We start from the raw sequence: 72,089 nt of genomic DNA on the forward strand, positions 1-72,089 counted from the left end.
TGTCGTTTTTTAAATTTTGTTTTGCATGACCTAATTACAGTTTGGATACTGTTGTGCTCCGTTTGCTAGCCGCTGCAGACAAGCTAATAATTATAATGATTGCCCACGCCAACGCGCGCGCGGAGCAGCTGTTGCCATGACAACTATGTACTGTACATGCCATGGTTGCCTACGCCAACGCGCACACGGAGCAGCTGTTCCCATGGCAAAGTGTGGAAAATAGACGCGACGCCGGTAATTGCAAATGGCGGCGCCCAGCCGCCTCTGGGTGTTCGTGCTTTTCGACATGTGCTTTTCGATGACAGCAGCGATGACTGCCGCTTGCGGCGACTATGAGACTATGAGAGTGCCGTTTGGACAAGCTTAATTCAAGGTGGGTATTTTTTTCGCTTTCATTCTTTGCCTCGACGCCGGTGAAGCAACGATGTCTGCCGAAAGGGTGGTATGCGATAAGTTTAATGAAGGTGAAGAGTTTATCTGGGACAACTGTGCTGTCTGTTTTTTTTTTAGTGCGTAAGAGACTACATGGATACATGGCGTAAAAGAGTGCGGTTTGGGCAATTTATCTGGGACAACTAGGCTGTTCGTTTTTTTTTTTTTTAGTGCGTTCCACGACCACAGAACAGTTTACCCTGTGGACTTCCTTCTTAGAGCGGAACAGAAAGAAGTTGTGAAGAACAATGTACCGTGAATGGTACAGATAAATACTGTATTGTGCGTTTTTATCGCTGACACTTTCAAAAATTTCCCCGCCTCAACCGCTGGCTCGTTTGCGGTGAAACTGCACACAGAGCTTGCGTATTATGGTAACTTTTGTATCGTAGCAAGTTTGACAATGGTACTTACTTAGTTCAGGCGCACATGATGCGAAAACGTAAGCGTCTGCGAGAGATCGGCGAGTCGAAACCCGCAGACGACGCTTTTTCGCTGAGAACCGGCAGTGGCGCCATCTGTTTTCGGCAGCGGAAACCGTCACGACAAGGCCGCCGAGGCGAGCATTGCAAACAATATTCTTTAAAAGGTAAAGCCTCGTTAAATCATTTGTTGTGATATTTTTCCGCTTAATTAGTCGAAAATGTTGTAAGCGCTTAAGCAGACGAAACGACAGGAACGGCATATTCAAACGGCCCGCGCTCCTTGCAACGCTCTCCTCGACGGCCTTGTCGAGACGCTTTGCGCTACCGCAAACAGATGGCGCCACTGCCGCCCTTCAGCGAAAAAGTGTCGTCTGCGGGTTTTGGTTGCCGATCTCTACGTAGACGATTATGTTTTCGCATCATGCACGGCTCAACTAAGTAAGTACCGTTGTCAAACTTCCTACGATACAAAAGTTACCATAATACGCAAGCTCTGTGTGCAGTTTCACCGCAAACGAGCCAGCGGTTGAGGCGGGGAAATTTTTGAAAGTGTAAGCGATAAAAACGCACACTACTGTATTCTAGGTAATGCTTTTTTTTAATAGAAATTTGCCACAACTTCGGCTATTTTCATCTTGTTCAATCATGCAAATGTTTTAGAACCTCCTGGTATTTTCTGGCTTTAAAAGCCGTGAATGGTACAGGTAAATATTCTGGGTAATGCTTTTTTTTTTTTTTTAGAAATTTGCCACAACTTGGGCTATTTTCATCTTGTTCAATCATGCAAATGTTTTAGAACCTCCTGGTATTTTCTGGCTTTTTTTGGATATGCCCAAAATTTGGTGCCTACGCACGCATGCCGTTTACTTGCAAAATCAGCTGGTGATGACAACACCTGTAGTTCACCTTTTGGTGTTTTCCGTCTTATTAAAGCTCAGTTTTCGGTGACAGCAGTTCCTTTGACATTAGAATATCATAGTCTGCCGACTAGCAGGTCAACTTTAATTTATCCTCAATGTTCTTTTAAGTTTTGTTTGATTTGTGCCCAGTCATAACTGAAGCTTATATTGTGTGTAGTTATGCAGCATTCATTTGGTGGCTGAAATTTTTCAGAGCACTTTAAAATTACTCTCAAAAGTGCACTTTCTCCTTAAATTATTTAGTTAACATGAGGTTCACGATTGCTATGCACTGAGAGAGCAATAAAACTTGTTGTACGTTGTACAAAGATTGCTTTTAGATATTGAGTATAAAGCTGTGTAAGTTAGGTTGTATATTGACTAATAATAAGCTGGTCCATCTAAAAACCAGATCTTTCATATGCGCAATTTCATATTCCAGAGAGCTGTGGCGTACAAAGTTTCTGAACGGCAAACACTGAAATATACACCTCATTAGTGTTGCACCCAGCTTCAGTGTATGTTGACTCGAGATAGATTGCTCGAAATGTAGGTGCATGAAACTATATCTGAAGGGAATTTAGTGAGGAAATCACTTCCAGTTCTGAGCATTTGAAAGGGTCATACACATAGTGTAACGCTGAACAAACTTGCAAAGGCTTAGTCCCGTTTTGAGCTGTGCTAATTTCCCTTGCAATTCTACATGTATGAAATTATATGCATTTAAAAAAAGATGAGGCCAGGCATGGTGCCAGTGAGGTCATTAATTGTTTCATTCTTGCTGAGATGGCCACTTGTGCTGCTAGCTAAGCTTTCTCCAACCGCTACGAATTGCAAACATGCTCATGACAGAAGAAGAAAGTTGGCACATTTTGTATGTGTCAGTCAGAGTCCTTTCATACATTGCACAAGTAGTGTACTTTATTACATAGATAAGCTTCATGCAGTTACTATAATCTGAACTGCATGAAAAGGTTGATGTATTGTGAACATGGTTAAACAAGAATAAAGGGAGGACACAGTAAATGTCATACTGTCACTCACTTTCGAAAATGACACCTAATTTTAGTTACATCTTGTCTTCTCTGTAGTGAAGCATAAGATATTGGAATACACGGATCGCCACATGGTATTTAGCTAGGCCTGCTATGTGATTTAAAATTCAATTTATTTTCTCATGCTGTTTTGGTTTAGGCAGCCGAACAATGGCTATGACATCAAAGGTCGTATAGGTCACTGCTTCTTCATTTGTAGTCATTCTCGCTCTTGAGACACGCTGGTTTTAGCATTGCAGTTAATGAAAACAAAGAAGGAGCAGTTATATTGCAGTTTTTTTTATGCCGCATGTGGCGTACACCGACCTTTGATATCACAACCATCTCCTAGCCGCTGGAATCAAAGCAGCATCAAGAGGAAATTCGATTGTAAATTATTTAGCGACTCAGATGTGTATGGGGTGATCCATATATACTAATATGTCTAACGCATCGTTTCAAACAAGAAAACACGCAAGCAAAGATTTGGTGGGTATAGTCCTGTAAAAAAAAAACAGTGAAAAAGCAAGAAAGGAAGGAGGAGAAATGAGAACTACACACACACAGCATTTGAAGAGCAATGAAGAGAGGAAGCGAGTGTGTTCCATGCCTTACCTGCATTATGTTTCTCACGTCAAGAAAGCTGCAGGCAGGTAACGAGTAAGCCTATCTTTTAGGTGCCATTTATGCGAGGAGCTCCAAATTTTTGTGGAATTTGGCAATACATTTTGCTGCATGAATGTTCTGTCTTGTCAAGCTTATAGTGGCATTTCTATGTCGTTTTAGAGGCATAACTGCTTCATGGTGCTTTTCCAAATACACATACTGACTATAAATATGAGAAAAATGTGGAGATAGTGCAAAGACAACGGCGACATTCTTGAAAGAACAAAAATGAACAAGGATACTGTACCATTTTCACTATGAGCTCAGGCCCACCTATTGATTTGTTGAATTCCAACAGCATTTTGTGAATGAAGATTCATCTAGGACCACTGTTTATTTCCAGAAATGAGACCACTGCCACTCGGAACAGTGAATTGCAAAAGCTACAAAGGAATAATTTCAAAGCATATTAGGAAAAATAAATCTGTCAGAACAAGAAACACACTGACATCAATGGCATATATGTTGAGAGATGTTTGAATGAATAGACTCTTTTGGTACAACCTTTGTCTTTCGTTCCATCAACTAACGGCCACAAATTTTATACCTCCTCTCGTAAGCTTGCCAAGGTGTACCCAAGGTTGAGCAAAAGAGCTGAAAGAATTAACAAAAAAAGACATAAGCAAACACAATGCGCCTCGCGGCCGTCAACAAGGCCCTTTATTCCAACTTGCGGCTCATTCAAAAACATCCCCTTTGGTAATACTGTCTGTGGGGCTAAGTTGGTGCATGGTTTTGAAAACAGACGTGCAAAACAGACAACGCTGGGGGAAGATAGACGAAACAAGTACAACTGTTTATTGACCTATTGAAGCAAGTGAATATATAGACAAAAAGGCAAGAGCAGAGAGTGACCTACACATGCGCACAAGTAGAAACAAAAAGGTAACAAATGGCTATAGAAAAAAATGTGTCTCCGCACATGTCTAAAAAGACTCTTTTATGTCAATTGTAAGCGAGGGTGTGCTTACATAATCTCTTCCGCCTTTGTTGATGTGGAACGCCTCTATAAGTTCACAGGCTGTAGTATCTTTGCCCCTGTTTAGGATTTTTGTTTCCTTCAGCTTCACCTGGCATTTTTTCTTCTTTTTCCCTGCAGGCTTTACAGTAATGTGGTAAGAAAGAACCCGTTCCATTCTTTAATGCGTGATTATGGTCAGCAAGGCTATCATTAATACATCAGCCCGTTTGGTCAATGTAAGATTTCCCACATGTCAGCGGGATCTGATAAACTACGCCCGCTACACATTTCACAAATGGCGTCACATGCTTTTTCTGATATTCTGCTTTTTTCGGTTTGTTTGAATCCATTTTGCCACACAAGGAGAACAGCTTCTTGGGGGCGGAAAAACTATACGAACTTTAAACTTTGCCTCAACATGTTTCAGATTGTGTGCCATCTTATGAATATAAGGAATTATCACAGGTTTAGTTTTCTGTTTGGCAACATCATTTTTTGCACTGTTATTACACTTTTCTTTTGTTAACCTTTTTCAGTAACACTTTGGCAACTGAGCAGAGTAGGATAGCCAGCTTGAAGCGACACAAATTGGAATACAGGCCGAGATTCGCCTACCGTGTGGGAGTATGTCCATTTGGCAATGCACTGTAGTATATGTAAGAAACATGGCTGCTGCCCTGCCCTTGAAAACACAGTGTTCTTTGCAAAGGCAAGAGGTAAAGCTGAAAGGAAGGTAACTGAGGCTTTCATATCGCCAAGAATGCCGACAAAAATATATGAGCACGCCATCTATCTTCATAATTATCATCATCAGCATGACTGCGCCCACTGCAGGGCAAGAACCTCTCCCATGTCTCTCCCATTAACCCTGTCCTTTGCCAGCTGCAGCCACCGTATCCCCGTAAACTTCCTAATCTCATCCGCCCACTTAACTTTCTGCCGTCCCCTGCTACGCTTGCCTTCTCTTGAAATCAACTCCGTTACCCCTAAGGACCAGCAGTTGCCTTGCCTTCGCATTACACGCCCTGCCCAAGTCCATTTCTTCCTCTTAATTTCGACTAAAATGTCATTAACCCGTGTTTGTTCCCTCACCCACTCTGCCCGCTTCTGGTCTCATAACGTTACACCTAACATTTTTCTTTCCATAGCTCGCTGTATTGTCCTTAACTTAAGCTGAACCCTTTTCGTTAGCCTCTACGTTTCTGCCCCATAGGCGAGTACCAGCAAGATACAGCTGTTGTACACTTTTCTGTTGAGGGATATTGGTAAACTGCTATTCATGATCCGAGAGAACCTGCCATATACGCTCCACCCTTCTTATCCTAGTTATATCCCTCTCATGATCCGGATCAACAGTCTCTGCCTGCCCTAAGTAGACATATTCCCTTACCACTTCCAGCATCTCGCTTCCAATTGTGAACTGCTGTTCCCTTGCTAGGCTATTGAACATTACTTTGCTTTTCTGCATGTTAATTTTTAGACCCACCGTTTTGCTCTGCCTGTCTAAATCATTGATCATGCTTTGCAATTCATCTCGTGAGTGACTCAGCAAGGCAATGTCATCAGCAAATCACAGATTATTTAGGTATTTTCCATTAACTGTTATCCCCAGCTGTTCCCAATTCAGGCCACATGATGTTATAACCCTTTTTTTTGCTGTAGTATGCAGTCTCCCCTTCATATTTTGTGCATACACAAGGTGTCCGATTTAATTCAATACAAATGGTTTATTAAACATTGCATTTTGCTGTACACCACAGCTTTGGAAGTTGAATAATCAGTGAGGCTCATGCCTCAGTCAAGTGCAATGTAAATAATAAATGTTTATTCATATAACACTTTCAGATCGGCTTTTTAAATCCTGCGTTTAGGTCATATCTATAGGGAATAACATGGCACACCCTGTATACCATGAGTATTCCGCCCAAACATATTCTTTAAGAATAAATGAAAACACTGAAATGGCTCCACTGCGCCATCTTCTCACAATATGTCAATGCTAACGGCAATTGCTAGAGTTTATCAAGGCCGGAAATAAAAGCAGCATTTTACCTGACGGACCATAACTGGTGCTGGCACCACATCGCTGGAACTCCTTTATAAAAATTTATTTCTTGCCAACAAAAATTATTTTTCTAGTTTTTTTAATATGTGAAACTAAATGGGTTGACTATTTGGCTAATTTTTTTGTCTAGCACCGTTACCCACATAGCGTTTTTTGGTCCTCAATGTGGCCATTTCCGCAGAAATCTATGTACTTTTATTAAATTACAGAACAACGCAAGGTTCAAGTTTAATTCAAACAGTGCTAGATCAAGGATTGGGGCAAAACTCCAAAAAGTTTGCTTAAATTTAGACTCCAAGTTTAGTTTAAAAAATGCGGAAATCTTTAAATTTTTCTCCTGTTAAGCACTTCCATTTTAAATCAAAATGGCATCATCCACAGTTTATTTTTTGAGGCATGACAGGGCATCTCAATACCAGACTACGTGCGGAGATAAACTTTGCCGACAAGGACCGGTTCCTGAACAATAATTCTTGCAAAATGCCCAGATGAAGGTGATGTCTTACACTTTGGAGCATGATATATGGAGAAAAATTTTTTTTTCTTTGAAAGAAGGTCTCTACACTTCTGTTGGGACTGGTCTTCCATGAATTTTCTCAGCGGAATCTAAAATACCAAGAATTTGGTGCATCTCCTTTCGCGTGGAATGACTCTGCTGTCCCCAAATTTAATTCTTGAAATCGACTGGGAAGTACTGTAAAAAAAATTGTTTCATGAACCTCGGCGGCTGTGAATAGTGACGAAACATTCAAGAAACGGGCAATTTTCTCTGTTAAGGTTTTCTGCCTAGATACATGCCTTACGGAGCATACTTGTCCCCAACAGTTTTATGTTTTCTGGGCCACTTGTTTCGTTGCACTCCTAGGACCGCAGCGTAGGTCTAGACAACCGTTTTTTCAAGTTTATGAATTTTAAACTTCTTGTATGAAATTGTCTTCTCACTTTAATATGTCAACAAACACTGAATCTCAAAAATTCAAAACAAAAATTTGAGCCTTGCAAAACAAAAAGAATTACAAGAATGACTTCACCCTGTAAGAACAATGAATGTTGAACTAGCCTTCTGCTATATATTTTCTTAGCTTTGCAGGTTTTAAGAAAAATATATATAGGAAAAGAATGTTCTGCACATAAAACAGTGACATTTGATGAGAGCAGTCATAAAATTATTTTTAAATTACTCAAAAAATTTCATGTAAGAACCGCTAGAAATAAACTAATTTTTGTTGAAAGTTGCACCCCTTCTTAAATGGAGAGGTGGGACAGACGGCCGGACTGCTGACTTGAAATCCTATTGTTTACATCGAGTGCCGTATTGCTTGCTGCATTGCCTTTCTGTCTGGTTCTCGCATTTCCTTGTCAAGTGCGAGTGAACTTTGAAAATGGGCAAGGTGCCACCTCTTTTTGACACAAAGTGGCACATGACCAGAAATGTTGTTTGAAGTAATGGCCATTTGGCAATCACTAAGTGCCAGCAGACTGGTTGGAAATATGCAGAAATCACTCTTGCTTGACACTTCAGCAGCCGATCATGATGCAGGAATACTTTACTGTGAGACTGTTTATTGCCATGGGTGCACTCCAGAAACGCCACTTTGTAGCACTCTGTATGTAGCCACTGTCCGCAAGTTACCACATCTGTTGTTCCATGGCCGAGATAAAGGTGACCCCCTGCAATCATTTGTATCCAAAGAGTCTCCCTGTGCATGGCTCCCACTATAGTGGCAGTGTTTATCATGCTGTTCGTCTTTTGATACAGCCACATTAGAAGATGCATGCAAAGTTAGTGGGCTTCCTCTTAACAGGAACATTGAAAGGACTCTCAAAATGAACACTGAAGCTTGTTTGGCTGGCTGCTGTTTACTTCAGAAAGTTTTGCATAATACCTTTTCTGTGTGCTCAACTTACTGCCCTACCATTTCTATATTTTTGTTTGTCATAGCAGGGATGAGGGACGTTCCTTAGGAAGGCCATGCATATCATGCGAAACCAGGTGGTGTTTTTCGAATACTGCATGGTTATAGAGGCATGCCTCATTAATATGGTACTTTTGACCCCCGTCAAAACTGTCCATAACAAATTGGGAATAAAAATAAAAAGAAGGCATTTATTCAGATATATACACTTGGATTACAGTATGCTTTTCTGCATAACAACAAGCAGTGAATTGCAAATTATAATCTTAGAAACTTGAACATTTTCCCGGTCGCAAAAGTTGTACTGCAGTGCGAAGTGCTTCATAGGCCGTGAGAGACATGATGGCAGGATTCGCACTGGGTGCCCGATTCTGTGTTTGCGGTTGTATCCACAGTGGCCCTGTAGACAACTTGCTTGTTCACCAGTTGTTCATCACTTCCTGGTCTACTGCATCAGCTGCAGGCATTCCTGAAGACTCACGAGGAGGATGTCATTGATGCGCACATTCATTTGCCTGTGACCTCCCTGTGAGGAATGCAATTTTCTGGCTGCTCTGTGACAACGATGGTGAGCCAATGTATATGTGGGATTTGTTGGCTATGCAGAATCTTTCCAGGTTTGTGTGCGTTTGCACCTTTTGTCCTGGAGTTATAGGTTCCCTGGTTCACCCATCTGTTTGCATATGGATCTGTGTTCATGTTAGCAACATTTGCATGTTCCCTAACGAAATTCCAATTCTTGTGCAGGATGTCTGCACAATGACAGACACTGCACTGCTGAGTTGAGCCATTCCCGAATCTGGCAGTATCGATGCTAGGGTCTGTGCGTCAAAGCTCAGGTCAAGTGTTGGACCTGTCTAACTCCCAAAGTTTAATTTCGGTTTCATTCCTTACTGGTCGGACTAAATTAAATTGTTGTTGCTGCTTATACTTGTAAATTTAGAGCTTTGAACTGCTGTTAAGCTCAGTTTCTCTGCGCTTAACCGCAGTCATATCTCAAGACCAAATACCGCTCAATTTTCACCACAACTCTTTTTCTTGTGTGCTTTTTTTTCCCGAGTGGTCATCACACTGCAAGTGAACAGCTTTGTTTTCATTATTTTTTGAGTGGCTTTGTTCTCTTTCCAGGCGCAGGTTGGTGCAACAAAGGTTGACGAAGCTTCCATTCTTTTCTTTGTAATGTTGAAATGCTTATGGAGGTGGTCATTTGAAAATTTATTTATTTTCACATCCTGTAGCCTCAGGTGAAACTGTGGCGTGAGGAGCAGAGAAAATATGTACCCCAGTGTGCCCTTCTGAACACCTGCCCGATGACAGCAGGGTCTAATACACTGAATATTGTGCAGTGGAATTTTTTCCTTACATATTTCTTTACACTTTTTTCCCAGAAGTGGTTGCCCTCATCCTACAAAGTAATGCAACTAGTGCTGTGCAGAAAAAAAACACTGACATTAGTTTGCTGCCCGATTTTCAAGCTATGCAACAGCTGAAATGCCCTGGGGACTATACCATGAAGCCTTCAGCTACACCCGCCGCGGTGGCTCAGTGGTTATGGCGCTCGGCTGCTGACCCGGAAGTAGCGGGTTCAATCCCGGCCGTGGCGGCGAAATTCTAGAGGCCTGTGTACTGTGCGATGTCAGTGCACGTTAAAGAACCCTAGGTGGTCGAAATATCCGGAGCCCTTCACTACAGCGTCCCTTATAGCCTGAGTCGCTTTGGGACGTTAAGCCCCCATAACCCTTCAGCAACATTGGCCAAAACGTAGTTAAGGTATTGCGCTTCTGCTAAGTGTGCATTCTTTGAGGACCTGATGCCAACATGGTGTGAACATGACATTGAAGAGATGTCTTCACAATAGCTGTCTTGACAAGTTTATGGTGGAATGAATTGTATGGAAGCAGTCCTTTAATAAAGGCACTGTCTCCTCATTGCTCTTCAGAGCAACCAAACTGCCATATATATAGCCAAGAGAAAATCGGACAGCGATTCAATGTCAAAGTGGTTGTTTTCTGTGCCAAACGATCTGCAATCGTTGTGCCAGATGCCTAGGCCAACCATTTCTTGCACGAATAGAATGCGAAAAAAAAACAAAAAACATAACATCAGATTTTTTCAGTGCACAGGATTTATTGTACATTGGATCCCGCTGTGTCAGGTGCGGTTTCTTTAACGGCAGACTGGGGTACATTTAAAAGATTGTAAAAGTCAGAGAATGGTGGTTTCCTCAGCTTTCATTACAGAGTATGCAGATGCCAACATATCTTTGACATATTGTAATAAGAAGAAGCATATCTGATAACCCGAGAAATTGTCTGAACAGAAATAATTCATAGTCTGAAAAGAGAAAACTGCACTTTTACTCCGGCCGACATTTTACTGCAGAAACCTGCCGTCATGATGATTATTCTTATTCATTCACAGTGCTAGCACTCTTTACAGCATAAGTCTGTGCAAGAGTGCGAACAGTAAATGGCAAGCAGCAGCAACAGTGCATCATCCTTTCCCCTGTATTCATTGTCTGTGTACTTAACCAAAAATAAAAATTACGATTACTGACGCTGCAAGACCAGGCCCCTTCTCATCAAACAAGCTATTTCCTACAATGTACTTAGCACCAAGGCACTGCGAGTTTTCTGTTCGAAACATAAGTTAAGGACCTGCACAACAGTCCACACAACTTTCTGCACAGTGCGGATGTCAGACGAGTGATGTATTCCTTCCAGTCCTCTTAAATTGGCAGTCAAACCACACCTTCAGTCACATGCAGCGTCACACTGATGTGGATGTTAGTTTTCTGTACAGTATAGTACACTGTTAAAGGGAACATGCGGTCACGTGAAGTTGACTTTCCGTGAGGCGCTGCTGAGGAAAGCCGGAAAGAATGCCGAGCTGATTATGGTCTGGAGTTTTTTTCGGCATTCTGTCCCCATGCATGGATCTCATTTTTTACACCCACAACACATCGATTACCTCTTCTCGCTGCTGAATTGGCTTTTTCCTATCTGTGCGAAATAAGCAACATTTTCTGCAGACTAGATTATCCATGCAATGACACCATTTTTTTAGACATCAACTGATAATCCTTATCACATGCTTTGTAGCGTTTCCAGCACTCAGCCTGTCTGTAAAAGCGTTTTTTTGCTTTTGTTATTGTTTTGGCGATGTAGGTGCCGATTAAACCAAGGTGCAGTGTTAGTGCATGAAGCTGTCAATAAGAACAGCATGTTTATTACTGTTTATCAACGTGTACTGTATGCGTTAAGTGGCATATGAACCAAGTCACTCACACATGGATAATCTAGTCCGCAGAAAATGTTGCTTATTTCGCACGAAACGCGACCACAGAATGGAAAAGGCCAATACAGCAGCGAGAAGAGGTAATCGATGTGTTGTGGGTGTAAAAAATGAGATCCATGCATGGGGACAGAATGCCGAAAAAAACTCTAGACCATAATCGCGTTTCATGCGAAATAAGCAACATTTTCTGCGGACTAGATTATCCATGTGTGAGTGACTTGGTTCATATGCCACTTAACGCATACAGTACACGTTGATAAACAGTAATAAACATGCTGTTCTTATTGACAGCTCTATGCACTAACACTGCACCTTGGTTTAATCGGCACCTACATCGCCGAAACAATAACAAAAAACGCTTTTACAGACAGGCTGAGTGCTGGAAACACTACAAAGGCTGGAAATGCTACAAAGCATGCGATAAGGATTATCAGTTTGATGTCTAAAAAATGGTGTCATTGCATGGCATCAATTTTTTGGGAAGGAAGCATTAGAGTATTTTTTATTTATTTACACATACTGCTGTCTCTTCTCATAGAGGCATAACAGGGGTGGGCTACACAGCATTTCATTACAACAATGTCAATAACATATAGTTAGGCAGTTCTTTTTGAAATTGATTATTTAGCAATGCACGCAGATCACCGTCCAAGTTATTCCATAATTTAACATTCTGTGGACCTTGATATGCCGGCCTGTTGACATTGCAGATCTGCAAGCTTGAGCCATTTTTGCAAGCCACCCAAGACAAACACATTAGGTAAAAGATTGTGAAGCGTAGTAGTGATGTGATTGTTAAAGAGTGCAGGAAGACTGGACACATGAAAGGAAGACAAGCAACACAACCACTGAAGCAAATGGATCATTACCAACTCGCCCAAACAGAAGCTTTAATTTAGTGGTGATATGTTCACTTTTTCAAGAACTGGTGAGTGGTTTCAGCAGCTTTACATCGTACCAGTCTTTTTAGTTTCCATTTACCCACTGCAGTATGTTTTTTCACATTCACACTGCTCTGATATAACTACCAGCCCTTCTGACATGTATGATCCTGACAAAACTCAGTGAAATTTGGGTGCGCAGAAAAACCCATATACATGCGCGATAACCCATAGCAACATTTCCAAGGCAATCATGAGGGAACATGCACACTCCATTCACTGGCATAATGCCAGGCAACTGGTATACAAGGCACCAGCACACCATTGAAGTTTTTCCTACACAGCCACATTCTGCAAACCTTTGAGGCTGACAAAACAGAAGATAGCAGTGCAGCACAAGGTCATGACTGTGACTCAAGATTTCTGGATGATAGGATTTAACAAAAGTGGCCATGGAAAAAACTGTCAAACATGCACATAGCTAACATACAACAGAGGAGAACCGTACATTGGTGAGTTGTTGGTATACCATAGCAACAGCAGCACCCCAAGACAATGGCACAGGATCAGCACAGCCCCCTAGTTCTTCTGTCAATATCTTTTGTTGCTTCTTCGACCACAGATTGAATATTCTATATCCAGTACTTCTCATGATAACCTTGTATCTTGCAAATAGTTTAAAAAAATCTATATTTAGAATGAACTTAAACACTTGTACCCATTCTTGAAGTACTCATAACATGCTTCAAGTTTTTTTTTTGAAAGGGGGGGAAGGCGAGATGCTGGCAGAAAACTTCAACGTGTTTGTTACATGGTTTTTCAGCAGTGCAGGGGACAAAGGACGTGACAAGTGCACAGACACGACGCTGAACTTGCAACTGGTTTATTGAGGCGATTTCCACTACTTAAATACAGTGGCAGCCAATCTCAAATGAAAAGACAGATACACAAAACAGATCGACGAAAATGACAATTCCTGAGCACAGGTCTACAGTGGCACAAGACCAGCTGCGCACGTTTTTCTATTCTCATCAAGGAAACCTAGTTCTTTATCAGACAGCTATTGATCAACGCTTACGCATTCATCTTTGAATTTATGGATTTCATGAGCTTCAATGATTTCACGAGTGATTTTTGTTCTATTACCTGACAGCACTCGACACAGATAATAGAACAAAAATCACTCGTGAAATCATTGAAGCTCATGAAATCCATAAATTCAAAGATGAATGCGTAAGCGTTGCCTCAATAGCTCTGTCTGATAAAGAACTACGTTTCCTTGATGAGAATAGAAAAACGTGCGCAGCTGGTCTTGTGCCTCTGTAGACCTGTGCTCAGGAATTGTCATTTTCGTCAATATGTTCTGTGTATCTGTCTTTTCATTTGAGATTGGTTGCCACTGTATTTAAGTAGTGGAAATCGCCTCAATAAACCAGTTGTAAGTTCAGCGCCGTGTCTGTGCACTCGTCACGTCCTTTGTCCCCTGCGCTGCTGAAAAACCATGTCACACCAACTTGCCCAAGCTTCTACGGTATCATGTTTGCTACGTCCTTATGCATACATTCCTCCCAGATATTTTTGGGGACACTGTGTTATCTGTTCTTATAAGTAAACACAGGTTTTTTTGTAATGCTCCTTTTCTTATTCTCAATTTGCTGTTAACTAACTATTGTTACAACCCTGTTAGGGGCACGTTGTTTGACCCCTCGTTGACCTTACGAAAAAGAAAAAAAGATGTCTCGGGGAAACTACCCGTGGAATCTCCCACGCACGCTACCCTTGTGTCGGACCGTGAGACGCGACTGACGATGGACAAGATGACGAAAGGAAGCGGGCAGAAGCGCATTCCAGAGGACGAAGTAGCAGCGGACCTCCGTATCCTCCTCGCCCATTCCCACAGGGCTCAGCGTGCTATGTGCGGCGACTCTTCCGATCTGTGAATCGTGTGGTGAAAGCGGCAGAGCCTCGGTGCATTTAACGAGTGTCCCGAGTACGAACGATCGCTCTGGGCCCTGACGACAAGGCTCATCCAGTTGCTCGACACTATGAACTTTTAATTCTTGACTGTTTGCTCTTTCTGTTTCATTTTAAATTATGTAATCAAGTTTCATGAAAAGTGCCAGTAAACCCGTTTGTTTTTTGTTTTCCCAAGCTTGAAGTTCCACATTTCTTCAACCCGAAGGCTCGGACACGTTACCCAACGGAGCCCGGGTTAGAGTGAACCCCTGCGCCACAACACTATGAAATGATTTACTTTTCACTGTTCAGACATTTTTTACAGTTGAACATAGTCTCAGCAGATACTTTCTTGTTACACAGTACTCAGTACCGTAAGTAACTGTTTTCATGAAAAGTATTTTCAACAAATCTATTTTGCACTCATCTGCCCAAACTTTGGCCTACAGCAGATAGATCTGAGAAAAACGCACCAAGACTTTATTGCCACTCAATGTTATTTCACAATATCAGCATATGGTGATGCCAAGTTCAGCAATACATAGTACCACAACTTGTCTGGCAGACTCCGCTACAAATGTATTAGGCTGTCTTGCCATGCTGTTGCCAAATACAAGACATGTTAACCAGCTGTAGCATTTGTCATTATGAGCAGGCAGTGGTGGTGAAAAACACTTACAGTAAAAAAAGAGAGAGAGAGAAGAGGCTATCAAATACAAATGCTTTGCTAAAGCATGTTGATGACCTCTGTTAACACTAGTGATGTCAAACTGAACTGGTAGTTGTGTTCACACTCATTTGAGGTGCTGAATCGAGCTGGACTGGTCAGAAATGTGCTTACGGAGTGTCTTTATACGGTTATGAAGACATCAACTGTACAGCAATTGTAAACGTCACTGTCATTTTGGCTCAGGAGGGCTAATATTTTAGTGTGAAAGTACTACCTCACGAGGTCTAACTGGCTCACAGAGTTAGTGTGAAGCTTGACCTTGAGGATGACCTTGGCAAACATAATAAAATAAATATTGCCGCGACTGGGATTCGAACCCACGGCGGCGCGAGCAGATCAATTTCGCTGGCCTGTGCACGAGAGCACTATGCTGCTGCCGTAAACGACCCCGGCTCGCGTTATACTGCAACACACGCTCGCGCTGTGCATTGCATGTCGTCGTCTTCCATCAACTAAAACTACTATAGAACTAATCTCGTCGCCAGAACTGCCGACGACCTAGCAAAGCAAAACCATGAGACAACCAGGCTAAACACGTGCTTTCACACATACACTCTGTTTAACTACGTTAAAACCCTACCATTCCGCCCCCCACCCCCACCCCCCCTTGTGTGGCACCCGTTTACTATACAGGGTCACAGTGGCTGAGCAGCTCGCGCACTGCGCTCAGTATTTCTAAGAAAATTAACTGTGTGAACTCGCTTAATTGAACAGGTCAGGCCTGAAGTGATCAATTTCGAATCGCGTCACACGGAGGTACTATCGGCAGGCAAAATTTACGAGGTGGGAGTGTACGGGGAAGATTGGTTTCTGGGGAAAAGAAATGGCGCAGTATCTGTCTCGCATCTTGGCGGACAACTGAACCGTGCCGTAAGGGAAGGGTAAAGGACGGACTGAGAGAAGAAAGGCAAAAAGAGGTGCCGTAGTGTATGGCTCCGGAATAATTTCGACCGCCTAGGGATGTTTAACGTGCACTCACATCGCACAGCACACGGGCGCCTTTGCGTTTGGCCTCCATCGATAACGCGGCCGCTGCAGTCGGGTTCGAACCCGGGAACTCCGGCACAGTAGCCAAGCGCCACGTAAGCCAATCGCTCGAAGTGTCTGAACGAGGGGACTTGCATTCGCCACACGCTGGTAGCATGTTTAAAGCACTAGGTCGCGAGGAAGCCCCACAATAACTTTTCTGCCCCGAGAACACGCACCCCAATAACTTTTGCTGCTGGTGGTACATACATTTACGTGGTATGAACTCGACTCTGTCCGATAGGATTACGCAGCAGTAAAAGCCTCCGAAAAGAAAAGTGACCATAAGGTACCTCAACTACTGTTTTCCGAAAAATTAGTACAGTACTAACGAAGGCCGTGTAGGTAGCCGCGCAGCACGGAAAGCTCATCTGAACTGGCTGCAACGTGTCATACTTGTAACTTGAACACTGCAGCATAACTTTTTTTTGCTTGCGCTTAAAAATGCACTCAGTGTTACAACAAACGCAAGAACAGCACCAATCCAGCCACAGATACAAACGACCCGCGGCACGCAGGATGATGCTGATGTCGATGGGCAGGCCGTCCCAGGCAGATGGCGCTACAACGCTATCTACGAAATGAACTTTTTCTGCAACTGATGCGAAATGCGCTGGAAACATGGCTCAGAATTATTAAAAAATGACACCACAATAGCACCATAAAAATAATGAAAGCTGACAGCAAAAATAACAAAAGTACAGATTTTAGACAAAACTGCCAACCGTAAAATCAAAACCGAAACTCTGCAAAGAATGCACTCGGAAGGCAACTTCACCACGCTTTTTTGTCATCGAAGCGCGTTGACCTACAGCTGCACCAACTTGAGTCTCAATTTCGAAGCGTGAAAATGTTATTCCTAAAACCGGCACCATTTTTTTCCTGTCCGAGTAGCGACAGCGCCTGCGTCACGGCAGCGGCAGATCTCCCAGGCATGAGAAGTATTTCAAGCAGAAATTTACAAGCTACATATGTACACCGTAGCTCTAGATACTCTTTCTCGAATCAAATGCTCTCTCGTAACCGAAACAAGATTGGTTTCGGTTCCATAGCGTGCACTGCCATCAGACAGTACACGGGCCTCTAGCATTAACGCCTCCATCGGAATGCGACAGCCGCCGCGGGATCGAACCCGCGTCTTTCGGGTCAGGAGCCGAGCACAATAACCACAGCAGCGGCTGAACGGAGGTGCTGGCATTCATGGAGGTACATGGAAGATATGGCGAAGCTATTATAATTGTGCAGTCTCAACCCCTTTTCTCGCGGCGTCATATCTCGTTTCACAATTGGACGGGTAAAGATTGCAGGCTGAGATAAGCCGCGTTTACAAGAATACAGCAGTGCCGCACCGCATATTTCGCGGACGCGACACACCACTATTCACATATGTACTATCGGGCACAAAAGTTTGCCGGACGAGAGTATTTGGAAAAACGTTTATTGCAGCTACACCTCGCTAGTCAGTCGCCAGATAGTGTATGAAGTATACTAAAGAGTGCTTGGCTAAGGTGGCCTAGCTTGGCCATTGTCTGGGCCCTTGGCAAGTTTCCACTTTATCATAATGGCCGTCCTTTTGACGTGGTCACCAACCACCATGCCCTATGTTGGCTTTCTCCACTAAAAGATCCCTCCGGTCTCCTGCCATGGCTCGATGGGCTCTCCATCTACAAGAATATAACATACGTGTCGTATATCAGTCGGGCCGCAAGCACCATGATGCTGATGCCTTGTCCCGCTCCCCGCTACTGGCCGAGCTTGCCAGCCTCTCTGCCCTCGAATCCGCTGCGCCTTCGCTCAACACCTGCGACATGACTTCTGAGCAGCGTAAAGATCACTGGATTGCCACTCTTCTTGACTTTCTCTCTGCCCCATCTACGGCACCAGCGTACTGCACGTGGAAAATTTGTAAATTGTAGGGTTTAACATCCAAAAACAACCCTCCAGCTACAAGGGTCGCCTTAGTGGAGGGCTCCGGATTAATTTCAAGCACGTAAAGAAGACTGAAGAGACATACACTTAAAGGGAAGCTGAAACGGTTTCCAAATCGCATGAAACGCTATGGTTGGGAAGAAAGGACCTTGAAAATCATGTGTGTAATTTTTTTCCCGATTCTATCCGCAAACAGAGCTGCAATCGCTTCTTAAAAACCCGCCGCCGGCCGGCACGCCCTCGTTGCTTCCGAAGCGCCGGGTGGGGGGACGGCAAAAACGGAGAACTGCCGGAAGTGACGCCATTCACGGAGAGTCGGCCGGCCGTCCGGATGCGCTTGCTTCGCTGCGGCCCGCGCTTTGGCGAACCACAAATCAACGTAATCTTTTGCCAGTGCCGTTTAATTTCTCTCGTTCGGGCGTTCCGTGTAATGCTTGAAGCCTGTATATAAACCAGTTTGGCATGGTACTTCTTTCGAACAGAGCTCAGCACACAGCTTGGTAGAATCCGCCGGTGGTTCTCCCAAGGCCCCTTCCACGTTAACCAGACAATCTGGTGGTACGCAGCATGCCGAAGCTGCCTGCACAAAATATGTGCATCAATATTTCTTTTTTTTCGTTATATTACTTTTGTTGTGTCTGCACTTCATTTATTGCACAACTAAGAACATGATACAATACTGACACACAACATTGAAGCCATGCCGCCGGCACCACACACACACCCGCGTCAATACGCATGCATGCAGCTTGTGTCCACAGTTGCCAACACACGCACGGTACGCCGCTGCTTCTGGCACACAACACTTCCTCCCTTGTAATTTTTTTTACAAGTCCAGTTTCGATGGTGGTCGACGTACCCTCACTGGGCGACCTGTGATAGGATCAGGGAGGCTCACGGGAACTGCTACCCGAGGAGTATTAAGTTTGTCTTCTGGTGCACTCACACATGGATCACGTCGAGGTGATGCAGATTTGTTTTCATCTGGAACACAAGCAGGTGATGTCTCCTTGTCCGGGGAGGTTTGCATACTGGGTAGGAATTCAGGTTCCGGATCCAGATGGCGTTTGTCTTCGGTGTGACCCTTGCGCAGTTGATCAGTGTGACGTTTCCAGGTTGTTCCCCCAACTTCCACTTCATATGATAGAGGCCCTGTTCTGGTTGCGATTGTTCCGGGCACCCATTTACTTGTACCCCTATGGGCTCCGTGCGCTGCAGTTTGGCGCGCGCGAGTGGCGCCACCTGGTTAACAGCGGTGGCGAAAGGCGGACGCAGCCAACGCAGCTCTCTTGTTCAGTTTCCAGTGAGCGAGGCGAGCGGTGAGGTGTTTCGTCCGAAGGCGAAGACAAACTTGGATAATTATGGGTGCTCTACCTACTGCTGTGTTTACTCAATGTCATAACAGCTATAAAAACACTGCAGTCAAAGTACCGAATATATTTAAACGCTTTTCTTGGACATCGTGCATGCTCGCTCATGCACAGAGGGTATGCTGGAAATGAGTGCACTGTGGAATTAAATTCATGAGAGTGAACTGGGAAAGGGTTTACATTGACTGGGGTGTTTCGAACGTGACATCATTGGTAGGAGCTGCTTTGTCTATATGTAGAGCGAAGGAATGCGTTCAGTCAGTCACAAGAAATGGTCTACGGTGAAGTTCTTGGAGCTGGCATCTGAAGTTTAAGTCTTCGTTTGTTATGCTCATCTGTGGTTCAGCGTGTCAATTTTGTTCCTAGTTTTTTTTCGTGCGTGTGTGTATGCAGTGGGAGCGACGTCGTACTTCTGAGAGTGCTTATGTCGTTTTTCACATTGTTTCACCTAAGCTTTTGTGTATTTATTTGCATCATTTTATTTCCTTGAGTGGTTCAAAATTTTGTATATTTATTTGTTGCAGTTATGAGATCTCAAATCCTGTTCTAGACGAATAAAAAGAAAAATAGAGAGTGGTTCAAATTTCTATATATATATATATATATATATATATATATATATATATATATATATATATATATATATATATATATATATATATATATATATATATATTTCTTGGATTTCACAACATCACTAAACCCTTAATTTCGGGAATTAATCTTTTGATTTTAATCAAGTTTATCGTCCAAATGCAACCAAGACTATAAGGGGCGCCATAGTAGGAGGTTCCAGATAATTGCAACCACTTGGAGTTCTTTAACATTCACTGACATCGCGCAGTACGCGGGCCTCTAGAATTTTGCCTTCACCGAAATGCGACCGCCGCCACCAGGATCGAACACGAGTCATTTGGGTCAGCAGCTGAGCACCATAACCACTGAGCCACCGCGGCGGCCTTTCTATAGTTAAGTATTTACCAAAAGAGAAATACGACCAAAATAATTCATGTAATTGGTGTCATCATGAAATTCCTGAAATAAAAGTCCTGTGGAAGATACTTAGCAAGAAACCCAACGTCTTTTTGTATGCTTAGAGCTAGGCTTCTCTTAGAGGAATACACAAAGTAAACAAGTGTCGATCCTGCAGGATGTAGAGCACTATCATCTGATATATATGTGCAGTAAGTTTGCGTTTTTCGCATTTCTAGCCGACCATTCACATAGTCGATGTCACAGTGGATGTAAATTACATAGCTGATTTCATTATTTGGGTCAGAGGCTTCCTTCTCAAACTGTAAAGGTACTTAATTAATCTCAATAAGCTCAACTGCGCTGCCAGATATTGCAGTTCCGCCGGGACTGCAACACAATCATGGTTGCTCGGAATCGGTGATCAGCCCAACCTGAAAGCAATTGAAACTAAATGCAGCAGTGGTGGCATCAAGGCTTTCAATGCGTTCAAATCCGCAGAGAAGAAGGCGTTGACTTAGAATGGCATCGCGGTCAGTGCGCGTCTGCTACGCGGCGCAGGGCCACCACGGCCAGTCTCGAGGGGGCGCGCGCGCTCTCCCTTCGAGAGACCGGCCGTGACTGAGCGTCCGGTTAACGCGGCGAGTGCCGCGAGGCGGCGCTGGCGATGTGGTCGCTGCTGGCGCCACCATACCAGCGCACGGAGCCCATAGGAGCGCACAGAAACTTCTTCCCCCTCAGAAAAGGAGCGCTGAGGCTTACTTGGTTGAGATGACCCTTGTTTCTCATACGTACGTCCACCGGGTTGTGGGGGTGACAATGCGTTCTGAATAAATGTGTTGGTAGTCAGCGCCCTGTCCTGTCCACTTCTGTTCGTCCTTGTTTTTTTCGCGCTGCATTCTTTTACCATGTTCACTGACCAACAAGCCCAAACAGCCGCTTTAGTGGGGGTAATAGTGCCAGTCGAGTGCGTAGCTCGCGCCCGAGATAAAGGTTTGCTGGTGTCTCACCAGTAGCACAGTGGGGTGTCGTACGGTATGCCAAAAGGAAGTTTGTCAACTTCTTGATGATGGATCCCTCTCCTTTCATGGCCTTCATACTGTGCTTGAAGGACTGCACGAACCTTTCTGCGAGACCGTTCGTCGCCGGGTGATATGGCGCGCTAAATGTGTGTCGCACACCATTCTGCATGAGAAAGGTCCGAAGCTCTTCCGATGTGAATTGAGGACCATTGTCCGTGACAATGCGTTCTGGAATGCCGTGAGATGCAAACATAACGCGCAGTGCATCCACGGTGCACTCTGCCGTAGTTGAACTCATCACATGTATTTCAGGCCATTTTGAGAATGAGTCAACAGCGATAAGAAACATTTTGCCCAGGAATGGCCCTGCAAAGTCTAAATGAACTCGGCGCCATGGTCCACTCGGCACTTCCCACGGGTGCAGAGAGACTTTTGGTGGCATGTTGATCTCGCTGGAGCACCCTGCACATTTCTTAGTGATGGCTTCGATATCGGTGTCAACAGATGGCCACCACACAAACGAACGTGCAAGCGCTTTCATTTTCACAGTGCCTTGATGTCCAGAGTGCAGGTCGTTGAGGACTGTTTCTCGCAATACAGCTGGAATGACAGTTCTTATGCCCCAAACAATGATGCCGTGGTGTAAAGAGAGTTTATCTCTACGCCTGTAGAATGGAAGGATTTCGTTGTCTTGTTTGCACGAGTCCCACCCGTTCAAAACATGGTAGCGGACTCTCGATAGCAGACGGTCACGCTCTGTGGCTTGTCTGACTTGATGAGCTGTTACAGGTAGTTGCTCCATTTGGTTCAGGTAGAAAAGTTCAGCTTCATCTGGTTTATCTTCAGGACTGTCCGGAAGAGGAAGGCGTGACAATGTATCTGCATTGGCATTATCCGATGACTTGCGGTACTGAATCTCGTAGTCGAGCCCAGCTAGAAACAAGGCATAACGTTGAATGCGTGCAGCTTGCATCGCAGGAACACTGCTGGTTGGGCCAAAGATATGTGTCAGAGGCTGATGATCTGTGATCAGCTTGAAGTGTCTTCCATACAGGTATGCATAGAACTTTTGTATACCCCAGACAATGGCTATTGCTTCTTTATCTATCTGAGAGTACTGCTTTTCCGAAGCCTTCAAGGTTCGAGATGCAAATGCGATGGGTCTTTCACTCCCATTAGGCATTTTGTGCGAAAGGACTGCTCCTAGTCCGTGGGGGCCAGCATCACATGCTAGACGTACTTCCAGGTTCGGGTTGTAGTACACAAGGACAGTTTCTGAGGCTATAATCTTCTTTGCTTGCTGAAATGCCACCTCACATTCTTTTGTCCACTTCCATGGTGATGATTTCTCCAGAAGTGAATGCAGTGGTCTGAGAAGATTAGCACTGTCTGGAATAAACTTCCCGTAATAGTTCACAAGGCCAAGGAATGACCTCAACTCAGACGTGGACTTGGGTGTAGGGGCACGTATCACTGCCTTGATCTTGTCCTCTGTCTTGTGTAACCCGGTTCCATCGAGCTTGTAACCACAGTATGTTACAGAGTCTTCAAAGAACGAACATTTCTGGAGGTTAGCTCTGAGCCCATACTCTTGCAGTCTTCTGAGCACTAGCTCTAGGTTCTTGAGATGAGAATCTTCTGACTCACCAGTGACAAGAATGTCATCTTGAGTAGCATGGCACATTGGGATTCCCTGCAGGATTTGATCTATTGTTCTCTGCCACACAGCTGGCGCAGAAGAGATGCCAAAAATCATTCTGTTGTACTGATACAGCCCTTTTTCTGTGTTGATGGTCAAGAGCGGCTTGGACTCATCGTCTACTTCCATTTGTAGGTAGGCTTGTCTCAGATCTATCTTTGAAAACTTCTGTCCTCCTGCTAACTTTGCAAAGATGTCCTCAATGCGGGGTAAGGGATACTGGTCCACCACCAAGTGAGGGTTGATTGTGGTTTTGAAGTCTCCACATATGCGGACAGTTCCATTTGCTTTCACTACAGTCACTATGGGCGTGGCCCAATCACTGTGATTCACTTTTGTCAGGATGCCGACTGCTTCCAACCGTTCAAGCTCAGTGTTCACTTTCTCCTTCAAGGCATAGGGCACCTGTCGTGGCCTGCAGAACTTCGGTTGCACACCACTTTGAAGGCGCAGTTTCAGTTTGATGTGCTTGAGTTTTCCAATGCTATCATCGAAGACGTCCCTGTGTTCTGCGAGGATCTTGTTCAGTTGATCTGCACGTGGCCCCAGTTGGTTGTCGATCCTCAGTACACTGCTCAGCTCGAGAAGGTTGAAACGATTAATCCAGTCTCTTCCAAAGAGCGGAGGTCCTGGAGTGTCGACTACAAAGAACTGCACGCGTTGCGTTGACTTCCCAAACGTGACATTGGCTGTTGCCACACCGTTAGGGCTGAAAGCTTGACCAGTCAGCGTCTTGAACCGTACTGAAGTTCCCTCCAGAGGCAGATGAGAGAGATGCGCTTCGTACGTGGTTCTTGGCACAAGAGAATACTTGGATCCAGTGTCCATCTCCATTTCCAATGTGTGCCCTTCGATCTGTGGCTTCAGCCAGATCGGACTGCTTTTGTTCCCATCGTCGACATGTGCCAGAAGTTCAAATGCATCACTGTCTTGTTCAATGGCATGCACTTGACTTTTTGAAGCCTGCCTATTCTTGTAAGTAAGGCTTGACCGGCGTGGTGCTCTATTGGCGTCGCTTGACTTGCTTTTACACGCGGTACTAATGTGGCCAACTTTATTGCACTTGTGGCAAACACTTGTGAGAAACTTGCATTTCGACGGTGGATGCCCCTTGCGGTCACACCTGTAACATCGTCGTGCTTCCTTCTCGACATGAGCCACGGAAGCCGGCACTTCTTCCCTGCTTTTGAATTCGGCGATGTCCTTCACGGCAAGTTCATGTGCTACTGCTTCGTCAAGGGCGTGCTCTAGCGTAACCTTTTTTGCGGTTAGCAATCTCTGCTGGACTTGCACGTAGCGAAGACCGCACACAAATTTATCCCGCAGTGCCTGGTCCAAAAATGACCCAAAGTTGCAGTTCTGTGAAAGCCGCCGCAGTTCTGCCATATATTCGTTAGCAGACTCGCCTTCTCTCTGAAGTCTCTTGTAGAACCGATGTCGCTCAGACATTTCAAGAGGCACAGGTGAAAAGTAGTCTCCCAGGTACTTTTTAATGTCTGCGTACGTTTTCTCTGAGGGTTTGTTCGGCGTGGTCAGCTTGCGAAGGATAGCGTAAGTTTTCGCTCCCATGCTTGTAATTATAGCCGCTACCTTCTTCTCTTCCGGTAAGCTGTTGAGCGCGAAGTATTCGTCCGCCCTTTCTATATACGACGACCAGTCTTCAACAGTGTCATCGAAACTGTCGATCTTACCGATTAGCGCTGCTTGAGCTGCCATTGTTCTCCCGCCCAGCGTAGGGCTCGCAGAGTTAGGCCTGACACTTCGTGTTTGTCAATGCTCTTCTTGGGGCTGCCAGTTACTGTCGCTTGATGTGGTGATCTTCAGGCCGTTCTTGGAGCGTTCTTGATCCGGTCCTCGTCGCCATTTGTTGTGTCTGCACTTCATTTATTGCACAACTAAGAACATGATACAATACTGACACACAACATTGAAGCCATGCCGCCGGCACCACACACACACCCGCGTCAATACGCATGCATGCAGCTTGTGTCCACAGTTGCCAACACACGCACGGTACGCCGCTGCTTCTGGCACACAACAACTTTCTTACCTGTTTGTATGCTCTTTGCCTTTTCCAGCTGGTTCACATCCATGCTGAGCTAAGGCCACTTCCAGCACTGTCTTTAAGGCACACAGTCTTGAACTTTTAGAGCTCCTCACGTACTGCGTGCCTTTTTGCTTTTTCCTGATTGCTTGCAGCTCATAGCAGCACAAGCAATTCCCCTTAGTCTTTCATCAGCGCGCAGCACATGCCGCTGCACCTAACTGAAAAAAAGCCGATTATATCAACCTAGTATACTTGAGCAATGAAAACAGTTGCTTCATGAGCGCTTGGTCCTGACTGACGATCGACAATGGCGCCATAATTCTGAGTCAGAACGGCAAAGTTGTCGAGCCGCGGTACGCATATATCTGCCATAAGTAATTCTGCTGGTTACCTCGATACGCAACAACAGCAACTATATATATCTCGCAGCACTGAGAGCTCCGAAACGCAGCCATAATTATTGTTCAAAAGCGTGTTCAGCATGCAAAAAAAAACAATGCACGGGAGTAAGCACAGAAGTTTCATGGTTGAACAGTAGCCCCAACATGCGAAAGGAGGAAACCACAGACGGGACCTTCCTCCCGGTCATCTCGACTCTTCGCGCTACAGTACAGCAGTGCACCCACTCCAACTCATCCAGTTTGGCATTCTTCTGTTGTTCTAAAAGGCCTTCGGGAGTAGTTAGGCGAGTAACTATAAATAAATGAACAAACAAACGATTTACCCCGCGCGACACGTGTAAGCGTGCCGGTGATCTGAATTACATCACGTTTACAGGCGTTACAAGAAGTTGGCCAAGAGAAAAAAAAACAGCGAAAAAAGACGCAGGAACAGAAGACACACACAGACTGTCACCGGAAAGAAGTTGGTGGCCAGGCTTTTATGAAGCAGCGGTACACAACAACGTTTCGGCGCAATTTACTTTCTTTTATTGCCACTTGCACCTACACAAAGGATATGCACGCGCATGCACCTATGCAAAACATACGTATCAGTCGAGATTTGGTTTTCGTGTTACCCTGGTTGGAAGTGAAAGGCCCATACTGGGTTAACGAAATTTCCGGCTTGCAGGCGCCGCCATGTTGCTTCTCTATTAGCTTCTTATCAGGCGGTGGCACCAGTTTTCTCTTCGGTAGTCTGTAGTTCACAACGATTTCGGAATAGGTTTGCGCGCGCTCGTCCAGGATCCGACAGTGCGATGGTTCCACGGTTACCCGGAAGCAGAGAATATGGGAATGCGCCGACTCTCCCGGAGTCAACGCAGATATTGATAGCAGAGAAAGCTGGGAAGCCCTGCTACGCAGCGAAGAACCCGCTCGGCAGAAACAAGCCAATCCGCCTTGCGGCTGATGCCGCGAAGAGATAAAATCTCTTTGTTAGCCTTTAGTCATGGAGGCTCCGGCCCCCGCTCTCCCGGCCTGCGTGCCGGGGGCGGTGAGTAGTAAAAGGTCTCCATTTCTGGTGGAAATAAAAGCTGTCATCCACCCATCCATCCAGTTGAGATCTCCAACACGTGAGGATGTCGCGACTTGACTTTCGCTGCCGGCGCACTCCGCGGCGTCGTTGGTTCCGCCGTTTTCTGAAGCTGCTGATGGCTCGAACATGCATGGCGAAAGTCCAAACTGTTCAACACTGCTTGAATTATCCATAATTTCCAAAACGTAGTCCTTAAAAGCCAGCTGAAGCAACGGGCTACGCAGCTGCGCCATCGGTGCCGGCCGGAGATCCCCGTGGATGACGTCATGACGGTCCCGACCAATCGCGGGCAAGAGCGGCGTTCGCTCGGCGCCCTGAGGCGATGGGGCGCGTTTTCTTCTAAAAAACAGCTTTTTGCGTTTATTTCCGCTACTTATGAATGAGATATTCTTTTTCAGCGGACTAAAAGCTATAAAACGACGTAGAGAACTCATTTTTTTCGAAAAGCGCTTCAGCTTCCCTTTAATGCAATGTGACCATGCGGCGCCGAGAACTTTTGCATAGGCTGTCAGAAGCAAAAGGCCAAGGGCTATCCCGAACTATTTCCTGCGTAGTGTCTCATGGTGTCAGAAGCTCCAAACCATTTAGCTAAAGAGAGCTAATTGATCAACAGCTCAGAGCGAGACTAACACCGTTCGTGCTTCAGGTTGATCAATTCGACCTCACCATGACATCTGCGAGGCATCCTGGTTAGCTTAAATGTAGAGTGACTGCCCAGGCAAGCAGTGGTCCCTGGTTTTATCCCCAGACTAAGACGAATTTTCCTTCAGCTGCAAAGCTTCTGAGAAAGCTGTCTAGCTTTGCTCTGCAACCGTATAACTGCGATCAAGTAGAAACTCATGAGTAATTACAGCCTTATTGAAATTCACTTCGCCTCTAGTGTTTCCCTTAAACACTTTGGACTACATTGTGAATGTGCATTCCAAGAGCATCTTCCATTCCCCAATATTATCCTTGCCCTAAAACAGTTAGCAATCTGAAACTCAAAACAAAACAAGAGGCTCCATGCTCACACTGTCAAGAGGAATTTTCTATTCAGTCTTTAAGAATATATGGATCCTATCGTAACGATATTTTTGATACGGCATTATGTATACAGACTTAGGACACAAATCAATCGCACTCTCACTTTACAGTTCCATTCAGTGCCTCTCACGATGAACCTTCATGTCTGCTCTTTGGTTATAAGAGGGTTTTTGCTGCAGTGCTGCCTGCATTACCTATTCCTTTCCAATTTCCTATTCTTCTTTTGCCAAGGCTGTGGAGACTGATTGCACCTGTTTCAGTTAATAGGTTCATTTAGCAGGCTAGTAGCTGCAGTCCACAGAGTGTTTGAAGTTACTTTCCTTGCAATAGAATAAAATGTAGCAGGAAGCTTTTAGATAACTGGATTCTTATGCTGCAAACCTGTTGGACCTAACATGTGCTTTCTGGCAGTTTCTCAGGGTCATCTTTCTGCATTTTTGGAGTACACTGATACTTAGGATTAGAGACAATGTTAGATAACGCTTTGTGCAACATGCATGCAACTTCACATTTTTTTTGCCGTGGCTCAATCCTAGCACGATGATCTAGAGCATGAACTAACACATGCTGACGTTTCGAGTTTAGGTTCCCTGTTGGGCTTTCTAGAAACTATATGCTTGCTGCATGAAGTCAAGCGGTGGACGGAAACCTGTCTGGTCGGGGCTGTACGTGGAGAAGGCAGAACACCGAGCAAAATAAAATGAACTCCTAAATGACGTTTCAGTTCCCACAGGGGAGCCTTGTTCACAAACAGGTGCAGACGTGTAAGGCTGGCTATTTAAGCTTGAAAATGTGCCCTAGGCAGCGGGCGTATGCACTAGGAAGTGCCCCGTCAGTGCGATTAAGAGAGTGTGTTTGGTTGTCTGAATCATTAAGGATTCTAGATATAGACAGCTCTGGAGATTCTTTTCTATTTTCAAAATGCACACGTTGCTCAATCTATATGATGCTGCTTGCTTTCAGAATTTTCGGCGAGTGCATTTGACGAAGCTTTCTTGTTTGCAACATCATACTGGTGTTGTTTCAACCTTTCAACGAAGTTTCCACTTTCACCCACATGCACATGGTTTTAGTCTCTGCACGGTATACTGTACACTACGCCCGGAAATTTTTTTTGGTGCGGACAACAGCTCTATGCCTGGCTTGAAAAGTGATGATTTTCTAGAGTTTCGTTTTTATTCATTATTCTCAGTAATCACTGTCTGCAACTCTCTACTAACAATCATCACATCATCTAGTACAGAAGCATCATTCCATAAAAGGTTGAGAAAGTGTGTACTTTTTAATTACCTTCATTTGCAATGCCAATGAACCCTGTATTTATTGTGTATGGCTTTTATTGCTTGAGTGCTTTTGTATAGTATTCTGTTCTCTTTTTGCCATGTTCCTTAATGCGTTTGTAAAATTGAGCATGCTTAATCTAATTTTTTTGTTGTGATTGTTAATTCCTGCTGCACCTGTTTTCCGATATGTAGTTGCTATCTGCTATATGTTTAATATGCGTCTTATATACAATTAATAACAGGAAATCCCCCTGACAGTTTCTACTCGGGGCCTCCTCCTCTACTAATTTATTTACCTCATGCCTGCACTAGTTTTTGATTATGATCCATAGCGCAGCAACAAAACAGGGGACAAACACAAGCGCTAATACCCATATGCATACCTACTAGCCCGAACCATCACCTTGCTAGTTTTTGAATAAACAATAATGTATGTCAAACAAAACTTTGCAGTGATTATTCGTCATCTGCATGCCGTCTTGCTTACATACTGTTAGATTCACACCGCCTGCTAAGCTAGACCGCATGCTGGAGGTCAGATTTTGAGTTAACGGGATTGGTATATTATTCCAAGATGTTAATTAGGCCAAGGTCCTGATCATATTCCTCCAGTGTAATTCACAAATTGTGTATGATTCACCTACTCTGCTAAAAGCTTTGCAAACTGTTCACATCACCTTTACAAGAAAGTGCTGTAATCACTTCGATAGGTACAGAGTTAATCATATTACTTTAAGAACAAGCAAAAAATTTATGTTTAGGAGTGCTTTTTATCTCAGGCCTTGGATTAAGCATGTGAATTACATCTGGAACGAGGCAGCCATCAGCTCCGGGTTTATTACAGTAGAGATTCGGTCATTTGCAAAGTGATTTCAGAATACAGCTGATAGTCAAGTGTGACCTTTACTTGAGCATGGATGTGTTTCTTGGGGCTTGCATACATGGACACTTATAAGTAAATTGAAAAAATTCACAACAGTGCTGCTTGATTTCCACCGGGAAATTAAAAACAGTAACTCAGAATGACAGAGCAAATATTGCAAACTGAAATAGAAACAGCAGCGGAACGACCAGGGGAAAAATCTTTGATTAAAATCTTTCTACAATATTTACTTGCTAAACCTGCTGTAAACTGTGAGAAATATACTCAACCAACAACTTAATTACATATTGAAGCATTTCAAGGTAAAAGAGCTTTCCTTAAAGGGTGGTGTTTTCCATTCTGCTTTTTACCTATCCTAGAGTAGAACAGCTTAGTGTCAAGTACTGTTCATATATTATCCAATGGTGCTTTCTTCCATGATTTCAACGAGTAGACTTTTCTTTTTCAACATTTTTAACTCCTTGGATGCTATGGTGTGGTGCAAGTAACTCTTAAAAAATATATATTGATGTTTAGAGAAGTAGCCACCTTTCATTTTATTATTCTGAGGACACTAGATAAGCTTCAAGCCATCAAAGGGATGCTCACGACACAACATCAAAAGAGTCATTATGCATTGGAGAAAAGGAGCAAGCACATAAACCAAGCATGGAAAGCAGGTCTCTAAGTGAGAGAAGCTTGCACTTTCAGAAGCAATATCACTTATGTTTAGGACCTACCAGATCACAGATGCCACATCGAGCTCAGATTAGACACAAAGCAGTGGATGCAATATTAATAATTACTACTGCTTGCACTCTGAACAGTTAATTTAGGGGAGGTTGTGCTTAGTGGGATTTTTCCCTTCCTGTGCCCAATGTTAAGATAAGACAGCAAGCATATGCCACCGTGAAAGTGTTTGCAACAGTGTCTAAATTAAGGAAATGATCTTACAGCCCAATGCACTGTTCTAGGTTACCTGACACAATTGTCACTTCAGCTCCTTTATTTAAGTTTCGCCTAATCAATCATGCGACAACGTCACCCGTAACCGCGCGCAGCTTTCGTGAGAGGTGTGAGATAGATATGAACGTTTGACGATTCAGCCATTTGAAAAAAAAAAAATGTGCCACAACCCAAGGCGAAGAATGGGCAAAATGAGTATAGACTGTCGTGACAATATTTGCAGTAAACCACGAAAATATACGCTGAAAACCTACATCATACAAAAACCACTCCGGCAGGGACATTACAGCAGCCCCGCTAAGAGAAAAGACTCAACAAAGCGACGGTTACGCAGAAAAATCACCGACAATGAAACAAAAGTGCAGGCAGGAATGTTGGCTTGCTTATTGTGAAAGGCGAGGAATTTTACACACTGCCCGTGACACTCACGCGTAATGCAGGCCAGGCTAACGTTACTACAATACAACTTGGGTCTGGCAGACGCTTGCATTTGTCGGGAACGGGCGTGGGCAACACTGCACTTGGCTGCAGCGTCTGTTTTGGCAACATTGCACTTGTCGGGAACGGGCGTGGGCAACACTGAACTTGGCTGAAGCCTGTGTTTTGGCAACATTGCACTTGTCGGGAACGGGCATGAGCAACATTGGGCTTGTCTGCAGCGGCTAGCAAAAGGAAATACGCGAAGGGGCGCGTCGAGTTGTCACAATAGGGCAAGCGATCCTGTAAAAATCCCGCCTATTGCAAGGCGCATTGTAACCCGCGCACCTCTTTAGTGGGCGTAACGGCAGGCGTGACAACGATCGGAAGGCCACTGTCGCTAGATCAAATAAATAGCCTGGCCGCGCAGTTTCGGTTCCTGAGCTTCGCCGCTGCGACGGGCGACTTAGCCCGCGCATACGCCGGTAGTCCAATCCCAGCGCCGCACGGCTTTCGGACGCCGGCTGGCGCGTCGCAGGTGATTTCTTTTTCCTTTTTTAGAAACCGTCTCGCCATTCCGAGAGGCCGATGTGTGTTCCTCCGCCCTGTGCTTGCAATTTGTGTTGTTCTTGCAGCACTCCAAAACGGGCGGCTCGTCCCGGGTGTACAGGTGTTAACGCGATGGAGCCGCCTCATAAGGCCTTAATGCAGCTTCGCATTTTCGGCAGGTTTTTTTTTTGGGGGGGGGGGGGGGGCAAAGATATCTATAAATTGAGGCCTTTGGATGATCCAGGCATTTTTTCCAGTCCCTTGAACTCCGAATGAATGAGATTTTACTAGTAATCATATTAATCTTGGTTGCCAATCTTGCCGTTTTATAGATTTTGTTTTGCGTGACCTAATTACAGTTTGGATACTGTTATGCTGTCTAATCAAGATGTATGCATTTCTGACACATCATGTTTTTTTATACGGTACTGAGGCAGTCTAGTTTTGTTTATTTTAGTTGCAAAGACCATACGCTATTTTGAAAAATTTAAGGGCAACATTTGCTTGTTTATCGTTTTGTGAAATGTTTTGTACTGAACAGATATTTGATTCAATATTCTAAGCCATTTTTTCTTCATATTCGATTCGTATTCGAAAATTTCAATATTCGCACACCCCTACAAAAACATAAAGTACTTTTATAGAAATTGCGTTGTGCAATGATTCCTAGCTCGCATCTCACGATAACAGGACCCTGGCAAGCTGTCGTTGCTTGACGCAATGCACTACTTGAACTGTTCGTGGGAAAGCGCTACAAGTGAAACTACGCGTAACTGTTTTCATAAGTGCAGTTTTCGGCACATGTCAGGGGCCATTCAGAGCCCAGCGTGCTCAGTGACGACTGTGCAGAGATCGATGAAGAGCTTCGGGCGGACAGTGTCAATTGCTCGTTTACACAGTTTGTTGCCATCGACGACGTGGTGGCAACCACGATGACGAAGAGGTCATCCCGGCTTTTGTCGCCCAGACTGTTGACAGACTAGATGTGCTGCAGAGTTTTTTCCACACCAAAGGGAACAGAGCTGCAGATCAAAACCTGCGTGGGCTAGAAAAGCAGCTCTACCTATCTAATGGTTCCACCTTTCATCAGCGAGCGCTGATTGACTACTTCAAACAGTAATGCAAATAAATGCCTTTGCACGTCATTCTCAAGTCATGTTTTTCGAAAATCACGATAAGTTTGGATCACACGTTTTCCCGGATATTACATTTTCTTTTTTTTTGCATTAAAAAATATATCAACAAGGTTTTACTGTATTGTATTTTTGTTCATTTATGTTAGGTGCATTGTAATGGACTAAAGAGCAATCAGAAACATGCTGTGATTGTCATGCAGAGGTTTGTACACAGTCCAACCCCATGACACCATCAAGTTTAGCAGTCGCAGTGTCAAGGAACTTTCTAACATAAAAACCTAGTTACCTCGTCGGTTGTTGGTATAATGCAAGGACAGGACAGAAATGAATACTTTGGGATATGATAACTTTCACCAAGCATCTGCCAGGTTCTGTAATCACTGTAGCATCGTAAAGCAAACTGTTCTGTGCCAAAAAGATGCAGAGATCTAAAATTTATATCCGTAACCTTTACATTTCAATTGAGTATGCTTTGTAGCTGGTTTAATACCTGAAATATTTCAGCAGTGTGTGCAGTAAGCATTTGAAAACAGTAGCTGGCTTTTTTGCTGATTTGGGCAGCCATTCACAGGCATCACTCGGCCTGAACTTGAATTCAACTAGCCCTTACCTTTTGTTGCCACATTATGTATGGTGTCAGTATCGTTTATTGTTATTGTCACTTAAACTTTTGATTGCTAGGGCAGAAGAAATGCCTGCAAACAACTCAGTATAGGTTTTAGTCAGGCCTTTTGAACTCCAGGTTATTTCATAAGAGTGATAAGTTGGGGTTGTTGGGTCACGATCATGTTGGTAATAGCGCAAAGACAAGAGAACAGAAAAAACAGAACACCAGCACTGACTCACAGGTGGCATTTTTATTTCAGAAGGATGCGGTGATGCTGTATATATACATGTCCTTCTGAAATAAAAAAGCCAGTTACCAGTCAGTGCTTGTGTTGTTTTTTTTCCTGTCATCCTGTCATCCCCTCTTCGCGCTGTTACCAACGTGATCTAGATTATTCTTTGACTTAAGTTCAGTTGAAGTTCAGTCGATTATACGCTTTAATGCGTTGTCGAACTTAGATATTATGAGTAATTGGGTATGCCAAACTTTTAAATTATTTTTAACAGACACAAACAATTTTACTTCATATATCCATCTCGGTTGGCCACAAAATGGATGTATCGAACTCTAGCACCATACGATCTCTGCTTGGATGGCAGGTGGTAGGCTTTACCGCACTGCGCAACTGACTAGTGCTGGTGCGCTAAGCGTTTGCGCCTAGGTTCGCACTTTTATCTTGCAGTTGCCAGCAGCACTATGGAAGATACAGCAGCGTGGAGGGTTAATATAGCCAGGGGGTCGGCATGCATTTACGCACCTTGCACTCGTCGACAGTGCTCCGCAAGCAGCGGCGTGTATTGTTGTAGCCATGCAGTAACCATCCTGCGCTCATGTTGGCTGTCATTAACGGGGTGAAAACGGCGATAGCTTTCTCTCAGACATGCTATTTACCACGCGGCACTGCTGTAGTGCAAGGAAACCATCCTAGCTGGTGCATAGCCTGCAACCGTTGAGTGCTGGACGTGCTGTGTGGGGAAGCCAACCTAACTGGCGCAAGGCTTTTTTCAGTTTACTGAACCATGGCGAGCACCTTCAAAAGTGGTGCTAAAACTGCGCAAAAGGTTTTCCTGTTTCTCCAGTAGGGATCACCTGAGTTGTCGTCCCTTCACTGACGAAATTGGCTGCTTTTGCTCATGCTTTTGACGAAATTTTATTACAACTTTCGGTTGTATCAAGCCGTTTTATGATTTTTTACCTGTTTGCTGCTACGGATTCAACTGTAATTGTGTAGAAAGTTTGCTGTTTTCATAGATGGCTTTGTTCTACCTCAGGTTCATATAGCTCCCTATGAGTTCTGGCCAGTTCCTTCTTGGATTCCTCAAAATTTTTGCTCATAATGTCTACTGATACTCGTATGGTGCCAAGCTTATGGTTGACATTGTCCGTGGCTTCCAACTTGCTAATGAGCTTCACAAGTTAACTTCCAAGCTCTTTTGCAGTTGTAGGAGTCTTATCAGTTTTTTTACCTTATCAGCCAAGTTGCCAGGCTGACCATTCCCCTTGCTGCAGGATGACTAAGGCGCTTACTGTAGTACACAAATACGTAGGATTATGCGCCTGTAATATGAGAAGTGTGATGAATGTACTGCTGATGGGTCTGTGCCTGAATTATCCTCAGCAATGGCTTGTCCAGGACCAGGAACATAGCTTTTGTATGCTCCGCAGCGTGAGTGCAGCACAGTGCAGTGAACCGGGTGCACTGCACAGTGACAGCTGCCGCCGGCCTTCGTGGGATGAAGTTCATGGAAGTCAGCAGGTTGGTGACAGCAGTCGTTGGCACTCGGTGAATCGGGCAGCCATAGCGGTGATCAAGCCAGCCAGGAACAGCTGTAATACGAGAAACATGATGAGCGTACTGCTGGTGTGTCTGTGCCTGAATTATCCTCAGCATTGTGGGGGGGGAGGGCAGCAAGTTGGGCTAGTTGGTTGACATGCATACTGAAAAATGTTTTTGCACAGAAACACACGCTCGTCGTTTCTTCTCGGTTTTTGCCCTCATGTTTTTGCACAAAAACATTTTTCAGTATGAATGTTGGGGGGTACATTTGAAGACTGGTAAATTTAAGCAGCATGCATAAGAATTGTACTTGTGAAATCAGCAAGAAAGCAGGGATACTCTATGGGAGCTGGGTTGCAGAAAGAGTTCTCATGGATTAAACTTCCAAATGGGCCACAGGTCGGATATAGAAAACACTTTGCTATAGCAGAAACCTTGCTGATGGTATGTTTTATAAAAGGGCTCAGCTGTATTGCTGCTTAAGATGGGGCGTATCCAAGGGGCGGCTTTTGGGGCTCGAGCCCCCCTCCCCCATGAAATAATGTAAGCACTGTGGTGCCCCAATATGGCTGCTCAGAGTTATGCTTATTATGTTCACCAGTAGGCTAGCATAGCTGTTGGGCCAAAAGATAGGAAACAAACTGGTAATGAAAAGGCAAGGCTCCTACAATCGAGCCCAGGTATTTTGGAACCGGATATTTTTAATTATTGGCTACATCGAACATGCAGATTATGCCATCAAAAATCCTGTGTAAATCCTCTGTGCTCACGGGGACGAAAACAATTCAGAATTGCCAATGGCAGCACAACGCACTGTACAGCGGTGATAAAAAGAAATGCCAAAGCGGAGTCTACACGCTCCACTGTTTGCGTTTCTTTTCATCATGCTTTGACTTCAGCAGTAGCAAAAGGACACTGGAGTCATCCATGTTACATTCTAGGATGACTGTACCGTCTTTTTCATGCCACCCAGGTAAAAGCGCAATGAAAAGTAATGAAAACAGAGGGCATAGGCGTCTGATCTCCCAACCTTTTACTCAAATTGAGTTCCAACTTATGGAGCTCAGTCTCTCACCCCAGTCTTTTTGCCTCATTCTCACTTTCACGCTCACTCCTCTTTTTCTCGCTCTTTCTGCTGTCTGAGCTGCTCTACCTTTTTTTTGTTCGTCGAGGCTCTACGATGATGAGCTCATCATCTGTCTCCAAAATCAGTGATTGCCTGAATTATCACGGGTTTTCATGCCAAACCTCTTGTATCAATCCCCAATTCGTCACACAACAGAAAAAGCTCTGGCTTCTGCAGCTTCTGTAGGTCCTTGATAGTTCTGAGTCTGGGCTATTTCCAAAACAACTATGCAAAAATACCAAACCTCTAGGATTTAAGCACAGATCTGTACCAGTTTTAAAATTTAGCCCTCTTTTAGAACCTGTTCCACATCAGAGGAAAGCCAAGCACTCGCCCATGGATGTGATGATGTCCCGAGATGGCTGCTCTATTGCTGGCCGACCGTTGTTGCCGCTTATAGCTTCAGATCCTACTGCTGATCACCAGTTGTTGTGGTGGACAGGCTATCTCCAACCCGGGCTCCATTTGCTAGCGTGTCTAAGTCTTGAGGCTGAGGAAAGACTGAAGCTTGAAGCTTGGGAAAACGAAAACAAGTGGGTTTAATGGCACTTTTACGAACCTATTTACATACTTTAGAAAGAGCAAATAGTCAAAATTTAACAGTTCATAGCGTCGAGCGACTGGATGAGCCGTGTCGCCAGGGCGCAGAGTGTTATTTCGCACTCAGTACCATCTTTAAATTCCCTAAGGTTCTGCCCACCATCCGGCAGTGGCCAATCAATACAAGGCACATTTCTCCTAGATGTGAACCAATCAAAGTTGCACAGCGCTGTAGCAGGGAGAGTCACTTTTGCAGTCAACTCGTGGGAATGGGCGAGGGGAAAGGCGAGGGGAAATCGGAACTCCGCTGCTAATTCCTGTAATGCAGCAACAGTGGTGCAAAGGTGCAAGCGGCCCCGTGTCCCCGAAAACACGTGGTCCTTGAGATGCCGCAGGCCTCAACTGCGGCGAGCTCTCTATGGTGGGGCCGGCTCCTTACGGAAATGGGTAATTACCTGATGGCTCCACCACTTTATTCTTCAGAATGGGAGCTTTTGGTTTCGTCTGTCGCCAGGCTCCTGCAGGCTCTTTCTCAGTGCGGCACCCTGCTTTGGGGTCATCGGCTGGACAAACGTTGTATCGCTAGCTGAGTCACAACACAGCACAGTAATTCCAGTCTTTTCTTTTGACTGCTTGCACCAGCCGCCTTCAACATGGTCGCCATGGCCATCAAGCTACTCAGTGATTTTGGCACTGAAATGCAATTATCATAAAAATAAACGCTTCACCAAGAAATAAATTCTTTGGAGAGAACACAACTTAATCTCGGGTCAAAATGGCTGCATTTTCTCTCTGCAGTGAAAGAATCAAAGATAAACGGGTGCTGGTAGCCACAGTGGAGTGGGTGCCCCTAGGTATAATCACGATTAAAAAAGATTAGCACTAGTGACTTGCCACTGGAGCAGCAGATAGCAACACTTGGTGCTGCGGTTACAAACATGGCAATAACAAAAGTGCCAGGCATGTTCGTAAAGCACGTTGCTGTGCCAGCGGTGCAGTGTTATTTTTCTTTGCTCCGGTGACGTTGTGCTAATCTTTTTTGTTGCGACTCTACGCGGCTTTAGGCATTTGAGCACACAAATGCTTTTAGAGATCTATGCACATGGGCTACAGTTGTGGTATTAGCGTCTAAATTAACACTTCCTCAATTTCAGTAGACGAGTCATTGTTGCTCCTCTCACAGACCTCATTCAGTGGCATTTGATCACTTCAGCTTCTGTGCCAAGGGATATGGCACTTATTTACTCCATGTATCTCCACAGTGGCGAATCCACTAACCCTCATCCCATTCCCTTCCAACCCCTTCAGCATGTTATTAGTTATTCTGCCTCTGCAGTGAGCAAATCATCTTCTCATTTTAGCTCTTTGTTAGCTAGGTGCCAAAGATGGCTAAAGTGACTGCCATCTTCAGCGTGGTAGCGAGCTGACCCCTGTCTCCCCATCTCCAGTTTTACCTCCTTCTGGCAAAGGCATAAATGCTCATTGAAATGACCAGCAGTGTCAGCACAACAGCTTGGAAGGTGCCTTCCCTTCCCCCTCCTTTACTTCCCTATATCTGGCACACATGGGTGCTCTAGGGCGGCGACGGTTGTAGACAGCACAGGGGTTGATAGATTTATTGCCGTGGATAACTCTCGAGGTGTGCCTGCTCACCTTCAAGTTTCATCTTCAGCAGATTCTGTGGGAGCGAGGAAAGCGTCCTTTCCTTTTGCTACACATTGATAGTGTCATGTGGTTGAGATGACAGCATAAAAACACGTACAGGCATGAATGGCAGACAGTAGAGCTGTAGGGGACACAAACCGTTTGTTGGGCACACAAGCTCATAGAAACCAACTACTCGGCAGCAGTGACAGCAGCAAGCGCACTGTGCGGTCATCGAAGGTCAGAATCGCTGCCGCATTCCGCCGCGCTAGATTGAATGCAACAATGAACTTTCAAGGTAAGGCACAGAAAAACCTGTGATGATTTCAGACATTGTAGAAGCAGTTTCATGCGGCTGCAAAGATTTCACAGAAATCTGGCTGCCTCTCACGTCACAACGCGATAAGGCCGCATGCCAAAGGCCCGATTTAGTTCCGCACTTTTGTAGCACAGTACTGAATTAGGGACTGTCCGTAGGCATTGCGGGTTAAAGGCAAATTGAAATAATTGTTGTTTGCATTGTTATCATTCCTGTTAAGCAATATAGATAAGTTTATTGAAAGAGGGTGATTATTCCTGTTATGGTTCCGGAGAAACGCGAGGCAGCTTCTCAAACTGAGGCAAAAATGGGGTAGAGTTTGACGCTCAGCATAAGCCGGTTCAACACTTTCAGGCGTGCATTATGTTCTGCTGTAAAGAAAAATCTGAAAGTTTTTGTGTGTATACCGTGATAACTCATTAATTCAACCTTCATTTTTTGGAAATGCAGATAATTCGAACTGTTGGCTTGGTCCTGCCAGTGCCCATGGAAGTTTATGGCGTTGCATGCATGCCAATCCGTATGCTACGGATCTCACACTGGTTAATTTGGGTGAGCTCATGAAAGGAGGACGCATCCAGGTACCACCAGTGTGACAGGATATCGTCGAAATAGCCCTGCTCAAAACATTAGTTCCATGCTGCAGAGTCACTCGCACACCTGTGATGTCCACATGATAGCAGGCTTGACGAAAAACGCACCGCCTGTCTCCGAGAACTATGGAGTTTCTAAATATTACCTATAGGGGAAGGTGGTGCCACCATCTGTGCAAGTTTCTTAAAGAGCACTTCGTCCAGGGCAAGAATGCTGGGAAGACGAGGTTTCTTGCCTGGCTTGGCTAGTATTGCCTCTAAACCATGACTTAAACTGCAGAAATATAAATTTTTGATAAAAATATTGTGAGGGAGTGCTTTAATTGAAACGACCTATAATAAAATCTGCTTGAGAAAAGCAGATAGGTGTAAACAAGCACCGAATTTACTCTTTTAAAGTGGATTTTCTCTTCATGTAACTCAGGGGTGCGACTCCTGCTCCAATCCGTATGCTACAAACTTGATACAAACAAATTTTGATACAAACGGAACTTCTTGTGCCAAACTGCGCCAATCCCAGAGAAGAGACGAAAATTGCGCCTCTTTGCTCCAGAATGGCCAAAACGACTTCGGCATCTGTGCTCCGGCAGCTGGGCACGCGTGGGGCCACTCCCGAGTCCCGGCTGTCGTCACTTCCTGACGCCAAGGAACTGAATGGGGTTTAGTAGGCCGAGCAGCGCGACCAAGTGCACGGCGTTTCATAACTTGCGAACAGAAGATTGAAAGGGAGGCTGAAGGTGCTGCGAGTAAACTCGGTGTTAATGGGGTGCTGAGCCATGTTGATTCTGAGGGCATGGCAGATTTAGAATAAAGATAGACTGGAACATTTTTACATTTACCAGCTCGTGGTCGATTGCAGTTCTCTGGGCCGGCGGTGGGTAGCATAGGTGCAACAGGTGGGTAGCATAGTTGTGCCAAGGCATGGTGTGTCTGTGCACGCTGTTATTGCATTGAAGTGAGAGGTAGCACAAAAGGGAATGCGATATTTACAAATTATTTCGGCTGATAAAACTACTACCGTGATACTTGTGTAAGGGCCGTACTTTTTTCCCCTGGTCTAACCACAATTTCTGCCGGTTCTAACCACAACCCCAGTTCTAAGCCATTATATTTCATCCTTTCTGGTTCGAATGTCGAACGCACCAGACGGGCGCACCAGCGCTGCAGCGCCGTGTGTTTGCGCTTCCAGGTGGGAGTCCGGTGCGCAGGATGACGGGTCCGTAGTCGCACGGAGTGTCGCAGGCGGTTATATTCTATTAGCTTCAAATTGCTTGAATTGCTCGTCTGTCAGCTTCAAATAACTCAAAAGTGAAATTTAGTTTGCTCGAAGAAACTCCAAAGTGCAATTTTGGCAGCGCCAAACTGCTCCAATATGCAAATCTGCCTGAGCCATATTGCTGCAAAACATGATTTTACTAGCTCCAAAATGACTCTGTGCAAAATGACCCCTGGTAGCCAAATATAGCTAACCACTGAAACCAATTGTGTTTAAAAGACGCGGTTTTGAAAGCAAATGTTTTAAAAAAATTTTTAACGCTTAAAACAGTAGGCTTTAAGACCTTCCATGTTGACATTGTGAAAAATAGAAACGTTCTATTGGTGTCTTCTGCTATTGTGGGTTTGCAGCATACATTCGGACCATGAGCAACTGTTTTCACGCGGAAAGTGGTGGCACTCGCCATATCCTGGCAAAGGGCTTACGGATTTTGTAAAGAGAAACGGGAACCTGGAAGCCGGAACCTGTCCTACCACAAGTGGCGGCAGTATTCATGGTAATGAAGGTATTTCCGTGAATTATTTCATGAAGTGCAAGTCACTTCTGCATTCAATGCGAGGCCGCCACCAGAATTCAGAGTCAAGCTAGTGCAATCCTCAGAGTACAGTTAATATAACTAGTGCTTGTTGAAGTACATTGAGATTCTATAAGGTTAGTGTCTTTGAGGTTCTTGCAAAAAATGTTCACAGTTGTCACATTAGCAGGCTGTTGAGTTTTAAATTCACGAAAAGCTTTTTTCTTTCCCTTCTTTCACCTTTCAGTGCACAGGTTCTTGCTTAACAAACCCAGCTTGCTGCCTAAATAGCTTCAAGCAGTGGGGCAACCGGACTTCAGGCCCAGGAGGCACCAGGCATTGTGCCTAACTCACTTCGAGTCAAGCAACTTCTGAGCTGGGCTCCAACAATATGTGCTGCGTGAAGGCCCAATGCCATCACACGTCAAACACAGCAATGGAGGCTCACAGGTAGCCATCACATATACATATTTTATTGGCTTTTATTCACGAGCACACAACACATAAGTCAAAAGCAGAACCAAATGTAAGAAGTTTCTTGGCTTGGCAAACAGTAAGGTGTAAAATTTATCTGGAACTGCTAAGATGCTGCAGTGCACTGGGAGTGCTGTTCCGAAGTGTAATGTATACTGCAGGGGCCACTGGGGGCTGGCACAAAAATATCCACTGACATTCAGATAAATGCTGTGCATTTGCCAGATATTTTACAGGACGTGATATACTTCGGCACTGCAGTTTGAGGCAACTTCTTAGCATTGAGTAATTTTAGTTGATGAAGGTTTTGTCGCACAGATTTTAACACGCTCACTTCGTCATGGGTCACCTGTGGGTCACGTCATTTATCCATACTATGTGGGCATGAGTACTGCATCACGCGATAAAGCCATGAGACCAATTTTATTGTACGGTCCTCCTTCTTAGACCTGAGGATAAAATCTGACCCATGCCTTCACCATGTGACACAACATTTGTGGCTGCAAATTACGATTAAATGAGATGACTCACTGCTGACCCATTCCGCTGTGAATGTGTTAAGGATGTAAAGCAATGAACACAGACAGAAAAGTAAACACACTGGATATTAAAACCCTGTCGAAAAAAAAGTTGATAGGGTTTCATCGCTACTGAACCAAAAGTCTAGCGATAGATCCGGTGATATCAGGCACAATGCTGGTTTAATTTTTTTCATTATTACTTTGCCCTGCCGGAGCTTTGGCTGTGGGTGACCGGGTGTCGCATCGAACACAACCAGCATTTCGCTGAACGCATCAAAGTGCACCAGCATTCTATACAGAACCCACTTGCATGCCCTGCGCATGCAATGCCAGCAGACGCTTTCCCGCTTCACTTGGTCAAGTTGTGCAACATCACGGAGGAAGTAGGTAGCACACCTGGGATGCCTTCGTTCCTGCTCTCTGCAACACGGCGACGAAGCGCACATCTGCTAGAGCTCTCCATGGCGGCGCGCGCATGCGCAGTGCGGGAACCAGCGTATATACTCGTGCATAAGCCGCCCTCGTGTATAGCCCACACCCCGCTCTTTCGGCAGCAAAAATTTGAAAAACTAAAACGCGCCAAAAACAAGCATCCACCAGTAGCTATGGCTCACCAGAGAAGCATGACCACTCGTACTGTCACCGAGAATGCCCTGAGGACCAGGTGAAGAAACTGCAGAAATATCTGATAACTGTGCGAAAGAAAATCAGTGCCTTAAAAAATGCCTGGACACTAGAGAATGTAAACATATGAAAGAGAAGAATGTGCTATTAGAATTGGAAAGATAGCTTCAAGAACTCAGAAACCTGCTACGACATATTGTAAGGATGGGGGAAAAACTCAGCAGCTAGGTATTCCTGTCGCAGAAAGTACAGTGAAGAAAGAAGAAACAAAGCTTTCTTCCACACTGTATTACTGTTCTCTACGGGTATATGATTATCTGAGTGCACTGCTTCCTATGCCCTGTGGGCAGGCCATTAAACAGTGGCTTAAAGTTGTCGGTGGCTGTCCAGGCTTCACAGGTGAGGTGCGCATGACCTAGAGAGGGCTTGTGCATTATTGTGCTTAAAGGGATGATCATTAGAAAGGCTTGTGAGCATGCTCCCATTGGTCATCTGGGGCACAGGTAACCTGGGTCTTAGTCATGAACTGATCAATGCTGACAACGTGTCGTCAAGTAGACGTGCTTGTATTCATGGCATTTGGCATTGCAGCACCATTGAAGGTGCCATTTGGGTATTTTTTGAACGCTGGGCTGTTGTGTAAGGGGCTGAAGAACTTACTTTTTGAAGCCATAAATTGCATAACCGAGTGTGGACTGGCCTGTAGTGGTTGTCGTGTGTAGTTGGCTCAGGAGAAATGTTACAATGGCAAAGCTGCTTGGCTGCCACATCCACAAGCAGTCATACAGTCACCTCAAGACCTTTTTCTCTACACAAAAAATGTGCAGCAGATTTTCATGATCTTATACACCTGCCACGGCATGAAGATGCTCACAAGCCTGCTTGGCGACAAAGGTTCTGTGGTGAACAGCTCCTGTGGTGTGGTAATTATATACATTTTAGCAGTGAAAAGATTTTAATGGATATTCTACTTAAACCTAAACAGCTAATACAATCTAAACCTGCCCAATATATTATAAGATTATTGGTCTGCTATTTATAGTTTGGCACATAGCCAGCTCAGTAGCTAGACCTGTGCACATATTTGCACTCACAAAATGTGAGGATAAAAGGTCAGTGAAGAGAAATGTTAGGCACCAGTGTTCTTGCATGTGTTTGTGCTAAGAAACAGTACATAAGGCTAGAATGTCTGAAAGACATAAAACAAGAACACCATGAGAAAGCCCATGCTAGTGCCTTGGCTTTGCTCTTGAATCATGACTGGGCTATTAAAACAAACAGCATCGAAATAGAGCTGAGCTGTGGCTGTTCTTAAAGAGACTAGCATGGTGCAGGTGCATTTTGTTTTCATGCCATGTAAATGATATCAGTTGTATTCACATCCTGAATGTCACTATGAAAATTGATACTGTAGAAAGCTTAAAAATGACCAGGAGTGCTGAGTGCAGTCACTTCACATGAGGTCACACACTTTAAAGGAAGAGTGAGGGTGGCTTTAAAGGTGCATAGAGGACAACACTACGTTATTTTTCTTTTGAGTATTTTTGCAGCTGTAACATTCATTCAGCTGTGAAGAAAGCATTTATTGTTCTGAAATCTATAGTTCACAAAAGAATACTTTTTCCTGCCACTTGATTCAAACTCGTTGCATGGATGAAGACAGCAAGCCTATTCTGAGCTGAGTGATTCCTGACTGGAAGCGGATGGTGCTCCGGTCTAGCCTCAAAGAGCGAAAAACAAACGAATGACCACAGAAAGAGAAAAAATGAGCACTTTTTGCCCTCATCTAGCTTATAAAAGCTGTGATTTCAGTGAAACTAACTTCTGTGCCATCAGAAAGTGGAAAACAGTAGACATTAGCCACCTTCAATTTTTTCTTAGTTTTCTCTGAAAGCATCTCTAAAGCAGTGTGATTCTACTCAGTTATCACTAGTTAAGCACTGTGTTAAGCCTGCTCACCTCTGCAGCAATGCTTCACTCTTCACTCGGCAATTAGAATTTATAGACGTAGCAGTAAAATACTTCAGAGTAGAAGCCTGCTTCGCTCTGCTTAGTTTAGGCTACTGAAGCAGCAAAGCTGTATGCGCCTACCGTTATAAGAAAATTGCTGTTGTAAAAAATAAAAATAACGCTCAAGTATTTTGGCTTTAGGTAAAGCTGCATAAATGCTAAGAAAGTAAGTGTGCCTTTCAAATTACAAACACCTCAAATCCTGTATCACTTTATTCAAGGCTGTCCACTTGAAGTCTACTGTGTGCCTCCACGAGCTGCAGGACAAGGAAGGATTGTGTGCAGCCAACAAACTTTCGAGAGACCACATCAGTTATATTATCGAGAGGTTTGCCACTTGTAACACCATCAGTAAAAGTTCGAAAGACCTACTTCTCCTTTCTTCAACAGGTAACGAATGTTAAATTGGCAGCACAGACTTTTAGCAGCTCTGTGAGCAAGGCACAGGAATTCACGTCAAGGCTGCAGCTCCCAGAATTCGTTGACTGCAGTGGTACAGCCAAGTTTATAGCCACGGTTGATCGGTAAGAAGTGCAATGACTTGCTTTGCATACACTGACTTAAGTACTGCAAACAATCACATATAGTTAGGTCAGTGCTTGAAGCATTTTCAGGACACAGGGTATGCAGAACTCTTTGCGACATTCAGCGCAGGCCACCAGCCAAGAAGCCTTTTTTTATTTGTCTTGTGGCATAATTCCTAAAGCTATAAGGGTTGTGACTTGGTCAGATCCTTAAATGCTGAAAATGTTTAACCTTTTCTGCTTGAAGCAGCAGCTTCAAGCGTGAAGCAACATTGCAAAAAATAATTAAAAATATTTCAAGTTAAATCGTGCTACAGTACAATAAGAAAGTATTAACTGATGAAATGGTGCTACAATGGTGTCTGCAAATTGTATCTCATTTGAAAAGCTTGTGTACTACATAGCAACCTTATGCAGCCATGTGCAGCAACCAGAATCATGGTGCATTGAAATCTCCAACAATTTCAATGTTCTCAGTCCACAGGTGACTAATATTTCATTAACATTACTGCTGAATAAATGATGCAGTACTTTTTGGTTGTTTGTTCCTCAAAGGTCCACAAGGGACATTACATGAGGGGATCTGTGCTATACAGGAGTGCTTGTATCAGTCATGAATAATAATTTGAAATCATCATCATCAGCCTGATTACACCCACTGCAAGGCAAATGCCTCTCCAATTTCTTTCCAATTAACCCTATTCTATACAAGCTGCAGTCGCCCTATCCCCACAGACTTCTTAATCTCATCCACCCACCTAACTTTCTGCCGCTCCCTGCTACACTTCTCTTGGAATCCAGTCTGTTACCTTCAAGGACCCGTAATACAACTATATTATTGTAGTATTATGCTTTCCCAAAGTTGGAAGTCATAATTGGTTATGAAATGTAGCTTGCAGCTGGCTTGTAGCAAAAGCATATGGTAAACTGGGCAGCAGTAAATCTAAACAAATGCTATCAAAATGCTGTTTGAATAGTTATTATATGCTGTATAGAATATTCAGTCAATTTGAATGCAACTAGCTTTGTGGTGTCTCTTAGTGTCTTATTTGCAGGCACTTGAGTGAGAAACAATACTAATGAATGAGCTCAAAGCAATAAGCCTGTAAGGGGTCTTGGAGGAATACTAATGTATCACATGTATGGCTCAAAAGCCAGCTGACAGGTAGCATGCAAGCACAGAGCCATGTCAGCTCTGTACAAAAAAAAGACCAGTGCAAGAAACAAGGACAAAGGGAAAAGACAACACGAACGCCGTTTTTTTCTTCTCCCTTTGTCCTCTTCCTTCTGTCTTCTCCCTTTGTCCTTGTTTCTTGCGCTGGTAACATGTTCCATAGTAATGCAAAGAACCAACTAGCCCAGCAGTCTACCCTTAATAAAAAAAAGACAGCCAATTTGCGTAGTTAATCAAATGTGAATTAGGCGCTCTAGCTCTGCTTGAAGAAGCACGAGTGACACCTGTCCCACACCATCTGCAGAAAGCGTGCTGACGCCAGCTACATGGCCACAGGTGCGGTACAGCCGCCCTCTCATTGGCCGCATTTCTGTGACCGCACCGCCTCCTCCTTGGCTAAGCCATATGACACGAGCATTGCCACCTGCTTATCTCTCGCACTTCAAGGTCACGGCTTCAGCCAGACACCGGTGAAGTCCTTGTTTGCAGGAAGTAGTGCTCACGCACTTAATGGACAGCCTTCAAGTCCTAGCTATGTCCTTAGTGAATAAAGTAGTGTTTAATTCACATCGTGTACTGTTACCATGAGAGATTATGTGCTTGAAGCTGAAAATACTCTAGTCAAAATCAGTTCAAAGAACTGTTGTTGAACCTCTTTACATTGATTGAAGGCATGGCATGGTGCTACAGGCATAACCACTTGTAGTAGGATTACTCTCTGTGTGAACCGCCTTAGGAGAAAAGGTGCTATAAACATTGAGCCACTCAGTCACTGAGAATCTTCTTTAAAATTATTGCCAATAAATAATATTCTTATCAAAAATTTAGATAGAATTTGGGTTTTGCTTACACTTCTCAATACATATAACAATCTTCGTTAATGTACTTTGTCATTTTCAGCAGTTCTAATTATCTAACCTGGATGGCACTAGGCCTTATCATGTCAGCTGACACTTGCATTTGTATATATACCCATCACGAACTGGGAATAAAGTGGTGGTCGAAGTTTGTGGCGGGTGCTTGACTTCGGGGTTCTCCAGCTTCTCTGGCGTAGTCAGGCAGGGCATGGCGGAGGATACAACATACTTGGTGCAGAATACCAAGCAAAATGAAAAACATCTGACAGATATGCATATGCAGTCAAACCAGATTATATCAAACTTGGTTAGATCGAGTATCCTTTATATCGAATAATTTCTGAGCACCACAAAGCTACTATGTGAATAAGTAGGAAAATGTACGGCTATATCACACAAAATTAGCTGTCACGTCCGATAGATCAAACTTCAGGCAACGCCGGGCGACTCAAGTAGCTGGCTTTCCCTCAGCATCCTTCAGCAGAGAACACAACAGTTGGCAACAAGTGGTGAAGTGACTTAACGCTGAAGCAATGAGCCTGCACCAACCGTCCGAGTTCCTGCCGATGCTTGGGAAGCCCGCCATTTCTTGAACGTAGTAGCACCGCTTTTCAAGCATTATCTCCTGGCGTCGGAGAGCGACGCCCACCCACCTGCACGCCATAAAGCTTTGCTGCTGCACGGCCTGGATGTGGAATGCCAACGCTTGCACTATGTGTTGCTGAAGGAGAAGCTGTTGACGCCGCCAGCTGGGGAAAAGGAAGGAAGCGGTACGAGCGATGAGTATGATACAGCGGTGGCTATGTTGGACGCCTACTTCACTTCTAAAACGAACGTCGTCGCGGAGCGGCATCGGTTCGGACAGCGTACCCAACTGCCTGCGGAGACTGCAACAGCGTTTGTCATGGCGTTGCGTGAGCTGGCATTGAGTTGCGACTTCGGTAAGCAGGCTGATGATTTCATTTGTCTCAAAAGAAAACATTTGACAGAATTCTGTCTGGTTGGGAAATTAATTTAGTAGAAAGATGACTGACGCCAACCAGGTTAATTTTGAAAAACACGACGTTTCGGGACCGGCTCGGTCCCGTCTTCACTTTGTGAATACGGGTGAGGCGCAGCTTGGGGTTTTAAGCCCTCGTGATGCGAAAATGTGCAACCCTGTTCTTCCAGAACACCTACTTCTGGAAGGCACTTCTCTCACTCTTGAACGTGCACTGGCTATTGCAAACAGTATGGAAGAAGCCACGAAATACTGACTTGAGCTGCAGTCATTGTCGGCGAGCATTCAAAAGGTGGAAAAACATCGGATGCTATGCCGCACAGAATTGCGGTTACCGCCTCCGCAGCAGCACAAGTCCTGATTTCGTTGCGGGCCTCCACGGCATCTTGCAGACTCCAAGACATACAAGGCGCGGGGTGAAACATGCAGCAAATATGGAAAACGAGGACATTTTCAGCTTGTCTGTGGGAGTGGCATGCCAAACGAGCGGGCCCTCGCTGTCCGAGAAGTCGACACCTGCGGTACATCCGGTGATCTCTACGTGTTGCTTCTCGACCGACAGGGCAAAAGAGAGATACACACAGAAGTCCTCATACAAGATGTACCTATACGTTTCCTTGTAGACACGGGCTCTGCTGTCTCCATTCTGTCGACTGCCACGTATTCAAGTTTGAAATGCTTTCCTATGCAGCCAACATCAGCATCACTTTTCAATTTCACTCGCTGCAGAATAACCACCGAGAGGTGTTTCACAGCGCCAGTCATCTTCCAGGATCGGCACGCCGAGATACTCTTCTACGTCGTCAAGGACGGTACTGACATCCTCAGCATCGACGCTGTCGAAGCACTGCTGCTGCACATCAACGGTGCATCACTGCAATGCACCCATATTATGCAAATGCCAAAAGGTCTTGACCCTGAACTGTTTTGCCACTTTTCGCATTTGTTCGATGGGAAGTTAGGGCTGGCTACAAATTTTGTTCATAAGGTCAAGATAAGAAAAGGAATCACGCCTGTTGCTGCTAAGTTGCATCATTTGTCATTTTTGGTGCAAGGCCAGGTATGCAAAGAGCTGTGACGCCTTGAGCAAGATGTCATAGAAAAGATTGACGCGTCTGAATGGGTGTCACGAATTGTAGCAGTTGCAACGAAAAATGGCAAGATAAGAATTTGTGCCGATCTGCATGAACCGAACAAAGCGATTGTCGTTGACGAATTTCCGCTACCGCACACGGAAAAACTATTGCACAAACTTCATGGTGCAAGGTATTTTTCAAAGATTGATTTAGCAGCTGCTTATCACCAAGTCCCGCTGAGCCCTGAAAGCAGAGAATTGACTACCTTCATAACCGATAGTGGACTGTACAGATTCAAACGCGTATGCTTCGGCCTTGCATCAGCACCACCTGCTTTTCAGAAAATGATGGTCACTATTTTGCAGAACTGCAAAAACACTTTGTGCTACATAGGTGGTGTCATTGTGTACGGAATGAATGGAAACTTTATTGTCCACCGAGAAGGAGCCCCGAAACCCCCGTTCGCACGCGGGCCTGGGACGCGGGTAGGCGATGCTCCGCAGAGTAAGAACAAGTGAAGATGCATTGCTTCTTCATGACCTCAGCCGCTAGGTGGGTGGCTTGCTGCTGGATGGCGGGGTCCTCGCTCCGCAGCGAAACTTCCCAGGCTTCTCTACCGTTGATGTTCAAGCCGGCGCCCGGGGAATTGGCGCATTCTCAAGTTATGTGATGAAGAGTGCCCTTTTCACCGCAATTTTTACATTTTGAATCTTTTTCATCTCCGGTCTGTCGGCTAGACCCAGATTAAATGTAATTTCCAGCTTGTAACCACCTCCAAATGCGCGCCTCATTATTGGAGAGAGACTGATCTGAGGGTGGAAATGTAAGTAATTTAAAGTGTTCAGTAAGTTTGTGGTATGTAATGCTGCAATCATTCATACCCTTGCATCCGGGCTGTTCTACGGCCGCTCGGTAGTAGAGCTCTCGAGTGAGCACGTGCTCAGCCTCGTTGCCAGGGACAGATTTGTACGCAGGTTTCCATTTAATTGATATTGTAACGTGAAGATGTGCACACCAAAAGGGAAAAATATATTTACAGGGAAACAGCTTACAGCCACGCAGCCGAACAACCGGGCACGCGAAGCCCAGCCGCAGAAACGCACTTCGTCCTCTTCGCGTTCCAAGCGCGAGCGCACCAAGCACGAGCGTTCCAAGCATAAGCACAACCGTAGCATAACTCCCGGCGGCAAAAGCACCGTCCCGGTGCTAAGTGGATGATGTAGCAGGCGTGTGGTACGGTTTGAGACGGACTACATGAACGACGTCAGTCAAAGGGCTAGTGGACGACGTCGGAGCATGAAGAGGTGTAATCTCGTAGGTCACGTCGGTCACCTGACGGAGAACTCGATAAGGGCCACTGTACTGACGTAGAAGTTTCTCAGAGAGACCTACACGGCGAGAAGGAGACCAAAGGAGGACGAGTGAGCCCGGCGGATAGTGTACTGGGCGATGCCGGCGGTCGTAAACTGACTTCTGGTAGGTCTGAGATGCGGTGAGCCGGTCTCGGGCGATTTCACGGGCCATAGTTGCTCGGGAGATGGCGTCACGTGCATACTCTGAGGTCGAGGCAGTAGAACTCGGTAGTAATGTATCCAATGGCAGCGCAGGATGCCGACCAAACAGAAGGTAGAAAGGAGAATAGCCGGTGGTATCATGCCGCGACGAATTATAAGCAAATGTTACATAAGGCAAGGCAACGTCCCAATCGCGGTGGTCGGGCGAGACATACATGGATAGCATATCGGACAGAGTCCTGTTGAGGCGCTCGGTAAGCCCGTTCGTCTGGGGATGGTAAGCTGTAGTGAGCTTATGCTGCGTGCCACAGGACCGGAGGATATCGTCAACTACTCGGGACAAAAAGTAGCGGCCGCGGTCCGTCAGCAATTGGTGTGGAGCGCCGTGGTGAAGGATTACGTTCTGCAATAGGAAGTCGGCGACATCGGTTGCGCAACTTGTTGGTAACGCACGCGTGATAGCGTACCGGGTCGCATAGTCGGTCGCGACAGCAATCCAACGGTTGCCGGAGCAGGACGTCGGAAAAGGTCCGAGAAGGTCGAGTCCAACACGGTAGAATGGTTCGAGAGGTACGTCAATAGGCTGTAGAAGGCCAGCAGGCAACGTTGATGGTCTCTTTCTGCGTTGACAGAGGTCGCAGGAGGCAACGTAACGCCGAACAGAGCGGTACAGACCAGGCCAAAAGAAGCGGCGTCGGACCCGATCGTATGTGCGGGAGACGCCGAGGTGGCCTGCGGTCGGTAGGTCGTGTAGTTCCGCTAGGACAGATGAACGGAGACGGTGGGGAACGACTAGCAGGAGCGGAGGGCCGTCAGGACGAAGGTTTCGGCGGTATAGGACGCCATCCTGAATGACGAACAGTTGCAATGAAGGATCTCGGCTGGCACAGTTGAGGCGATCAATGAGAATACGCAAGGAAGAGTCTTGTCGCTGCTCGTCCGCGATGTTAACCAGATCGGAGATAGCGAAGAGGCACGGGCCGAGGTCGTTGTCCCCAGGATCAGGCGGCTCTACAGGGTGCCGAGACAGGCAGTCGGCGTCTTGATGGAGACGCCCTGACTTGTAATGAACAGTGTAAGAATACTCTTGGAGGCGCAACGTCCAACGTCCGAGCCGGCCTGTGGGGTCTTTCAGTGAAGACAGCCAACAAAGGGCGTGGTGATCGGTCACTACGGAGAATGGACGGCCAAACAGGTACGGTCGGAACTTAGCTACAGCCCAAACAAGAGCTAGACACTCGCGCTCTGTAATTGAGTAATTTCGCTCAGCTGTAGAAAGGAGGCGGCTGGCATATGCAATAACGCGTTCTTGCCCTTGGTGACGTTGGGCTAGCACGGCGCCAATCCCATAACCGCAGGCGTCTGTGCGAACTTCAGTCGGAGCCGACGGATCAAAATGGGCCAGAATAGGTGGGGAGGTGAGTAAGTCGACTAGCGAAGAAAAGGCCTCCTCTTGGGCAGGGCCCCAGGTAAAAGGGGTGTCTTTCTTTAGAAGGTCGGTCAGGGGGCGAGCGGTGCCGGCAAAATTTTTGATGAAACGGCGGAAGTACGAGCAGAGGCCGACGAAGCTGCGCACATCCGTAGACGACTGGGGAATAGGGAAGTCCTTGACGGCTTTAACTTTAACAGGATCCGGGCGGACACCAGAAGCGTCGACTAGATGTCCGAGAATGGTGAGTTGGCGGCGACTGAATTGACATTTCGACGAATTGAGCTGTATCCCGGCTCTACGGAAGACAGAAAGAATGCTCGCCAGTCTTTCGAGGTGCGTGGTAAACGTGGGCGAAAAAACCACAACATCGTCGAGGTAACATAGACATGTGGACCATTTAAAGCCGCGAAGCAAGGAGTCCATCATTCTTTCGAAGGTAGCTGGCGCATTACAGAGACCGAATGGCATAACTTTAAACTGATATAAGCCGTCCGGTGTGACGAATGCCGTCTTTTCGCGGTCATTGTCATCAACAGAGATTTGCCAATACCCGGACCGAAGGTCAATTGAAGAGAAAAATTTGGCTCCGTGAAGGCAGTCCAAAGCATCGTCTATTCTTGGGAGTGGATAGACGTCTTTTTTTGTTATGTTGTTTAGGTGCCGGTAATCAACACAAAAGCGCCAGCTGCCGTCCTTCTTTTTAACCAGCACAACTGGTGAGGCCCAAGGGCTCGACGAGGGCTCTATGATGTCTTTACTGAGCATCTTGTCCACCTCTTGCTGTATGATGGTGCGTTCTGTACTGGACACTCTGTAGGGTCGTCTGTGAATAGGAGCTGCGTCACCGGTGTTGATGCGATGCGTGACCACAGATGTTCGAGCCAAAGGGCGGTCATCGAAGTCAAAGATGTCGCGAAAAGACGACAGAAGATACCGAAGGTCGTGAGCTTGCCCTGGTAAGAGGTCAGCAGCAATCATTTTTGCATATTCATCAGGTGGTGGGACGTCAGAGTCGCGGCAGTTCGACGAGGGTGGGACGCTTCTCACCGCCGATACGACGCATTCGGCAGCAGGGCACAGCGTGGCGAGCGACATACCTTGTGGGAGCGGCTGAACGTAAGAGGCAAAGTTGAGAACCGGAAGGGACGCTTGATTTGCCGACATGGTGACAACTGTATGCGCAAGGGCAACACTGCGTGTAAAGGGCACATCAGGAACCGGAGTAATGATGTAGTCACCATCGGGAACTGGCGGGACAGAGGAGAAACGGACATAAGTGGCGGCATCTGGGTCCAGGCGGACAAAGTCGGCGGTGCACAGTCGGTGAACAATTGGATCCGGTGGCTCTGAAGGAACAGGTAGAGCGAGTTGAACGATGCTTGTGGCGCAATCTATAAGGGCGGAATGGTCGGTGAGAAAGTCAAGGCCGAGAATGATGTCATGAGGGCAGTGTTCGAGGACAGTGAAGAGCACAGAAGTATGGCGGCCGGCTATTGAAACACGAGCAGTACACATTCCGACGACAATAGACATACCGCCATCTGCAACACGGACCACAGTTGAGGGGGCAGGAGTGAGCACGTTCCTTAGGCGACGGCGAAGACGAGCATTCATGACTGAGACGTGCGCTCCAGTGTCGATCAGAGCGGTAACAGGGACCCCGTCCACGTCGACGTTAAGGATGTTCCGATGAGCATGAAGAGTTAAAGGAGGGTTTTCTGGTCGGGTCGTCAGAGCAGCATCACCCCCAGACGCTGCAGCCATCAGTTTTCCGACCGGGAGCGGGCATATGGGGCCGGCGACGAAGGGCGGCGAGGTCGGGGCGATGGAGATCGACGGCGCTGAGGTGACGACGAACGGTTGGTAAGCGGGGTCTGAGCGTTGTGGCTAGAAGAGGTCGTTTCCGAGGGTGAGGGAGAGCGGCGGGAATATGCAGAACCCGGCGGGTAGCGGCTGTAGGTCGAGGACGGACGGCTTCGGCAGTGTCGAGATATGTGGCCAACTCGGGAGCAGTTAAAGCAGATGGGCCTGTCATCAGGTGTTCTCCATTCATCTGGATTGCGGCTGCGTCGAGGGTAGTATGCACGTTCAGAACCGAGCTCCGGGGACATGCGGCGAGCATATGGGGCACTAACTGAGCAAACAGGTTGAATCCCAAGATTGGCAAATTCTTTGCGAACGACAGCCTGTATAAGGGATACTGCTGGAGTACTGTCTGTTGCGGGTGGATGAAACGCAACGGGGGACATTGCCTCTACTTCTTGGCGCACAAGTCGTGTCAGGCTCTCAGATGTCGGCAGACGGCTCGGTGGAGTCGAGTCTACACAGGACGACGTCGCAGTCGTATTCGGCAACCGCGTGAACTGCGGAGAAATTCGGCGGCTCTTCGCTTGTTCGAACCGGCGGCATTCCTTGATGATTGCGTCAACCGTTCCGCAGTCCTTGTATACAAGAAGGTTAAAGGCGTCATCTGCGATGCCTTTGAGCACGTGACCTACTTTGTCGCACTCTGACATAGTGGCGTCGACTTTCATGCAGAGAGCTAATATGTCCTGAATGTATGATACATAGGACTCTGTGGACGTTTGTGCACGGCATGCGAGCTCCTTCTTCGCAGCGAGCTGACGCCCGAATGGCTTACCAAACAGGTCACAAAGCTTGCGCTTGCAGAGATCCCAGCTGGTGAGTTCATCCTCGTGGGTCTCGAACCATACCCTGGCAGTGCCCGTCAGGTAGAAGATGACGTTGGCCAACTTTAGGGTCGGGTCCCACCTGTTGTGTGTGCTCACGCGCTCGTACATTGCGAGCCAGTCCTCCACGTCGACGCCGTCCGTTCCGTTGAAGGTCCCAGGATCTCTCGGATGGGCAATGATGAACGCCGGGTTGGCGGACGCCGACGGAGCGGCCCCTTCGCTGGTCATGGTTGAAGAGCCGGCGAGCTGACGACCGCTGCGGAGTTCCGTGCTTGCTGTGGCTGTACCCAGCACCTCCACCAATAATGTAACGTGAAGATGTGCACACCAAAAGGGAAAAATATATTTACAGGGAAACAGCTTACAGCCACGCAGCCGAACAACCGGGCACGCGAAGCCCAGCCGCAGAAACGCACTTCGTCCTCTTCGCGTTCCAAGCGCGAGCGCACCAAGCACGAGCGTTCCACGCACAAGCACAACCGTAGCAATATTTTTCGATGAATTGGGTTTGTTTAGAGGATGCATCTGGCTTCCTTCGGGATTCTACCTTTCGCAAAATTCTAAATGGCTGTTTTGCTGTCGCTAATTGTTATGTGTGCTCAGGTGCCGACACAAGCCAGCACTATTGCAACTTCTTCAGCTGTAGTTACATATCGGGTGCATGATAAGGCTGTAATTTTGGGTGTACCGTCTCCATCTACCACTGCCGATAGTGTTGCTCTATGTTTTCCGCCTGATGCATTGACATAAGCTACTTCCTAATCTGTCTTGTTTTCCATATTTTTGGCAATGGCTTTCTATCTGTGTTCTCTGCGTTTTTTGTTGTGTTGCGTTCTTTGTCCTCTGTGTTTTTTGTTGCCTGCTGAGGCTGTTTTATTCTACCGGGTGCAGACTGAGCTATCAGTCTTTGGAGACCTGCTTTGTAGAGATAAATTTGTAGTATCTTCGTTCCTTGTAGCATGGCTTCTTGACGAGGCCCACGAGTCCAATCCGGGAATAAGGACAAAGCAGCGACCACAGGAGCAATACTGGTGGCCTGCTATCTGCAAGCAAATAGCGCAATTGATTGTATCTTACGGGGTATGCCAACCGGTTGACACGTCTGCAAAATCCATTACACCACCTCTGCAGCCAGTTACATTCCCATCTGTGCCATGGCAGAAGCTGAGAATCGATATTGTGAGCCTTTTTTTCACTGTGCATGCAGATTGCCGTTTTGCCATTACGGCCATCGATTACTACAGCAAGTGGCCTGAGGTTTGTTTCTCAGTGAAAGTGACTACAGCAACAGTCATCTCCTTTCCGCAAAGTATCTTCAGCAGGGAAGGATATCCTGACGAGATTGTGAGTGATCATGGTGATCAGTTTACAGCCTTGGAGTTTGACAGTTTTCTCAAGTAACGTGGCATTGCATATATGTATTTGGCAGTCTACCACCCGCAACGGGCAGGTAGAGATGTTTAACCGGGTACTCAAAGAGTATGTTCAAGTCTGCAGACGAGAACGTCGGCCTTTGAAGGAAGCTATCACGAAATACCTTGGAGTCTACCGTTTCACACCGCATGCCACCACAGGAGTGAAGCCTTCCGTCCTTTTTCACGGCCATCATCGCAGAACAAAACTTTATCTTGTAGGAGCACCAGGTAAACAGTTTTTCCATGATATGCAGGCAGCGATCAAGTCCATCCGCAGCAGAGTAACGCAAAAGCAGCAAGCGAGTAAGACGTACACTGGCTGTCGACGAGCTGCGAAGCATTCTCCATTAACAACAGGTCAACCGGTGCGAGTCAAGTTTCCAGGTCACGTGCCTAAGTGTGCTTTGAGCTAGTCAAGCCCGTTCACCATTGTTGACCAATATGGTCAAGACACCTACAAACTTTATGATGTAATGATGGCCGCACATGGAATCGGAATCGGCTTGTACCCCGCCCCCGACCAGTTACACCACCTGCAGTTGCGAAAAGTAGTTCGCCTGAATCAGTAACATCACTTGGCGAACCACAGCAGAAAAACCACGACCCACCTCAACAGCCATCTGGTCGGACACCAGTTGGAAGGGATGTTCCAGAACTGAGGCATTCGACAAGGCAAAGAAGACCACCATTGTGGTTTAAAGACTGCCAAAGACATTGAGTGTTTATTGCGTTTTCCAGTTGTTAGTTACTAAGTGGCTCAATTTGAGGGGGGATAATGTCATATTCAGCAGTTCTGTTTATCTAACTTTGATGGCGCTAGGCTCGCACCTTATCATGTCAGCTTGCACTTGCATTTGTATATATACCCATCACGAACTGGGAATAAACAAAGTTGATCGAATTACGTGGTGGATGCTTGACTTCGTGGTTCTCCGGCTGCTCCGGCGTAGTCTGGCAGCGCGTGGCGGAGGATACAACATACTTGGTGCAGAATACCAAGCAAAATGAAAAACATCTGACATATATGCATATGCAGTCGAACACCATTATATCGAACTTGGCCCCCGCAGGGGGGCGCCTGCAGCTTGCAGGCGTTGCGACGGTGATTGGCGACACCGCGGGTTCCCGAGCATCCGCAGGGACATCCCCGCAAGGGGATGATGGTGAACTGTGCATCACCACGGACCCGAGCACCCACGCTTCGCCGTGCGTGGCATCGCCGTGTCCGGGGAAAAGGGGATCCTGGTGGTTGAGCCGATGCTGAGCGTTTGGACCTTTAAGGCCCTTCGGCGGAAGCAACACACCACTTTGGCCCCAGCTTCACGTAGGCGGCACCTTCGGCCTGACCCGACCGGGGGAAATCGGCAGTCGCCTTTTCCTATCCTCCACTCTGTCTTTCACTTTCCTATCTCTTTCTCAAAACTCTCCTGTCTCCTACTCACTTCTTAGTTTTTTTCACTTTTCATAGGCGGCGAGGGTTAACCTTGTGTGGCCAACCACCCTGAGTTGTGTCGGATTTGGTTATAGTTGAGGTGTACAGCTGGCGTGGGTAGGACTTGCGTTCAAGTTCCTGTCCCGTCCCCTTGTTGGACTCCATGGTGGGTGGCTGGCACCATGACTGAAAAACTTCATTTTTTATGGCTCCCCCCTTTCAAAACCCGATCGCTCTCTCAAGAGAGGGCGGAACGAAGCAGCAGACTTTTTTTCAAAAAAGAAACCGACATTAACATTCACCAAGTTCTATGTTATCCACAGCGAAAGTAATGAAAAACAAGCAAGAATAATTTCTCCGTTCCTTGTGTTTAAATGCCTAACAGATACCCTGGGCCCTGGCAACAAGGTGTCTAAAATGGCCAGCGGAGACTTATTGTTAGAACTCCTTGACAACACCCAGAACTCGAAAATCGCAAACATTGCATCCATCGGAGAAATCCCAGTTTCAATATCAGCGCACCGATCCCTAAACTCAGTTCGTGGTGTCATTTCTGAAAACGACTTCATACACCTAACCGAGAAAGAATTGCTGGAAGGCCTGTCTGACCAAAATGTCACAGATGTGTACAGAATCAAAATCCGGAAAGACAATAAAGAAATAGAGACAAAACACTTGGTTCTAACATTCAATACAAGTACATTACCAGAAACCAGTGATGTAGGATACTTAAAAGTAAATGTCAGGCACTACATTCCAAACCCACGAAGATGCTTCAACTGTCAAAGGTTTGGCCACGGCTCACAGAGCTGCCGCGGCCGCAAAACGTGCGCAAAATGTGCTTCCAAGGATCACGTTTCTGAGGAATGTGACGCAGCCCTGCGCTGCGCAAACTGCGAAGGAGAACATGCTGCATACTCCAGGGCCTGTCCGTCCTGGAAGAAGGAAAAAGAGATTATCACGATAAAAACCAAGGAAAACATTTCATTTAGAGAAGCAAGAAGGCGATTTGCTGTTACCAACCAGTTCTCCTTCACAGCAAAATCCAGCTTTGCTGATGTGGTGCGCAGGGGCGGTGCACCACACAGCACCCCGGTGCCCGCCGAGGCCACTTCCATCGAGCCAATGGCAGGACCATTCACGCCCCAGGCAGGGTCAGCGAAAGCTGCCCTGCCAGTGTCAAAGCAGGGAGCGCCGGTCCATTCGTCGGCATCCCGCAGGACTTCCCCCTACCGGGGGAGGACAGAAACCCACAAACCCGCGGCTTCCCCGCGGTTCTCCAGCGCCTCTCGTGAGGCGATGGATATAACTGCCACTCCGCCTCCACTACAGAGGCGGGACAGCTCTCTTGAGCGGAAAAAAGACAGGCCCCTAATAACGGGCCCACTACTTAAGTAAATCCCCTTTCATTACCTCTCAAAAGCATAAACATGGCTTTTTTAATCCATTGGAATTGTAGAGGACTTATGCGGAATTACAGGGATATAACACATATTTTGGGTCAATGTTACCCACAGCTTTATGTCTTCAGGAGACCAATCTTGGTCCACAACATGTACATATCCTGAAACATTATAAAACTTTTAGACGCGATCGAGAGCAGGCAAATCGGCTATCGGGAGGCGTCGCGATAGTCGTTCAAAGCGGTGTCCCTGCTCAAGAAATTAAACTCAAAACAAAACTTGAGGCGGTTGCAGTCAGTATCGTAAGCTACAAAACACTAACAATCTGTTCCGTATACATTCCTCCACATTTTACGTTAACACTCCATGATCTACAGCAACTGATAAGAGAACTTCCGGAGCCATATATGTTACTTGGGGATTTTAATGCTCACTCCTCCCTGTGGGGAAGCGAACGCTGTGACTCTAGAGGTCAAATAATCGAAGATTTTATCCTGACGAATAATGTATGTCTTTTAAATACGAAAAAGGCCACATACTGTTCCCCAACGTCTGGGAAAATGAGCAGTTTAGACCTGTCTTTTTGTTCACCTTCTGTTTTTAGCGATTTTAAGTGGGACGTTTTAGACAACCCGTTTGGGTGCGATCACCTACCAGTTTTTATAAGCCTATCATCCTCACCTGCAGTCATCCCAACCAAACCACGGCGATGGAAGCTACATCTAGCTGATTGGGCGTTGTTTAGAGAAAAGGCCAGATTAGAGGACATTTACTCAGAAACACTTAACATAGATGAAATCAATGAAATTCTCACAAAATGTATCATCTATGCTGCACGGCTAGCTATTCCCCGGTCCACAGGCGTGGTGCGCCAGAACCACAAGGTATGGTGGACGCGAGAATGTTGGGAAGCCAAAAAACAACAAAATAAGGCCTGGGGTGTATTTCGTAGGTACCCTACTCACGAAAATCTAATAGCTTTCAAAAAGGCAAAAGCTAAAGCCCGATATATACGGCGGAACGCGGAAAAAATGTCTTCGCAAAATTATGTGTCGTCCATAAACAGCTCGGTAACATCAAAAAAACTGTGGGAGCAGGTCAGAAAAGTAAATGGCAGCTATTCCCCATTCACCCTTCCTCTGCTGACGGATCCTGGAATTCAGACAAGTATTAAAGAACAAGCAGACATTTTGGGGCAACATTTTTTTATAGTTTCTAGTTCTTCCCACTATACACAGTCATTCTTAAAATACAAGAACATAACCGAAAAACAGACACCCTACGGCAGGTAGCATAAACGAGCCTTACAATAATTTGATTACACTTCAAGAAATACAGAGAGTACTATCTATAGGTAAACAAACTGCACCAGGCCCCGACGAAATTCATTATGAAATGCTGTCCCATCTATCTGAGCAATCAGTAGAAGTTCTGTTAAAAGTTTTTAACAAAATATGGGTAGTAGGGAAAATACCAGCTGCTTGGAAAAAAGCCATTGTTGTTCTATTTCTAAAACCAGGAAAGCCACCAACCTCCCCTAACAGTTACAGGCCTATAACCCTTACAAGCTGTCTTGCCAAATCTTTTGAGAGTGTTATAAATATTAGATTAATGTTTATTCTGGAATCCCGAGAGCTTCTTGATGTCCACCAATGTGGCTTTAAAAACATGTTCCACAGTCGACCATTTAGTCCGCCTGGAAAACACAATCCGAGAGGCCTTTATACACAGACAACACTGCCTTTCAGTTTTTTTCGATATGGAGAAGGCATATGACACGACCTGGAGGTTCGGGATTCTTCGCGACCTGGCAGAGCTTGGTATCCGCGGGAGGATGCTGAAATATTTGAGCGACTTTTTATCCAACCGTTCTTTCCAAGTTCGTCTCGGCGCAACCCTCTCAAATAATTTTACTCAGGAAAACGGCGTTCCTCAGGGATGCATTTTAAGTACTACATTGTTCATAGTAAAAATGAATTCTTTAACCAGTATAATTCCACAGTCCATTATGTACTCGGTCTACGTTGATGACCTTCAAATTGCGTGCATATCTTCTAGCCTGGCAACTTGTGAGAGACAACTACAACTCACAATAAACAAATTAGCACTTTGGGCAGACAGAAATGGATTTAGGTTTTCTCCACAGAAAACTATTGCGGTTCTTTTCTCGCTGCAGAGAGGACTGCAGATTGATCCCACCCTCCACTTGAACGACACCACACTTCCAGTAAAACAAGAACACAAATTTTTAGGCTTAACTTTTGACAGAAAGCTAACGTTTCTACCACATATAAACACCCTAAAAAAGAAAGCCACCCAATCCCTGAATATACTCAAAGTACTCTCACGGAAGCGTCGGGGATCCGATAGGAGGTGCCTATTGCACATCTATCGCTCTCTAGTACGCTCTTCGTTAGACTATGGATCCATAGTGTATGGATCTGCGAGGCCATCATACCTTAAAAAGCTAGATCCAGTAGAAAACCTCGGATTGCGCCTTTCAACTGGTGCTTACAGAACATCACCCATAAATAGCCTTCACGTAGAAGCAAATGAACCGACCCTCACCAACAGAACAATGCTTACCTGTGCATACGTACTGAAAATAAGGTCGCTACCGAAACATCTTTGTTACACCATAGTTACAAAATGCCCATCCAGAACACTGTTCACCAACAAAACTCAAGCTGTAAAACCATTGCTCCTCCGCTTTGAAGAAATATGCCAAGAAATAAACATACTAGATGCACTTCCTGATGTTGCCCAGAGACCCGATAGGTTGCCACCTTGGTACTTGTTTCCTGGTGTATGCGATTTCGCACTGACACACATTCAAAAAAGACATACCCCACTGGAATATATACAGCAAGAGTTTCTTGGAGTAAGTGAAAAATACAAGAATTGCACAGATTTCTACACAGATGGATCTAAGACAGCACTCTATGTAGGGAGCGCGATAGTGCAAGGGAAATGGGAAAAAGTAGTCAGGCTGCCTCAGTGCGCTTCAATCTTTACAGCAGAATGCTACGCCATTGCTCTAGCCGTAGAACAAATATTGCAGAAAAACATACAGAACAGTGTTATCTACAGTGACTCCCTCAGCGTAATTACAGCAATAAACCCCAGAAATGCAACTGAACCCTTAATAGGAAACATAATACATAATGTAATACGAGCTGATTCACAAGGACATACAATAAAGTTTTGCTGGGTTCCCAGTCACGTGGGCATCAGCGGAAATGAGAGGGCTGATGCAAGTGCCGCACTTGCCCTTAACGCAAAAATAAAACCAGTAAACATACCGCATAAGGACTGCGTCAAGTCAGTCCAGAATAAATTGAGAGAAAAATGACAGGCCTCTTGGGACAACGAGGTTAACAACAAGCTGCACTTTGTAAAACCTGTCCTGGGTGAATGGAAGAACTGTAGGCACCAGGAACGATTTATTGAAGTAATTTTATGTCGTCTCCGCATTGGACATACACACATTACACATAATTTCTTACTAACGAAACAAGACAAACCTCGTTGTGAAAGATGTGGAGACGAACTAACAATAAACCATATTTTATTCTCTTGTGCAAAACTCGAAAAACTAAGAAATAAGCACTTTACGAAGTTTTATAATGAATATATTCCTTTACACCCAGCGCTGCTTTTAGGCGAAAATGCCATTGTTAACATATCTTCCGTTTTTAGCTTTTTAAAAGAAGCAGATGTTCTTCAAAAACTGTAAACTGATCCACAGCTTTGCTTTAAAATGTGATGCATTTCAGCCATTTTCTCATTCCATGAGAAGAGGGCTGAGGTGGTTATTTGAATGGTTGGGAGCCTCAGGTTCCTTGCCCAGCCAAGGATGGCTACTGAGGTTATCTGACCTTCTTGAAAGCGTTTATTTTTAGCCATTTATAAAATTTCTTCTTTCTCTTATTACTACCAGAACGAAATAGCAATTTAAGTCCTCTACACAACCATGTTTCCTCCCACCTACAGAAAAGTGTTCATATACCTTGAGCCCGGCGCATGATAGCCTTAGCTGCTTATGTGCCATTAAACCCAACACAACACAAAACATATCGAACTTGGTGAGAACGAATTGTCCTTTATTTTGAATAATTTCTGAGCACCACAAAGCTACAACGTGAATGTGCAGGAAAGTGTACAGCTGTATCACCAAAATTAGGTGTCACATCCGATACATCGATCTTCAGGCAACACCAGGTGACTCGAGTAGCTGGCTTTCCCTCAACACATCTCCGGAGGTTAGCTTTTCCGCATGGATATGCCGGTGTTATTGGTGCTAAGGTGCTACATAGAACATGGAGACTAATGATAATGCGGCTTTTTTATAACATGGTGGTGGGCGCGTACCCAGCGCAGTGGTGGTCCGTCTGCTCCATTTGCAGCATTCTGATACATTGGCATTTTGCTGCTCCAGTCTGCTTCAAAAGCAGCAAATTGATCAATATTGCACCTTAGCTGCGCCAAAAAAAGACGCAGTCACGGGAAAACGATTGTTTTTTCAACTTTCCAGGCTTTCAGTTCGCATCTTACTAAAACGTTTCCGCACTTGGCAATTAAGGGTGGGCCGGCTTGTGGCAGAATTTAGCAGCCAGTTTATTCGCGCACATTATAGGAGGAAGGAAAGAACACAGGATAGGCGGTTAAGTCACATTTTTTGAAGCTGGCTCCACCCTCCTAATTGGCCCCCGTCTCAGTGCGCTTCCGCATGTGCAGCATGCATTGCAGTAGACAACGCCACTGCGCTCAGCGTTGCTAGTGGCTGCATCTTCGGCCAAAGACTCCCAGTAGTCCTTGCAAAAGCGCATAACTTCTGGCACACATTTTGAAGTGCAGCTCGAATAGCGAGGGCCTCTCCCGAGTTATCCTTCAGTAGAGTCAGTTCTTGGGCTAGTTGGTATTCTTGAGTCAAATTCATGGTATTGCAGTGCAACGGCACATAGCCAAAGAAAGGAAGACGGAAAAGAAGAGGACAAACACAGCGCTGACCAGACTTCCGTCAGTCTTGCAGCTTCACTTCTGAGGTGATGAAACCGTCTTGGCGCGATCCATTCCGGGTAGTGCGCAAAGCAAGCAGCGCATAGCCAGTCGGTGTATAGCCTTACTTGTCGCCACAGTTCTGACCTTAAGAGTTTGCAAACGCGTTTCACATGCCCCCACGACGGCGGAACAGCACCAAACAATGTACTCACTTCTGCGGGCGTCACTCTCTTCTCTATGCCGAATGCCAGGAACCTAGCACGGTACGGCGCTCTTGCAATGCTGGTCTGGAGCACATTCGCATACTGAAGACCAGGAACACAGAGGAAAGGCGAGCCCGATGTATAAGAAATGTACTTCAGTAGAGTCAGTTCTTTTGCTAGTTGGTATGCTTGAGTCACATTCATGGTATTCCAGCGCAACGGCACATAGCCAAAGAAAGGAAGACGGAAAAGAAGAGGACGAACACAGCGCTGACCAGACTTCCGTCAGTCTTGCAGCTTCACTTCTGAGGTGATGAAACCGTCTTGGCGCGATCCATTCCGGGTAGTGCGCAAAGCAAGCAGCGCATAGCCAGTCGGTGTATAGCCTTACTTGTCGCCACAGTTCTGACCATAAGAGTTTGCAAACGCGTTTCACATGCCCCCACGACGGCGGAACAGCTACGCGCTGCTTGCTTTGTGCACTACCCGGAATGGATCGCGCCAAGACGGTTTCATCACCTCATAAGTGAAGCTGCAAGACTGACGGAAGTCTGGTCAGCCCTGTGTTCGTCCTCTTCTTTTCCGTCTTCCTTTCTTTGCCTATCTGCCGTTGCGCTGGAATACCATGAATGTGAGTTATCCTCTTTCTATGTTCGCGCATCATATCGGTTGCATCAAATGGTTGCTTCATACCAGTCATCCTTGAAGCGAAGTGAAGTCCCATCTTCTAGGTTGAGGAACAAAAGCTTGGAGCAGGTCCAATGAGGTCAAGCTTTGTTGGGACAAGGGAATTGCAGCCTTGCTGATTCATTTTGAAAGCTTGATGAATTAGTAAAAAATCCTAGAAGTGTTGAGATAGTGCCAACATGAAACAAAGAATGGTTCAAGTGAACGCGTCCTTTGGAATTTTAGTCAGGCATGCTTAGTTGAACTTGCGTGCAAGACAGTGCCAGCATTAATAAAATGTCAGTGGTTTTTGTTAGCACCTTTCTTCTGTTTTTTTTTCTTCCTAGCTACAGGTGGCTTAACCTGACTTTGTTATTAACAAACTATTCTTGGTTACTCCTTGATTCAGTTAGTGCTGCTTCCGGATTGCTCCAGAATTATCGTTTTGATACAAAGGGGCTCCAAAATGAATATTTTTCTGCTCCAAGAATTCCCCCAGAACTTGAAATGGCTGGACCACCACTGCCAGCGAACCAGAGTATGTGTTTTTAGGGTGTTGCACCAGTTGTTCCCACGTTGTCACACAGTTCGCACATATGGTACGTCGTGCTGCCATTGGCAATTTCGAATTGTTTTCCTTCTTTCCTTGTTTCTGTGTGCGCACAATGGCATCTGCAAAACAACAGAGCCTCCCTTTTTTCATGAAACTAGAAATTATTAAGTGAGTTAAACGAGGTGAGAAGAAATATGAAGTTGCCAGAGCGTAAAAGATTCCATAAAGCATGCTGAGCACTAATTTGAAGAACAATGCTAACATTCGGGCTAAAGGAGAGAAGAAACCCAGCGGAAAAGCAAGTCTCTGCGATGCTTGCAGAGCACGCTTTCGGTTCTGGTGACCTGCGGGTCCAATCGAAGGGAGCGAATGACCTGCAAAGTTTTTGCCAGGTGGCTGAAATTATGCAACTATGACCTTGTGGGCCAAGATCGCAGTGTCTGCCTCATTGTAGACAATGGCTGTGCCAACTGCTGCAGTGCTACATTCAGCAACATTGCTCTTCGCTTCCTGCCACCAAATGCTACGTTGGTGCTTCAACCATTGGAACAGGATAATTCGTACGGTGAAGGTTGGTTGTTAGAAACGTCTGATTGAACAGCTCCTGCGGAACCTGATGGCTGGAATAGAGAGTGGGTCAAGAAATGATGTCAAAACCAAAACTATACAGTACTGCTTTTGACCTTCTGGTCTCTGCTTTCCCTGTGAGAGGGCGAAGCCGCGGTAAGCCTTGGTGATATGTAGAACCAGTTGTCTGAATTTCCTGGTGATATTTATGATGAGACAGCCGTAAGCAACTTTGTCTCCACAGACAGCAGAGCTTTTGGATGAAAACATAAAGACATCATAGTTGCGGGCAACCAGGACACCACTGATGCGAATTGTGACGAGAACTATAGAGAACTTGTGCCCACGTGCTTTGATGTGGTCTGTGCACTTAGCATGGTTCGTCACTATTGCTCGTCGATAGAAGGCTTGAAAGCACAAACTTGTGCGAGTTGGTTTTGCATGTTGGACATGAAGCAGCACAGTGGTATGCGGCCTAAGAACAGAGCAGAGGGAAGAGTGGAAGGCTGTGGTCTCAGCCATTTGAGGTTCATTGATAGCATTTAAAATATGTTTTCTTCAAGGCAGTGAAGATGAAAAAAACAAATCGCAACTATTTCACCAGTAATCTGCGCACTTGAGTAGCTATCATACTAATAAATTTTTTCCATCTTATTTAGTTGTGTGTTGCTAAGTTTATCTCTATTTTTATCTCGAATCACACATTATATCAAACTCTTAGGCATTTTCGTGCATGTTTGATATATGCAGCTTCAACTGTAAAACTAAAAATTAGTATCCATTGTATTTTTCTGTGGGTCCGTGAACAATCCTTAGTGTTTGCATTGATAACACAGGTACAAGCAGTAAGTTATTCATATAACTACAATTTGCTTTCAGAGTCTTTGACCACTTGAACACTAGCAATGCGACTGCCAAAGGCTTCAAGGCAGCACTGCGATTGTCAATGTTGCACTACCAAGAAGTGATGGAGGCTGCTGGCTCAAAACTCGTGGACCTTCGGTTGGCAGATGGAAGGACATTGACATAGGATGGCAGGTGTATGTCTGTGATATCACTGGCATTCACACTGAAGAGTGTGTCACAGCTGGGCCACATGCTCTTCGGTGCAGACCAGTGAAAGTGAGTACACATATATGCTACAGTCACATGCTGGATATCCACACAACAGTTATGTGACATGTTCTGTTTGCCACACAAAATGTCATCCACACACCTTGAGTTTTTGTATTATTATTCAGCACATTTTTTTGCCACCATACAGCTGTCAGTGACCAGATTTTTCTCACATGTGGCTAGATTGTGGGTAGATTTTTGGCGCACTTGTGGTATGAACAATTCAACAATGCTTTCGTCATGTGGGCTTTTCCAAGGAAGTGGTCGCAGACCAAGAAAAATCTGACAGCAATAAAGCATAAGCTGTTTTTGTTGTACTGGCTGTTAGGAGTGTCACTGGTACTGCAACAGTGTATGATTATGAAACTACTGATGATGTCACCTGCATTGGGGACACTTTACCTGACATCTTGAAGGAAGTTGAGGGAGCCACCCGTAATGATAGGGAAACGGAGAGTGACCATGGCAACAATCAGCTCTCTAATGTAAACTAATGAGGCAAACCAGGCGGCAGAAGTACCCCAGCAGTAGTTCCAGCAAGAGGGCTGCTTGAAGCACACATGCAGCCTAACTAGAATAAACTCCTACTTAGTGAAGCAGTGGCACGCCAACCTGAAACAAACGACGTTCCACAGGTTTTTTGGGGGTCGCAACCCTTAAACAAATCGACCAGTAAACGAAACAGATTTTCTTGTCACGGTCGAGTTTCATTTAAAGAGAGTCCACTACTAACCACCTTGTTGCTTGCAGGCACCTTTGCATGAAGAACCTGTCCTAGGATCCACTGGAAATGTATTTCAGATGCAGCAGACAGTGTACCGAGTGGAACAACAACCGATCAACTGCCCAGTTCTCACATGCCTACTGGAGCACACATGTGCATGCAAAAAATGATTGAATCTAATAGCAATATGTCGACACAGCTGGTAGGCATTTGCTTGTCTAGGAGCCAGAGACAACCCATCAGTCCCTACAATGAAGACAGCATCCATGAATCCAAAGAGCCAACGGCTGCACTGGCACAGTCAATGCTCGACCACGACTACTTTGGTTTACACAAAAAAATTGGAGGACACTTAAGCTCTGTCTTTAAGTGTGGAATGTGACAACTGCGTGTTACAGCATCGCCAGGGAGTCTACGGAATGCCATAACCTGTTTGGCGCGATGCCTTGCCCATTGGACAAATCGCTCGGAGTCTCTAGGAGGCTTCTCAAAACAGCCCATCCGCCGCCCGAAGACATCACGAACAGACTGCAGTGACGCTGCTTCCTGAATTGGCCTTTTTGCGTCTCCATTGTGGTTGTGATTATAGAAGAAAGGAAAGGCGTAGTAACTGTCTCACGTAGCGGTGGGAACCTCAACCATGCTGTGAGGGAGGGAAGGAAGTTTGGAGTGAAAGAGAATTCTGCTTAGAATGCTGGTGCACTTTGATGCGTTCAGCGGAACGCCGGTTGTGTTCGATGCCATGCCCGGTTGCTCAGTGCCAAAGCTCCCGGCTGGGTGAAGAGTGACGTGGTATGTCACGTGGCTGCCACACACCCACCACTCTTCCATTTGAAGGTCAAATTGAGGTGCCGTTGACCTTGGCTTGACTAGGCTAGTAAAGCTTTCGCTTTAAAATAGCAGTAAAATCATCGAAAACATAGGTGGCTATGTCGTCAGGATGATCAGCAAGTTGCTTCACTGCACTGACGGCGCTGGACTGCTTATGTCTGACACTAAGTGGCTTACTCACATAGATCATTGATTAGGGACAATGGTTTACTCATCGAGCCATCCTTCTCTGTGCACGCACGCTGCTATGCATGCTGCTGAAACAGTGCTGCAGCAAAATAGTGATATGAAGATTCACAGTGTGTAGGCACTGGCATTAAAAGCCTTCCCAGAATTTGTGCAGCAACGCAAGCCTGTGCTGCAGGAATGCACACGTCACCATGAAAACCCACACCATGTGATCAGTCCAAGACGAGAGGACAGAAAGAGTACATTGCAGTATGGCTCACAGAGATTGCCCATCATTTCACCGAACAAAACTGCGGCACTACCTAAGGCATAGCTCGCAACGTGCATGCTCTTTACATGTCAGCCCATGCCCTTTTTTAATCTGTTTAAAGGCCACAGAAGTTTTTAGGACTAACTGGAATCAATTTTGAAAGGTAACTGCTACAGAGAATGCAGCAGGCATTATTGACTTGTCTGGACTTATGCAAAAAATGATGACCAGCATTTTTACCAGGCCTTTGTGTGGTCTGACAGAGTGGACATTTTGAAGTGGTGCTTGCCTGTGACATTATAAGTTGTTGAATGACGAGACTGCATAGTTACATGTGTGAGGTGTTCCTTGTGATGCGAGTGTGAAGAGTTCCTATGCTGTAGCAGTGTACCATGCTTTAACACTGTCTCCTTGAGACTTAAGAAGACTGGCAGTTTGGGCGAGTCGGTTTTGCATAGGTATTCATAAAATAGCACTACGGACACAGGACAGAGAAGTAAAGGACACACAGTACATTGTGTGCCCATTTCATCTCTGTCCTGTGTCTGTAGCACTGTTTTATGAATAACTTGATACAGATCTGAGCTGACAAAAGTCACAGTCAATGGTTGCAGCAAAAAACTGTGGGGAAAAGGGCAGAAGAAGTTGAGCTCTGGAGTTGCAGTTGTGCCCTGTCGCTCTCGCCTTGTCGTTGCTCCGCCCGGGAAATGCTACAATGTGGGAAAAAGCGTTATTGGCGTCAGCCTTTTCCTTAGTACGCTTAAGAGAGCAGAAATCAGTACTTGGTCAAGCATGCTAACTTAAGTCGTGTGGCCCACAGGCTAGCTGAATGAAAAGGGGACAGGCAACTGCAGGTAAAATAGCTATACTGACATAAAAATAAAATCTGTGAAACATGCAACAAGTTACAAAACAAAAACGGTTGAAGTCTAAGAAATTCCCACGAACCGTACAGTTAGTATAATTAAGAAGTTATGAAATAGCATTCCGAAGAGTTTCAAAAACACCAGTCACAGCTTAGTGAAAAACAGCGCACAAGCAAACACAGACAGAAAGAAGGGGACAAGCGCTTCTTTCTGTCTGTGTTTGCTTGTGCGCTGTTTTTCACTAAGATGCAAAACCAACTAGCCCATTCAGCTGCTTTACTGACCAGTCACAGCCAGAGTCCCCTTGCACGGGTTAGTGAGCAGGCTGAGAGCCCTTCAATGACAGGCTACTCTGGCACACCACTTTAAAGCGCCTCCTGAATTCTTGCAACAGTGAGTCCATCTGTTCAGCACGAGAACAATGTTAAATATATATATATATATATATATATAGTGGTCCATGTAGTATCAGTGACCTTGGTAGCTACTGGTGCATGTAATCTTTCTGCTTAGCAAGGTAGTGTGGTAGGCAAGTTGGTGATCTATATTGAAAATTTCAAGTGCTTCAGCGTGGCAAATCGAGACATGACGATGGACGAAAACACACTCTGTAATGTGTTTTCTTCCGTCATCTCATCCCTGTTTGCCACATTGAAGCACTTTTGAAAGCTTTTCCGACCCAGGCTAAAATGAACCATGCCAATAGCCATGTACAAATGAACTGTGTACCCTTGCTTACCATCGAGAGCAGCCCATAAATCCACTATTCACTCAAACAGCATGTCGGTACACGTACAAAGAAAAAGCAGATTGGCGAAGCCATTCATTAAATTTCCTTTCAAGTGACAGCGGGATCACAACAGTGATGCTTATGGTCACCTTGACACCGAAAAGATAAATCACAAGCAGAACAAGAGAGACAGATGCTGACACACGGCATTTTTCTAAGGGCTTTCCAGCAAAGGCACCATTTTTCACCAAAGGAGCAAGAGCTTAAAGGAGCAGCGACGGAGCTACACGGTGCAGCTCAAAGGTGAAACTATCGTTCAGGCTTAAGACCCACTGCTGTGCTCGAGGCGGCTCAAGTGAGTGTTTGAAAATTAAAGTGGTGTATTCTGTTCATTTGTATAGCTCAGACAATTTTTTCATTCTAACTGCTTCCTTAAAAGGACTGCAACAGCTACTCTCATCATCAGCAGCAGATTTTGTGTATTACCTTGGCGACCAGGGGCACTTGGTGTTGCTGCAACACTTTCACTGTCTTGAAATCTGGCCATAAAATATAAACACCCATAGAAAAAGCAAAGCCAGGCACACCTTTCGTCTTTAAAAACAGATGTTTTCAAACATTGTTGGCTGTATGTATTTTTTATTGCTTTCACTTTTTAATGTTGGGTGGCACTGTGATCGCAGGTTCTCGAAGGCCGTGCCTTTCGGCTCCAAAGGTCTCTGACGGGCGCCTTCGCCTCCAAGGCCCTTAGCGGCAAAGGCGCAACATTTGTGCCGTGTAGCTGCACTCCTTACGCCTTTGGATAT

The 72,089-nt window shown here is 45.5% G+C and overlaps 1 protein-coding gene across 7 annotated transcripts; it reads left to right on the forward strand.

The window, feature by feature from the left end:
• The first annotated feature begins 214 nt into the window (after positions 1 to 214).
• LOC144115646 (uncharacterized) lies at positions 215 to 45,571 on the forward strand. Of its 7 annotated transcripts, none has more exons than XR_013311498.1 (4): positions 215 to 373; positions 8,794 to 8,966; positions 12,406 to 12,623; positions 14,264 to 14,727. XR_013311498.1 is itself a non-coding variant. In XM_077650085.1 (4 exons), the coding sequence occupies exons 2-4, from the start codon at positions 8,934 to 8,936 to the stop codon at positions 14,514 to 14,516; spliced, it is 336 nt and encodes a 111-aa protein (XP_077506211.1). In that variant the 5' UTR covers positions 215 to 373; positions 8,794 to 8,933; the 3' UTR covers positions 14,517 to 14,727. The 7 variants fall into 7 exon arrangements, 1 of the variants encoding a protein (XP_077506211.1); XM_077650085.1 differs by having other exon boundaries at positions 12,406 to 12,455; XR_013311501.1 differs by lacking the exons at positions 8,794 to 8,966; positions 12,406 to 12,623; positions 14,264 to 14,727 and adding exons at positions 41,686 to 41,888; positions 45,458 to 45,571.
• The last annotated feature ends 26,518 nt before the right edge of the window (positions 45,572 to 72,089 follow it).

This window comes from Amblyomma americanum, chromosome 1 (assembly GCF_052857255.1).
Source record: "Amblyomma americanum isolate KBUSLIRL-KWMA chromosome 1, ASM5285725v1, whole genome shotgun sequence".
NCBI lineage: Eukaryota > Metazoa > Arthropoda > Arachnida > Ixodida > Ixodidae > Amblyomma > Amblyomma americanum.

What these genes read in the sequence shown, in the direction of transcription:
- LOC144115646 (XM_077650085.1), top strand. Translation starts at nt 8,934, where the DNA reads ATGCAATTTTCTGGCTGCTCTGTGACAACGATG. An exon ending in GCTGCTCTGTGACAACGATG is followed by an intron (nt 8,967 to 12,405) that starts GTGAGCCAATGT and finishes TTGACATTGCAG; the next exon opens with ATCTGCAAGCTTGAGCCATT. An exon ending in ACCCAAGACAAACACATTAG is followed by an intron (nt 12,456 to 14,263) that starts GTAAAAGATTGT and finishes CAACCCTGTTAG; the next exon opens with GGGCACGTTGTTTGACCCCT.